This window comes from Pongo abelii, chromosome 21 (genome assembly GCF_028885655.2).
Source record: "Pongo abelii isolate AG06213 chromosome 21, NHGRI_mPonAbe1-v2.0_pri, whole genome shotgun sequence".
In the NCBI taxonomy this organism is placed as follows: Eukaryota; Metazoa; Chordata; class Mammalia; order Primates; family Hominidae; genus Pongo; species Pongo abelii.
In genome coordinates, this window is record NC_072006.2 from 13,197,388 (window position 1) to 13,263,309 (window position 65,922).

A 65,922-nucleotide genomic window follows, 5' to 3' on the forward strand; every position below is an offset into this window, starting at 1 on the left:
CAAATACATGTTCTCACTTGTAAGTGGGAGCTAAGCATTGGGCACACATGGACACAAAGGTGACATTAATAGACGCTGGGGACTACTAGAGTGGGGAGGGAGGCAGGGAGGGGCTGAAAAACTTGGGTACTATGCTCAGTATCTGGGTGACCAGATCATTCGAATTCGAAACCTCACAGCCAGGTAACAAATATGCAGTGTACCCCCTAAATCTAAAAGTTGGAATTATTTTTTAAAAGAAATTTGTGTTCCATGTATTTATAAGCTTACTTTCCTAAAATGCTTGAATATTACAATTCTCAATTATTTATCTTCATGTAGAAGGATGATAGGGACTGTGCGCTAGTGCCAGCCTCCGCTGAGAGCACCAAGACATTACAGCAAGCGAGGGGAGGAGAGCTTGTAACGTGAAGCACCACCACACCTCCGTACTTCAAACTTAACTGGCAACAGAGACCAACTCCCAAACCAGCAAGTGCGTAAGCGCCGCCGCGCTCACCACCCCCCCCCCGCCCCTCCGCCACGCCCCTTCCGCATGCTAATACCTTCTTCCGGCAGCCTTAGTTTCTTCCAACCAGTGCAGCTCCCTGTTCCGCGAGCATACGTCATCGTTCTCGCTTTCCGGTAGCTAAGGCGATCAGCGGGGCTTCCCACTGAGACGAGCGGATGTCATATTGTGTCAGGGCGAACCTCTGAGGAGCGCTGGCTGCGCTTAGGCAACGGTGCGGCAGGCGCCGGGGTTTTCTGAAACAAACGTTTAGGGGTGGGGAAACGTGTTCCGAGGAACTCTCGTTTTGAAGTGCCAGATACACCTGTGTTGCCCTGTTCCAAGATGGTGGCAGAGCTTCTCTGACTCTCTCGCTTCCTCCAGTCCGTCGGAGAAGCGCTCTTTGATTGGCCAGTGGACAGTGCCGTGGCATGACACACTGGGGAGCTGGCCAATCGGTTGAGAGCTGAGCTGGACTTGGCGGTGGGAGCCGGAACCTGCCTGTTGCATCTGTGGGTGAGGAAGGCTCTAGCTAGGTGAGCGGCTCCGGCCAGGTGAGCGGGGCGCATAGGTGACGGAGGGCCGAGGGCACGGGTATGAGTTTCTGCCGGGGGCGAGGTGGGCGGCTTCTGGGATGAGGCCTTTTCTTGATAGTTTGGGGTAGCGGGAGAATCGATGATCCAGGAGTCCCCTGGGGGTGTCGTCCCGCACCAGGCCGGGACTCATTTCTGGCTCCAGGTTCCCCAGAATTGCGGGGTGCGCACAGCTGGAAGGACCCAACCCCCGTTTTATAGTTGAGAAACTCAAGACTCAGACAAGTGAAACGACTTTTGCTTCATGACAGCTGGAACTGGAACCCAGGTCCTTGGACTCCCTTCAAGGATTAAACCTCACTTATTCTTATATACACATGATCACTGTGTCCTGAGAAGTTACGAGTTGGCGAGATAAGGGTGGTTCAGATTTTTTGGCGTATTCTCCTGTTATCTTTCCAGGCCTTTCATTCATTCACTAATTCATACTTTCAGTTATTTGCCTCTTCAGATACCTTCCCCGTTGATACTTTGGTAAAAGCTATGGACCCATCTCCCTAGAAAAAAGGCATATTCCCTCATGCGCATAACTTCAGATGATTAGTGGACCTTCTATAGTCCCCTTGGATTATGTGTCCACTGCTAAGAATCCAGACCCTAGAAGGGTGAGGGAAACAGGCAGTGGGAAAAGGAGGGAGCAGGTCTTAGGCTGTACATACTTGGAAACCATTAGATGGAGCCAGTAGCTTCTTTTTTTTTTTTAAGATGGAGTCTCGCTCTGTCGCCCAGGCTGGAGTGCAGTGGCGCGATCTCGGCTCACTGCAACCAGTGCCTCCCAAGGTCAAGCAGTCCTCCCTGCCGCAGCCTCCCGAGTAGCTGGGATTACAGGCGCCTGCCACCACGCCCAGCTAATTTTTGTATTTTTAGTAGAGATGGGGTTTTGCCACGTTGGCTAGGCTGGTCTTGAATTCCTGACCTCGGGTCATCCACCGGCCTCGGTCGCCCAAAGTGCTGGGATTACAGGCGTGAGCCACCGCGCCTGGCCGCCAGTACCTTTTAATAAAGAACGTTTTGAGAGAGAGACTGTTATTTAATGAAATCTGCTGACATACTTGCTGAGAGTTGTGATATTAGAACTTGCTTTCGTTCTGACTTTAGTTATCCCTTTGCTTCCCATGAAGCTCCAGAGTGCTTCCTGTGCACACAGTGCTTCAGGTTCTTGCCTTTGCCAGAAATAACAAATAGATTTCTTAGAGTTTCAGTTGGAGCAAACATTGGAATTCTTGTGTTCTGGGCTTTATGTAGTAGAGTAATTCATTTGCTTTTCTAGCCATGCAATATTATTGCCTTAATCAAAATTATTTACAGTATGGTACTTCCCAAAATAACAGAGACAGTTGTTATCCATATTTAGGAAGTGGGCGCGAGAGGCCACTTTAATTTGATAGACTCTTTAATTTGCCATTTTACTACTTTTCTTGAGGGGCTTGTACCCTTGAACCCCAGTAGCTGAGTTGTGTGTTACCCTAGATTTTAGGATATGAACAGGATGTATAAACACTCAATGAAGTTGGGATCATCTGGGTTTGAGAGTTTAGCCTGTAGGACAGTTTTATTGACCACAGTCTTCATTTTTTTTTTTTTGAAATAGAGTCTGCCTCTGTCACCCAGGCTGTGCAATGGCACCGTCTCGCCTCACTGCAATCTCGCCTCCCGAGTTCAGACGATTCTTCTGCCTCAACCTCCTGAGTAGCTGGGACTACGGGCACGTGCCACCACACCTGGCTAATTTTTGTATTTTTAGTAGAGACAAGAGTTTCACTATGTTGGCCAGGCTGGTCTTGAACTCCTGACCTCGTGATCTGCCCGTCTCAGCCTCCCAAAGTGCTGTGATTATAGGTGTGAGCCACTGCGCCTGGCCTTGACCACAGCCTATCAAGGCATGAACATAAGCAACCATGGCGAGGAAAGAGGTTCTGGTGAGACTCAGCATAATAGTAATTTTGGTAATACCAAGTAGAAAGAATTTAGCTCAAAACTGGTTCCCATTATGAACCAAACTTGAAGATCAGTATCCAGCTCTTTCTCCAAAGTTAACAAAGTGCGGAAGGGAATGAGCACCCCCCCCGCCGCTACTAAAAAAAAAAAATCACTTGGGATGTAAAATTTAATAGAGGAAGAAAGGAAGGAGATTAGAGAGGAAGATAGTTGGATGCTGAAACAGGATTCAAGACTTACCCTGAGCAAGGGGCTGAAATTGGCTTGACTGATAGGACGTGTGATCTGTGAAGAGGTTTGAAGAGGTAGTAGTATTTAACTACATGTAGTTTGGAGATGATCAGGTGATTGTAAACCTCCCACTCCTTTGATTTGTTTTTAAGTGCTTGAGAGGAGAGGTGAGAAAGGAGCAGTGGTCAATAATAACTGTGCGGTTAACTGACTTTTGGGTATCAGATGGAAAAGAAATACTGTCATTCTACAGCAACAGGTTCTTCCCAAGTATTTAAGAAACACTGTGTTAGATAGGCTGGGTGCAGTGGCTCACGCCTGTAATCTCAGCACTTTGGAAGACCGAGGCAGGTGGATCACCTGAGGTCAGGAGTTTGAGACCAGCCTGGCCAACATGGTGAAACCCTGCCTCTACTAAAAATACAAAAAATTAGCCGGGCGTGGTGGTACATGCCTGTAATCCCAGCTACTTGGGAGGCTGAGGCAGGAGAATCGCTTGAACCCGGGAGGTGGAGGCTGCAGTGAGCTGAGATGGGAAAAAAAAAGAAACACTGTGTTACATGATCCATCTTCTTTTTTTGACATTTAGTTCAGAATTTCACATACCATTAAGGTCATTAAAGTTTTATCTTCAGTTCCCTTTTAGACTATGGCGACATACCTGGAGTTCATCCAGCAGAATGAAGAACGGGATGGTGTGCGTTTTAGTTGGAACGTGTGGCCTTCCAGCCGGCTGGAGGCTACAAGAATGGTTGTACCCCTGGCTTGTCTCCTTACTCCTTTGAAAGAACGTCCAGACCTACCTCCTGTACAATATGAACCTGTGCTTTGCAGCAGGCCAACTTGTAAAGCTGTTCTCAACCCACTTTGGTATGGATTCTTTTGAAACTGGTAAAAATGATAAATACAATATATTATGAATTTTATGTGATGCTCATAAAAGTCATTAAATTTGGGCAGATCATCAAATTTGTGATGAGTAGTAGATGATGAGACTCTTACGATTCTTGTGGAGAGTAGTAAGTGGTGAATATTTGTAGAAATCTCCCTGGCCTGATAATTCCAGATAAAATTGGAATCTTACAGGAATGAGGTAGAGGTAGAGGGAGAGGATTTGTAATTCACTTTTTTTTTTGCTGATAATCAGTTTGCTTTTGGCTTAAATGTAGACTTTATTGATTCCTCTTAAAGTAATTTCCCAAAAGAATTCGAAAGCTTAGACTGTCTTCTCATGCTTCCCTGGTACAGTGATGCTGTATGGCAAGGAGAAGTAGCAGGCAGAAGAAATTTTAACTCTTAACAATTTGTTAAGTGTAATTTTTTTTTTTGTGCCTGAGATAGTGACCTATTTCTTTTAAATGTGGGCATTATTTGAAATGATTTTTAAACAGGTAGAGAGTGTCATAAAATTTTTATCTGAGGGAACATTTTTTACTTCATTCTCATTGCTTTTATTTAATGTGCCCATATGTGAGTGCATAGCCACTGGTTATTAATTTTCTAAATGTAGAAAATAAGGGAAAAGTAACTGAAGCATTATTTTGAACCAGTTTGAGGAAGTGAAATGTGCTTGCCCAACTTTTCTTAAAATGGACTAAGTCAGGTTAAAAATCTAGAAGCATTTTCCTGTGTGTGAAATATGCTTTTAATGTTGGAATTTAGTAGTTTCACATAGCTGGACAATAAAGATGTTAGAAAAAAATCATAAAGAGTATGTTAAGATAAAAGGCAAGAGAGAAATGACGTATAATTTATATAAATCATGACATTTAAAAAATTAGGAAATTGGAAAAGAGAAAAAAATTTAGTATTTCTTCACTGTGGCTGTTTGATGGAAATTTTGGTGTACTTAGCCAGAATTCTAACTGCAGTGAACGTTTTGCATACTCATACTTATGCATACACATAGAAACACTTATTTGTGTGATTTACTGAACTTGAAATTTACAAATAAACACTTTCTACCTTAAAAATAAAAGTGGTACCTACTTATAATATTTATCTTTCTCACAGTCAGGTTGATTATCGAGCAAAACTTTGGGCCTGTAATTTCTGTTTTCAAAGAAATCAGGTATGTGAATTATTTTAAAAAAATGTTATATGTTTTATTTTAGTTGTATTATGAAAAAAATTAAGTTAGATTGAATTTGTGTTTACATTGGCAGTGAGCAGTTTCTGCTGAACTCAGGGTGATAGCTATTGTTCAGCACAATATTGAATTTGAACATTTGTGGTTTATTCTGTTGAGTGGTTTTCTTGAGTCCTTGTCGTTTGCTTGGGGCTAGTGGGGGCTGTTCATTGAATTCCCTTTTCTTACACATTTTCTGTTGGCAGTGAATCTGTGACCCAAAGAAAGCACCTGTTGTTCATATTTCTCTTGACTTCAGTATATTCTAATTGAACAGTATACATTACTGAATTTTCATTTTCTGATCTTTCTAACATTTAGGGTCCAGGTATCAGTGTTGAGCTTCTTTTGATTTAAAAATTTTAAAAGTACCAAACTAGAAGGAGCTCACAAATCACAAGAGAGACTTCTCTATAAAAGTAACTGTGCGGCCAGGCGTAGTGGCTCATGCTTGTAATCCCAGCATTTTGGGAGGCCGAGGTGGATGGATCACGAGGTCAAGAAATCGAGACCATTCTGGCCAACATGGTGAAACCCCATCTCTACTAAAAATACAAAAATTAGGCCAGGCGCGGTGACTTACGCCTGTAATCCCAGCACTTTGGGAGGCTGAGGCGGGCAGATCATGAGGTCAAGAGATCGAGACCATCCTGGCCAACATGGTGAAATCCCCTCTCTACTAAAAATACAAAAATTAGCCAGGAGTGGTGGCAGGCACCTGTAGTCTCAGCTACTCAGGAGGCTGAGGCAGGTGAATCGCTTGAACCCGGGAGGTGGAGGTTGCAGTGAGCCGAGATTGTGCCATTGCACTCCAGCCTGGCAACAGAGCAAGACTCTGTCTCAAAAAAAAAAAAAAAAAAAAAAAATTAGCTGGACATGGTGGTGCGCACTTGTAGTCCCAGCTACTCAGGAGGCTGAAGCAGGAGAATTGCTTGAACCCGGGAGGTGGAGGTTGCAGTGAGCTGAGATTGCGCCACTGCACTCCAACCTGGCAACAGAGCAAGAGTGTCAAAAAAAAAAAAAAAAAGTAACTGTGCCTGTAGTGGAAATGTTCTAAAACTGGATTGTGGTAATTATTGCACAATTGTACGTTTTCTAAAAATCATTGACTTGTATACTTAAAATGAGTGAATTTTATGTTACGTAAACTATACCTCAATAAAGTTGTTAGAAAAAATTTGTGTCCAGCATAGTGTACACTGTTCTAACAGATCTTAAGCTCTTCGCATGCATTTGTTCATATATTTGATCATGATTACAATTACTCATTCTCAGATACAGCACATAAGTCTAGTGATGAAGAGGACAGTGTACAATTGATGACTGACCATAGGTTCAGAAACTATAAGCAGATGTCATTTAAAATATATCTTCGTGAGAGATTCAGAAGTATATAGAAATCTTAAAAGCATTTCTGCTCCCTATTACATTTAGGATTAATGTCTTTAATATAATTTATTATAGAAATTGTAAGGCAGGGTAGCATAGTGGCTAAAGAGCCGGAGATCTGTAGCCAGACTGCCTGGGTTTGGCTCTCAGATCTACCACTTATTTCCTGTGTAACTTTGGGTGGGTCACTTAACTGCCTGTGCCTCAACTTCCTTGTCTTTAAAATTAGGATGATAGGATAGTATACCTATAGTCACTTCATGAGATTATTGTGAGAATTAAACTGAGTTAATGAGTATAAAGGACTTAGAACAGTGCTTGACACATGGTAAGTGCCATATAAGTATTTGGTATTATTATTCTTACCTAAGATTGTCACCTGCCAGTTTACAAGTATGACCTGCAAGTCTATGTGTCCTAAGTGGAAATAATCTTTTGTAACCTTCCTAGCTGGACAGTGTGGGGGTTTTCTAGCTCTAAATGAATGTAGAGCTGGAAGACGGAGGGATCAGGGTGATCTCCATCTCCTTTGCTCCCTTCTGTGCAGCTGGCTGACTGGGTGGGTGAACAGGGCCTCTCCAGGTTGCTGGGAGGTGGCTGGTGTGTCTGTAGTCATAGATCGAGCTTTTCCCTGCTGGGAGCTGCAGTCAGTGGGCAGTCATGGCCAGGATGGGGCTAGAGTCTTCTGCTGGCTCTGACTGAGATTCCTGCTGGGGCTCACATGCTCAGTTGTACCCTTCTCTCCCAACCAGAGGCCCCTAAAGGTGCTTGTCAGCTGCTCAGCAGCACTTGCATTTGGTCACTCTGAGGTCACTGGCCTGGAGTGATAATCTACTCACTTTGGGGAGATGCACCTCAACTTGTATTTTTAATGTAAAGCTAAAGACTATTTGGATTATAAGCCAACCCACAAGCTGTGAATTTAAAACATTTGCAGAGAGTTTTAAAAACAAAAGAAAATGCCTGTGGCATTATGTTGACTGGAAAAAACAAGTTCCACATTATATATATGGGATGTTCTCAACTGTGCTTAAGTCTGGAAGGAAATCTGCCAGGAGGTTGACAGTAGCTGCCTCTAGGTGATAGGATTTTGGGGGGTTTTTCCTCCCTTGTTTGCTTCTATTTTCCTGGACTTGCCAATTTTTCTACATTCTATATGTATTACTTTATTGATAATAGCCAAAATAATAAACCTAAATAAAGTCTTTGGCTTTATTTAGACTATTGACTATTGATGAGATAGGTGAAATCTCAGCCTTTAATTTGCGGGACAAAAGTTAAGAAATGGTTTTCATTTGTGTGTTTTTGGCTAGGCATGGTGGCTTATGCCTGTAATCCCAGCACTTTGGGAGACTGAGGGGAGAAAATCACTTGAAGCCAGGAGTTCAAGACCAGCCTGGGCAACATAAAGTGTGCTTTTAAACATTTAGAAGTTACAATAGCTTAAAACTGCTCTAAAAAATATTTTTTAAGAAGATAGAAATGATATAAATATAAGGCAGAGTTACAAGTTTTAAATGCTGATTTTTATGTTTTTGTAACGTGTCCTGTATTTTGTGCTTTCAGAATAAATATGTGGTCATTACCATTTTTTTTCTTCTTTTTTGAGACAGAGTCTCGCTCTCTTTCCCAGGCTGAAGTGCAGTGGCGCAATCATGGCTCACTGCAGCCTTAACCTCCTGGGCTCAAGTGATCCTCCTACCTCAGCCTTCTGAGTAGCTGGGACTACAGGTGTGAGCCACCACGCCCAACTAATTTTTTTACTTCTTGTATACAGACAGGGTCTCACAGTGTTGCCCGAGCTAGTCTGGAGCTCCTGAGCTCAAGTGTTCCTCTCGTCTTGGCATCATTATCATTTTTACACATGGAAAATAAAAAGTGTAATACAGATATGTCAACCCTAATAAAACTGTGTCCTTCTTTTCAGTTTCCTCCAGCTTATGGAGGCATATCTGAGGTGAATCAGCCTGCCGAATTGATGCCCCAATTTTCTACAATTGAGTACGTGATACAGGTAATTTCTTTGTTGTGCATTTAATGAGCAATGTTAAATACTGAATTTCTCTTGAAATCCTTTGTCTTCCATGTCTCTTACCTGGGCAGGGGACTTAAAGCTGTGAGGGCAGCAGGATCCTGACCGTTAGGTTTGATGTGTGTGCATCTACTGACATTGTTTTCAAGTCCTGACATTATAGAAGGCTACTAAAAAGGTAAAACTGATTAAATTCCAAACCTGTTCTCTGTAGCCTTCTTCATTGCAGTTGATGGTACTCCATCATCTAGTTGTTTAGCTTCAGAACCTTAGACTTATCCTTGACCTCTCTCTTTCATGTTCCATATCTAATTCACTGGAAAATCCCATTGGCTCTATATTCGAAATTTATCCAGAATCCACCCACTTTCCCTTCCCTACTACCAACTGCCCTGGGCCAGCCACTGCTTCTTACTTGAATCTCCTAATTGTTCTCCCTAATGTTACCATTGCCTATTTATACATTATTCTTCACCCAGCAGCCAAAGTAATTTTTTTTTTTTTTTTTTTTTTACAAATTGTATTTATTCAGTGAGGAAAGTTTGTTTTGCTTTCAAATATTGGCCTTTGTGAATAATGCTTCAATGAATATAGCTGTTCAAATAACTTTACCCATATGTTGGAGGTTTGCATTTCTGCTACATTGTGTTTTATTGGAAAACTTGTCTGTCTTTATGCCAGAACCAAACTGTTTTTATTACTGTAGCTTTGTAATGTGCTTTGAAATTAGAAAAGGTGACATTGTTTCTTTTTTTAAACATTTTTAGGCTCTTTATTGTCCTTTGAGATTCCATATAATTTGTTGGTTACTTTTTCTATTTCTAAAAAAAAAAATTGTTAATTGAAAAGGGATTGCATTGAATCTCTGGTTCACTAGGTAGCGTGAACATCTTCACAATATTAAGTCTTACAACCCTTGAACATGAGCATGCTCAAAAGTGAGTTTAATTTCCATATATATGTTGATATTTTTGCTTTCTTCTGTTATTGATTTCCAGTTTTATTCCATTTTTATCAGAAATAATTATCTCATGGGTCCATGTGAAGAGACCACCAAACAGGCTTTGTGTGAGCAGCAAGGTTCTTTATTTCACCTGGGTGCAGGCAGGCTGAGTCCGAAAAAGGAGTCAGCAAAGGGTGGTGGATTATCATTAGTTCTTATAGGTTTTGGGATAGGCGGTGGAGTTACAAGCAATGTTTTGCAGGCAGGAGGTAGATCTCACAAAATACGTTCTCAAGGGTGGGGAGAATTACAAAGACCCTTCTTAAGAGTAGGGGAGATTACAAAGTACATTGATCAGTTAGGGTGGGGCAGAAACAAATCACAGGTGGAATGTCATGAGTTAAGGCTATTTTTACTTCTTTTGTGGATTTTCGGTTGCTTCAGGCCATCTGGATATATACGTGTAGGTCATAGGGGATATGATGGCTTGGCTTGGGCTCAGAGGCCTGACATTCCTGTGTTGTTATATTAATAAGAAAAGCAAAACAAAATAGTGAAGTGTTAGAGCGGTGAAAAAATTTTGGGGGTGGTATGGAGAGATTAATGGGCGATGTTTCTCAGGACTGCTTCTAGCGGGATTAGGGGCAGTGTGGGAACCTACAGTGGGAGAGATTCAACTGAAGAAAGATTTTGGGGTAAGGGATGATATTGTGGGGTTGTTAGAAGGAGCATTTGTTGTATGGAATTATTGGTGATGGCCTGGATGTGGCTTTCTATGAATTGAGAAACTAAATGAAAGACCCAAGGTCCAAATAAGAGAAGGAGAAAAACAGGTATTAAAGGACTAAGAATTGAGAGGACCCAGGACATCCAATTAGAGAGTGTCCAAGGGGGTTCAGTGTAATTACTTGTTTGGTTGGTGAGTTTTTGGGCTCTATTCTTGACAGAGTCCTTTTTGTTAAGTTGGAGACTGAGCTTGGTGAGATGTGTTTCTAAAAGACCATTAGTCTGTTCTACCTTTCCTGAAGATTGAGGATGGTAAGGGGTATGAAGGTTTCACTGAATACCAAGAGCCTGAAAAACTGTTTGGGTGATTTGGCTAATAAAGGCCGGTCCGTTATCGGACTGTATAGAGGTGGGAATGCCAAACCGAGGAATCATGTCTGACAAAAGGGAAAAAATGACCGCAGTGGCCTTCTCAGACCCTGTGGGAAAGGTCTCTACCCATCCAGTGAAAGTGTCTACCTAGACCAAGAGGTATTTTAGTTTCCTGACTCGGGGCATGTGAGTAAAGTCAATTTGCCAGTCCTGGGCAGGGGCAAATCCCTGAGCTTGATGTGTAGGGAAGGGAGGGGGCCTCAACAATCCCTGAGGAGTAGTGGATAGCAGATGGAACACTGAGAAGTGATTTCCTTGAGGATAGATTTCCACGATGGAAAGGAAATGAGAGGTTTTAAGAGGCAGGCTAATGGCTTGTAACCTACATGGAAGAGATTATGAAATGACAACAGAATAGAAAGGGCCTGTGAGGCTGGAAGGAGTTTTTTTTTTTTTTTTTTTTGGTCTAAGAACCATCTGCCTTGAGTGGAGAGGGATTGATAGGTAGAAACTTCAGTGGGAGAGTAAACAGGAGTGACCAATGAGAAGGAGAAAAACTGGCCATGAGGGACACAAGTTGGAATGCTAGCTGCTTCTTTAGCTGCCTTATCAGCAGAAGCGTTGCTCTGGGTGATGGGATCTGATGCCTTTTGGTGGCCCTTGCGGTGTATGACTCCAGCTTCCTTTGGAAGTAAAGTGGCCTTTAGAAGAGTTTTTATTAAAGAGGCATTAATGATGGAGGACCCTGGTGTAGTGATTGTCTTTCTGCCTATATAACAGCATGGTGGTGCAGGATATGGAAGGCATATTTAGAGTCAGTATAATTATTGACGCGTAATTCCTTTGCAAGAGTGAGGGCTCGAGTTAAGGCAATGAGTTCAGCTTGCTGAGAGGTAGTGGAGCGGGGCAGAGCGGTAGCCTCAATGATAGATGTGGAAGATACTATAGCATAGCCTGCCTTTGCTGGTGTGTGGCAATTAGGCATGGTGGAACTGCCATCAATAAACCAGGTGTGATCAGGGTGAGGAACAGGAAAGAAGGAAATATGGGGAAATGGAGTGAATGTCAGGTGGATCAGAGAGATACAGTCATGCAGGTCAGGTGTGGTGTCAGGAATAATGTGGGAGGCTGGATTGAAGTCCGGGCCAGGAACAATGGTAACTGTGGGAGACTCAACAAAGAGTGAGTACAGCTGAAGGAGCCGGGGAGCAGAAAGTATATGTGTCAGGTGTGAGGAAGAAAATAGATTTTGGAAGTTATGAGAACTGTAGAGAGTGAGTTGAGCATAGTTTGTGATTTTGAGGGCCTTTAAAAGTATTAGGGCGGCAGTGGCTGCCGCACGGAGACATGATGGCCAGCCTAAAACAGTAAGGTCAAGTTGTTTGGACAAAAAGGCTACAGGGCACGGTCCCGGTCCTTGTGTAAGAATTCCGACTATACAGCCCTGCACTTAGGCTGTGTGTAATGAAAAGGGTTGGGATGAGTTAGGGAGAGCTAGGGTGGGGGCAGTCTCTAAAGCTGTCTTCAAGGAACAGAAAGAGGAGTGGGGAAAGGATTTAGGATCTATGCGGTCAGCTAGGTTTGCTTTTGTGAATTTATATAATGGTTTAGTCAGGATGGTAAAACTAGGTTTCCAAAGGCAGAAGTACCTAACCATGACTAGGAAAGAAAGGAGTTGTTTTGTAGAAGAGATTGGGGTTTGGGAGATTAGTCAGACACGGTCAGCAGGGAGAGCATGTGTGTTTTCGTGAAGAATTATGCCAAGATAGGTAATAGATGAGGAAGAAATTTGAGCTTGACAGAAGTAATGGGGGCTGTTCGCGAAGCCTTGCGGCAGTAGAGCCCAGGTAATTTGCTGAGCCTGATGGGTGTCAGGGTCAGTCCAAGTGAAAGCGAAGAGAGGCTGGGATGAAGGGTGCAAAGGAATAGAAAAGAAAGCATGTTTGAGATCCAGAACAGAATAATGGGTTGTGGAGGGAGGTATTGAGGATAGGAGAGTATATGGGTTTGGCACCACGGGATGGATAGGCAAAACAATTTGGTTGATAAGGCGCAGATCCTGAACTAACCTATAAGGCTTGTCCGGTTTTTGGACAGGTAAAATGGGGGGATTGTAAGGAGAGTTTATAGGCTTTAAAAGGCCATGCTATAACAATCGAGTGATAACAGGCTTTAATCCGTTTAAAGCATGCCATGGGATGGGATATTGGCATTGAGTGGGGTAAGAGTGATTAGGTTTTAATGGGATAGTAGTGGGCGTGTGATTGGTTGCCAGAGAGAGAGTAGAGGTATCCCATACTTGTGGATTAAGGTTGGGGGATACAAGAGGAGGATGCGAAGGAGGCTTTGAACTGGGGAAAACGGTGGGAATGAGGTGTGGCTATAGCCTAGGAATAGTCAGGGAAGCAGATAATTTAGTTAAAATGTCTCGACCTAATAAGGGAGCTGGGCAGGTGGGGATAACTAAAAAGGAGTGCATTAAAGAATGTTGTCCAAGTTGGCACCAGAGTTGGGGAGTTTTAAGAGGTTTAGCAGCCTGGCCGTCAATACCCACAACGGTTATGGAGGCAAGGGAAACAGGCCCTTGAAAAGAAGGTAATGTGGCATGGGTGGCCTCCGTATTGATTAAGAAGGGGACGGACTTGCTCTCCACTGTAAGAGTTACCCAAAGCTCAGCGTCCGTGATGGTCTAGGTGGCTTCTGAGGTGATCAGGCAGTGTCCATCTTCAGCCGCTAAGCTGAGAAGATCTGGGAAGGAGTCAGAGATCCTTGGGCCAGAGTTCCAGGGGCTCTGGGAGTGGCTGCCAGGTGAGTTGAACAGTCCGATTTTCAGTGGGGTCCCGCACAGATGGGACACGACTTAGGAGGAATCCCGGGCTGCGGGCATTCCTTGTTCCAGTGGCCAGATTTCTGGCACTTAAAGCAAGCTCCTGGGGGAGGAGGTTCTGGAGAAACCCCTGGCAGCTGTGGTTTAGGCATTTGGAGTTCTTGTGTGCTGGAGATGTGGCTGGGGTTTGTCTCACAGTGGAGGCAAGGAATTGCAACTCAGAAATAACATTGCTACTTGGCTGCCTCTACTTTATTACTGTACACCTTGAAGGTGACGTTAACTAAGTCCTGTTGTGGGGTTTAAGGGCCAGAATCTAATTTTTGGAGCTTTTTCTAATGTCAGGAGTGGATTGGGTAATAAAATGCATGTTGAGAATAAGACGGCCTTCCTCTGGGGGCCTTCCTCTGGGGTCTAGGACAGTAAAGCGTCTAAGGGTTGTTGCCAAACGGGCCATGAACTGGGCTGGGTTTTTATATTTGATGAAAAAGAGCCTAAATGCTAACTGATTTGGGAGAGGTCAGATAAAGAAAAAAGGAGCATTAAACTTGACTATGCCTTTAGCTCCAGCCACCTCTTTAAGAGGAAATTGTTGGGCAGGTCGGGAGGGCTAGTCATGGAACGAAACTGTAAGCCAGACCAGGTGTGAGGAGGGGAGGTGATAGAAAGATTATAGGGTAGGGGAGCATAGGCTGAGGAAGAATTGGGACCTGGCTTGGCCTGGTAAGGAGCAGCCTGGGGAGAAGGGGAGAGGTCAGATGAGTCCGTAGAAAAGGATTCAAAGGACTCAGAGCTTGGGGTGGAGACTGAAGGAACAGACAGGAGAGAAAGAAGAGAGATTTGGGACGAGTCGCATTGGGAGCAGAGACTAGGGGACCAATGTGTAAAAGAATGCCTGGACGTCAGGCACCTCAGACCATTTGCCCATTTTACAGCAAGAATTATTTAGATCTTGTAGGATGGAGAAATCAAAAGTGCCGTTTTCTGGCCATTTAGAATCATTGTCAAGTTTGTACTGGGGCCAAGCGGTGTTGCAAAAGAAAATAAGATGCTTAGATTTTAGGTCAGGTGAGAGTTGAAGAGGTTTTAAGTTCTTGAGAACACAGGTTAAGGGAGAAGAAGGGGAATGGAGGGCGGAAGTTTGCCCATAGTGAAGGAGGTAAGTTTAAAGAGAAGGATAGAGACACGGAGTAGGGGGTGGGGAGCAGCCCTGGGCTGCAATGTGGGTGAGCAGCCAAAGCAGGAGTCCCTACAATTGACTTGTCACCAAGGGAATGTGGGTGAATGACCAAGGCAGGCGTCCCTGTGGAGATCAGACACCAATGGAATGTGGGTGAATAATCAGGCAGGCGTCCCCACAATGATTAAACGCCAAGGGAAGGCTGTCTTCCTGAGTCTGTGACTGGCGCCGGAGTTTTGGGTCCACGGATAAAATGTGTCTCCTTTGTCTCTACTAGAGAGGAAAAAGAACTGGAATTGGAAGGACAGGGAGATTGAAGGGTAGCAAGAGAGGCTGGAGAAGAGAGTGAAAAGACCGCTTACCCGATTTGAAATTGGTGAAATGTTCCCTGGGCTGGTTGGTCCGAGGACCTGAGGTCGTAGGCGGATCTCTTCACAGAGTGAGGGTGAGGACATGGGACTGGTCTCCTGAAGGAGTCCCTCTGACCCGGGTCTTTGGCACCAAATATCTCACATGTTCGTGTGAAGAGACCACCAAACAGGCTTTGTGTGAGCAACAAGGCTGTTTATTTTACCTGGGTGCAGGCGGGCTGAGTCCAAAAAAGGAGTCAGCCCACAGTAATTCCTTAAAAACAAATCGGCCGGGTGCGGTGGCTCACGCCCATAATCCCAGCACTTTGAGGGGCCGAGGCAGGTGGATCACGAGGTCAGGAGATCGAGACCATCCTGGCTAACACAGTGAAACCCTGTCTCTACTAAAAATACAAAAAAATTTAAAAATTAGCCGGGTATGCTGGTGGGTGCCTATAGTCCCAGCTACTCAGGAGGCTGAGGCAGGAGAATAGTGTGAACCCGGGAGGCGGAACTTGCAGTGAGCTGAGATCATGCCGCTGCACTCCAGCCTGGGTGACAGAGCAAGACTCCGTCTCAAAAAAAAAAAAAAAAAAAATCATGTTACTTCTCTGTTCAGAAAACCCCAGTGGTGAAAGTGGCTTTCCTTTACCCAGAGTAAAAGACAGTTTTCAAAGCCCCACGTGTTACCACTCCAACCCCAGTATCTGCTAGTGTCCTCGTTCAGCCCAGTGGGCCTCCTTGACTCTCCTTGAATGTGCTAACACTCCTGCTTGAGGACCTTTGCTCTAGCTTTTCCCTGAGGCTGGAGCTCTCCCCTGTATCTGTGGTGCTCCTTCCCTCTCTTCCCTCAGGCTTTTTCTTTCTGTTTCTTTCTTTCCTTTCTTTTTTTAGACATAGCCTCACTCTGCCACCCAGGCTGGAGTGCAGTGGCACGATCTCAGCTCACTGCAACCTCTGCCTCCTGGGTTCAAGCAATTCTCCTGCCTTAGCCTCCCAAGTAGCTGGGATTACAGGCGAACCCCACTATGCCTGGCTAATTTTTGTATTTGTAGTAGAGATGGGGTTTCACCATGTTGGCCAGGCTGGTCTTGAACTCCTGACCTCGTGTTCCACCCACCTTGGCCTCTCAAAATGCTGGGATTCAGGCATGAGCCACTGTGCCTGGCCCTCTTTTTCTTTTTTTTTTTTAAGATGGGTCTTGCTCTGTTTTCCAGGCTGGTATGTAGTGGCGCAACCATAGCTTACTGCAGCCTCAAATTCCTGGGCTTAAGGGATCCTCCTGCCTCCACCTCCTGAGTAGCTGGGACCATAGGCATGTGCCATCATGCCCAACGAATTTTTAAATTTTTATATTTTTTTTTGTTAGAGAAAGGGTCTCGCCATGTTGGCAGCCTGGTCTTGAACTCCTGTGCTTAAGCAATCCTGCCATCTTAGCCTCCCAAAGTGCTGGGATTACAGGCATGAACCTAGCTCATATGCTACTTTCTAAATGAGGCTGCCCTGACTTCTCTGTTTAACAGTTGACTCTGCCCTCTGCCTCTCCTCCTGGTGTTTGCAGTCCCCCTTAACCTCTCCATTCCAGAAAGTTTGCTCCTTGAGGCAGGTAGAAGTCTTTGTTTTTTCTGTTCACTGTGTGTCCCAGGACCTGGAACAATGTCTAGCATGTAGGAGGTATTAAAAAATGTTGGCTAAGTTGTTGGATACAAATAGTTTTTATGTTTAGTTTGATTTAATAGAATCTAAGTCATTTAATAAGTTAGAGCTTTGTATAGATGTCCTTATCTCCTAAAACTAAATACAGATGAAGACTTACGATTTTCATACCTAATTTGCCTTAAAAAGTGCTGGTTAAGTCTATTTGTATATTGATCATTATACTGCTTTTCTTTGCCCAAAGCGAGGTGCTCAGTCCCCTCTGATCTTTCTCTATGTGGTTGACACATGCCTGGAGGAAGATGACCTTCAAGCACTCAAAGAGTCCCTGCAGATGTCCCTGAGTCTTCTTCCTCCAGATGCTCTGGTGGGTCTGATCACATTTGGAAGGATGGTGCAGGTTCATGAGCTAAGCTGTGAAGGAATCTCCAAAAGTTATGTCTTCCGAGGGACCAAGGATTTAACTGCAAAGCAAATACAGGTTTGTACCTTACTTGTACAGGAGCAGAAACAAGGACTTTTTTCTTAAAGGAGACTGGGGTCTCTTTAAATGAGCCTGTAGCCCAGGCTGGAGTTCAGTGGTGTGATCATGGCTCCCTGTAGCCTTGAATTCCTGGGCTCAAGCCATTGGCCCACCTCAGCCTCATGAGTAGGTGGGACTAGAGGCACATGCCACCACACCCAGCTGAGGACATTTCTTAAAAATTAGTCATTCACTTTTAGTGTCATTGGAAATGAATCTTTTTGGCTTTTTTTTTTTAAGGATATGTTGGGCCTGACCAAGCCAGCCATGCCCATGCAGCAAGCACGACCTGCGCAACCACAGGAGCACCCTTTTGCTTCAAGCAGGTGAGATCCCAACGTGGAGTGTTACACGTACTGTGATGGACATGCAGATGATCGATGGGAGTAAGGGAAGAAAAATATTAGAACTTGTATTTTCTTATTATTAGAGAAAAGGATAAATGATTAAGCCTAATCAATATTCAGTGTTTTGTCAAAAAGGTTTTGAGACCACTGTGCTCAATTGCTGTTTTTAGACATTCCACATCTAATGTCCTTTTTGATGCTTAAGTAAAACTGGAAAAACTGAAAAGACTTCTGTCATGTGTGCTCAAACATACTTATGACCGGGTATTCACTTCACTCAGCCCACTGAGTGCCTGGGGCTGCCCTAGACTGAGCTAACAAGCTCGATAAAATGCATTGCCCAATATGCTGAAGACAACCTCTTACTCTCCAGGCTTAAGAGAAGCACAGATTAGAATGATGAAGAATGGGCTGGGTGCGGTGGCTCACGCCTGTAATCCCAGCACTTTGGGAGGCCAAGGCGGGCAGATCACGAGGTCAGGAGATCGAGACCATCCTGGCTAACATGGTGAAACCCTGTCTCTACTAAAAATACAAACAATTAGCCGGGTGCGGTGGCGGGTGCCTGTAGTCCCAGCTACTCGGGAGGCTGAGGCAGGAGAATGGCGCGAACCTGGGAGGTGGAGCTTGCAGTGAGCCGAGATCGGGCCACTGCACTCCAGCCTGGGTGACAGAGCGAGACTCCGTCTCAAAAAAAAAAAATTAAATTAAATTAAAAAAAAAAAAAAGAATGATGAAGATTGTCCATGTAAATGGACCTCACGTAGACTCAACTCGTGTTAGGCATGTCCTTAGGATTTTTTTGCTGCCTAAAAATTAGTTAAACTGAATTGCTCCTTTTCAAGACAATTTTTTTTCCATGCAACATATGTAAATTGCTAAGTACTGGGCTTTATATTCCTCAATAAAACTGCTTTAAATTGTTTTGTGTTAGTAGAGAGATAGCTTTGAAGAAAAAAATTACCAGTCATTTACTACTCTGAATAATTATCTTGAAGAGCAGTAATTATGTGGCATCTAGTGTTGAAGACCAGAGTACTTTATTCAATCTGGGTTGATGTGTCTGTTAAAATCTTGCAGATTTCTGCAGCCTGTTCACAAGATTGATATGAACCTCACTGATCTTCTTGGGGAGCTACAGAGGGACCCATGGCCAGTAACTCAGGGGAAGAGACCTTTGCGATCCACTGGTGTGGCTTTGTCCATTGCTGTTGGCTTGCTGGAGGTAATTTAAAATTTACCAGGACCTCTCAAATCATACAAATTTGCTCTCAGAAAATATATTTGTTGGCTTTGTTTGAAAATCACTTGTGATCTAAGTCAACCCTCTGTGTTAATGTATCAGAAAGCATTTGAGGCATCATTATCATTCATGTTGAGGGAGCCCCTCAACATTTTGAAAATGCCAAAAGTTTTCATTGAAAAACTAAGAATTAGAGCAATAGGGAGCACTCACAGCGAATTAATAAAAGTGTGCAAACCCATAAGGTTGGAAGAAGGCAAGTGCTGCTTTTCTGCATTATCATCTGTATTATTCTGCAGTATCACCACTTTTTAGAACAGCTGGAGAGAATGCATCTTTGGAGTATTTCTATTGGGAAACTGAAACCATACTCAAAGGTGGGGCTGTATACTTCTAACATGCTGCCATTCGCTATTTTAGGGCACTTTTCCAAACACGGGAGCCAGGATCATGCTGTTTACTGGAGGGCCCCCTACCCAAGGGCCTGGCATGGTGGTTGGAGATGAATTAAAGATTCCTATTCGTTCTTGGCATGATATTGAGAAAGATAATGCACGATTCATGAAAAAGGCAACCAAGGTAGGTGCTCTTGGTTACGGGCTGTAATTCTGAAAGCCCACTGTCAGGTTTGGGCTGCTTTGGAGTGACAGCTACTTTGCCAAGGTCATGTGTCATGGTCAGCAAGACGCTGTTTCAGAGACAATTTTCCAATCTTAGCTGCTGTTAAATTATCGCTCCTACTTTCAGACCTTAATTAGCGTGGGTGGCCTTAAAACTACTCAAAGGGTTCTGAGATTGAAAACTATATTTTTATTTTATTCAGATATTTTTGAAAAGTATTTCCAGGCCGGGCCCGGTGGCTCGCGGCTGTAATCCCAGCACTTGGGGAGGCCGAGGTGGGCAGATCACTTCAGGTCAGGAGGTCAAGGCCAGCCTAGCCAACATGGTGAAACCCTATCTCTACTAAAAATACAAAATTTAAGCCAGGCGTGGTGACTCGCCTGTAGTCCCAGCACTTTGGGATGGCAAGGCAGGCGGATCACTTGACATCAGGAGTTCAAGATGAGTCTTGCCAACATGGCGAAACCCCTGTCTGTACTAAAAATACAAAAATTAGCTGGGCATGGTGGCATGTGCCTGTAATTTCAGCTACTCGGGAGGCTGAGGCACAAGAATCCGTTGAACCTGGGAGGCAGAAGTTACGGTGAGCTGAGATCATGCCACTGCACTCCAGCCTGGGTGATGGAGTGAGACTGTCTCAAAAAATAAATAAAAATACAAAAATTTGCTGGGGATAATGGCGCACGCTTTTAATCCCAGCTACTTGGGAGGCTGAGGCAGGATGATCACTTGAACCTGGGAGGTGGAGATTGCACCACTGCACTCTAGCCTGGGCAACAGAGACTCTGTCACAAAAAGAGAAAAGAAAATGATTTACATATTTTTATATTTGATTACCTCCTTCGGTATATTCAGGCATACCATGGGAATAATGTCACTGTTTCCTAAAGATAGCTTTCCTCTCTTCACAGCACTATGAGATGCTTGCTAATCGAACAGCTGCAAATGGTCACTGCATTGATATTTATGCTTGTGCCCTTGATCAAACTGGACTTCTGGAGATGAAGTGTTGTGCAAATCTCACTGGGTATGTTGACAGCGAAAACCTGGGTAGAGTGACAGGTTATTTTAAGGAAAGAGAAATTAGTGATGGAGCCATAGGAATGGGCAAGGCCAACTTAGAGAAGTTTTCAGGTAGCTCTGGGCTATGGTTTCAGTGACTGGGGAGGGCCTGTGGGCTCCTTGGAGAGGGAAGTAGTGATTAGTAGGAGGGCTCAAGAGTTAACTACAAACAAGTCGTTTCAGAGTAACTTCATTTGTTCCTTAGAGTTGTTAACACTTTTACAGAGACCAGGCCAGGAAAGCAAGCAGCATGGCTTTCATCAGGGCACTTTTTGAGAATTGGGGAAAACAGGGTCTGAATGCTGAAACAACTAGGAGAAACCTGGCTAAGTGGCCATACTTTGTGGCTGACTCCAAGTGCCCTCAGCCTAGAGGTTGTACTGACTCAAAACCTAAGTCAGTATTGTATTCACAGACCAGAGTGTGGAGCAGTGGTTCTCAACATGTGGTGGTGTCCAAAAGATTTGCAGCCTTAGGGGCTCCTGGGAACTGATTGGAATTGTATATTTCTAGGCCTTACCCAGACCTCCTGAATTGGAAACCCCAGGAATGCAGCTCTCTAGGAGATTCTGGGGCACGTGAAAGTGTAGGAACCACTGATGAGCACTGGTCTGCAGCTGGCTACGTATTGTTATCACCAAGGGAACTTTAAAAACTACACTTTCTTTAGGTCTTGTCCTCAGAGATTCTGATTTAATTAGCATGAGGTACAGCCTGGGCATCAGCATTTTAAAAGTTTCTCCCATGAGTCTAACATAACATAGAGCTGAGTTTGAGAACCATGCAGCATCTTGAGCCTCACTTTAGACCTGAATCAGAACCTGCATTTGAACAATATCCCAGGTGATTTGCATGCACAGAAGTTGGAGAAGCATCATAGAGCTGTGGAATGGGCCTGAGAGTCTGCATTTCTAACAACCCCACAGGTGATGCTGCTGGTCCCCAGTGAGTAAAAGGAATAGAAGGTAGAACCGGAATCAGTTGGAGTTGTCCTAGAAAGCAGCAGATGAGTTAGGTGATAGAATTAGGGTCCCAAATGATACTGATGTAGCTATCTCAAGTAATCCACATTTAATAGTATGAATTCCTACCAGGGCCTTCCAGAAGTTCTGACTCAGAATGTCCATAGAAAAGCTTTAGTGTATTTGTGAACATCCCTTAAATTGTATGCTAGAGTTTGTGTGAATTTTTTCTGTGAAGAGTTACCATCTGTTGCACACATGTGTTAGTATAGCTCAAGGTGAGCCAACAGTGTGGGATGACTTCCAGCAAAGGCAAGGTGATCGTAGGCTGCGCTATAGAAGGAGATTATCTTCAGGGAAGACCATATGCTTGGTTTCTTTGGTGCTAGTCACACCTTATCCAAATACATTGTTTTCTGTTCTGAGCATTGCAATTTCAAGGGGCAATAGGAGATGAATTGGAGATGTTTGAAGAAGAGCAGTGGTGGAGAGTCCTGGAAACTGTCATGTGAGGAATGATTGAAGTAGCTGGAAAAGATTAAGCTGAAGACACATGGGGGTGTGAGAACTGTATTCAGCAGTTGAGGGACTTTCCTGTGAAGGAAGCTGATTTTTTCTGTATGTGACCCAAGAGTGGAACTAGAACCAAACGAGTGGGTGGAAGCTGCTGGCAAATGAAATTTCACTCAATATCAAGAAGGGCCTTTCTTAACAGAGCTGTTCAAACACAGAATGGACAGCTCAGGGAGGAAGCTCCCAATGCTGGAGGAGTTCAAGCCTAGTCTGGATGTAACTTGGCAGGTATTTTGCAGAGGGGTTGGTTGAGTGTTAGTATTAGAGTTGTGTGAATGTCACAGAAAACCCAAAATAAGTTTATTTCTCTGGCGGTAAGCAGCCCGGGGCTAGTATGTTGCTTTCATCGTCATTAGGGGCTGAGGCTCCTACTAAGCTGCTCTACCACCATTCATATGCCATCTGTGGCTCAAGACAGTTGCTGGAGCTCTAGCCATTTACAGCAGCAGGAAGGAGGAAAGGTCAGAGAAGGATTGCTCTTCCTGGAGGAACACACTCCACATATAAAGGACACAGCAATAGTCAGAACTCACATGTCAACAGAGGCACATGGCCATAGGCAAGGCAGGCTGGAAAATGTCATTGTTCCAGGAAACTAAGGAAGAGGTAGATATTTGGTGCCAAAGAGCTGACTCCTCACTAGACGGTTCAGACACTCTGAGATGGCCGGACCAGATGATCTTTCTTGTGTTCTTCAAGATTCTGAGATACTGTTTTATGAATGACGTTTGGAGGCATAACTTACGTCAAGCTGTGCTTCTTTGTCCAAATGCATGAAATGCTGACATTTTGCACAATGTTTTCCTCTAACTTCAGTAAGGGATTAATATTAATACCCATGAGTTGGAAAAAATAATTCTTGTAAAGTCAAGAATTCAGTGTTTTGAGGCAGTAAATTAACCTGAAAAGGATTTCCCACAGGCCTGGGTATTTTCCAATACCAAAGAACTGTGAGGAATTAGAGCTGTTCTTAAGGCTTCTGTTTAATGCTTTAGAAGTAGTTTCTTTGCTAAGTCTGAATTTAACATGCTGGTTTTTATTTTTTAAATTTATTTTATTATTTATTTACTTATTATTATTTTTTTGTTTTGAGAAGCAGTTTTGCTCTGTCGCCCAGGCTGGAGTGCAGTGGTCTGATCTCGGCTCACTGCAACCTCTGCCTCCTGGGTTCAAGTGATTCTCTTGCCTCAGCCTCCTGAGTAGCTGGGATTGTGGCTACTAATCTTTGTGTTTTTAGCAGAGATGGGGTTTCATGATGTTGGCTAGGCTGGTCTTGAACTCCTGACTGCAAGTGATCCGCCCTCCTCGGCCTCCCAAAGTGCTGGGATTACAGGCGTGAACCACTGTGCCCGGCCTGTTTTTTATATTTAAATTAATCAGTAGCACCTTTGGGGACCTGGTTTCTTTTTTTCTTTAAATTATTTTTGTAAACACTGAGGGAGCATCTGAATGGCTTTCAATCTTCCTAATATTCACTTGATTTTTTTCTTCTTACCTAGAGGCTACATGGTAATGGGAGATTCTTTCAACACTTCTCTCTTCAAGCAGACATTCCAAAGAATCTTTACTAAAGATTTTAATGGAGATTTCCGAATGGCATTTGGTGCTACTTTGGACGTAAAGGTACAGTAGACTTTTTTTGTTTTTTTGATGTGGACTCACTGTACTGCCCAGGCTGGTCTCAAACTCCTGGCCTCAGGCAATTTTCCCGCCTCAGTGTCCTAAAGTGCTGGGATTACGAGGCATGAGCCACTGTACCTGGCCATACTTTTAAAACTTCAGTGGAATTATAGTGTTCTTACTTTTTCAATCAATATCCAGACTTCTGGCAACCTCCACCTGCTGGACACGGGCATGTAAAAGCCAATTAAAAGGATCTCAACCAAATGGCTATTAAAAGCATGTTATTCACTTTATCCCTTTGCTTCTTGAGGATGACCTATATATTTATTTATGTTCTAAGTAACGAGCTGCCTGGTTCCCCCGCAGGCTTTGCTCTACCCTGCTTCAAGGCAGTAGGAGATAGAAGAGGAAGTAGGGTGGGTGTTATGAGCAGCACTGTGGCCTGAGGACAGGGGCAGCCACATGGTGGTCTGCGTCCACCCAGCCATCAGCATCGCTCACTGCATTGCACAGAGCTGTGGTTATGTTTAATGCCTTCTTAAAGAATAGCCAGAGTGCTCTAAAATAGACAGCATTGGGCCAGGCATGGTGGCTCATGCTTGTAATCCCAGCACTTTGGGAGGCCGAGGCGGGCGGATCACCTGAGGTTGGGAGTTCAAGACCAGCCTGACCAACAGGGAGAAACCCCGTCTCTCCTAAAAATACAAAACTAGCCGGGTGTGGTGGCACATGCCTGTAGCCCCAGCTACTTGGGAGGCTGAGGCAGGAGAATGGCTTGTACGTAGGAGGCGGAGGTTGCAGTGAGCCAAAATCCTGCCATTGCACTCTAGCCGTGGCAACAAGAGTGAAACTGTCTCAAAAAAAAAAAAAAAAAAAAAGACAGCATTGTGAGATTTTTTTTTTTTTTTTTTTTCTCCACGTAGGGACTCATGACCCTGATACAGCTGATTCTAAGTCATTGAGAAAGCATTAAAAGAGGGTGTTAGGCTAGGCATGATGGCTCACGTCTGTAATCCCAGCACTTTGGGAGGCCAAGGTGGGGTGATTGCATGAGCTTTGGAATTACAGACTAGCCTGGGCAACATAGCAAGACCCTGTGTCTACAAATGATTTTTTAAAAAAAAATTAACCTCATGTGGTGGCGCACACCTGTGGGTCCAGCTACTCAGGAGGCTGAGGTGGGAAAATCACATGTGCCCAGGAGTTTGAGGCTGCAGTGAGCTATGATCATGCCACTGCACTCAGCCTGGGCAACAGAGTTGCCAGTTGGCGTGGCAGGTAGGGGGCCGTCATTAGAAGATACGATTGGAATTATTACTTGGAGAATTAGAGATAATTATTAAATCATCTAGGTTAGACTTTAAACCATAATCTTAAATGTTTGAGGGTTTTCTTTTAAAGATGGACTTTTGAAATCACATTTTAAAAATCTAAGTATGTTGGCCTTGTCATTATATTGGAGTTCATGAATTAAGTATTTTTAAAGCAGCAGAAAACAGTATGTTCTCTGATTAGGAATATGCAAATAATTATGGATATACATGAATGTGAATATATTCATACAAGGGATTGGAAAAGAATGTAGTATTGTTAGACTTGTTATCTACATGTACAGTAATTTCAAAGTTTAAAAAGTAAGTTGTGAGAGTTGAAAATACTCATGTTTCAAGTGTTTCTAAGGGTGGATTTTATTAAAGTTCTAATCACAGTGGCTGAGGAAAAGTTTGTAGGACTAAGCAGTTATGATCCCTGTGGAGTTTTCTCTTGGCAGAATAGTAGTGTTATATTTTCCCTCTAAGCTTTCATTGTGGCCATGATGAGAGCAGGGTGGATTGAAGTGATCTTTAACTTTACACTGTCACATTTTGTTATAGACCTCTCGGGAACTGAAGATTGCAGGAGCCATTGGTCCATGCGTATCTCTGAATGTGAAAGGACCGTGTGTGTCAGAAAATGTAAGGAAAACAACTCCATCACCCTCATCTCCTGCCCTGGATTTAACCCGTCAGAAGTGTCAGAGCATGATGATCTCACATGTGTCACCTGTTGGATGTGTCTGCAGTGACAGGAGAAGGGCTAACCCTCATTGATGACTGTACTTGGAGAGGTGGTTTTATTCCATCTGTTCATCCAAAGGGTTAGAGAGAAGGAAACTGAGGCTCAGAAAGGTTCAGTGTTTTCCTCAGGGTCAGAACTGACATGAAGGAGTTAGAGCTCAAGTGCCCCTGACTCCACCGCCCATGGTCGTTGTGCCAAAGCCACGGCATGCTGTTCAGCACAAGGCAAACATTCAGCACAGTCCTTCCAGAGTAAGCCTATTGCTCATTGCCCTTAGAGGTGATATGTTTGTCTCACTCAGCTAATAACAAGCCTTTTACAACAGAGACCACCATGAGTTGCTGTGGAAGTGGGTGACACTGCTGTGTGTGCAGACATCTGTTTTCTCTAGTAATAGTTTTTGAGAACAGTTTAGTTATCATTTGGGATGAGCGGCTTTGCTTATTGTCCGCTTCCTCTGATTATACTTTACTTGCTAGGAGGCAAACCATTTGGTTTGGCAAGGCCTCTCTAAGGTGGTCCTGGGCTGGGGTTACACAGTCATGTTCTTCCCTCATTGTCATCGTCAATGGGAGGGTAGACCATAGAGCCGGATGTGGATCCAAGGTGCAGGTTTACACCCCGCACCTGGCCCAAGCAAAGGACTTATTTGCTCTGTGATTCAGTATCCTTATCTGGCAAATGGGGATAATAACAGTGCCCACTCTACAGCATTGTTAGGAAGTTTAAATGAGCTGGTTCAGGTGAAGCAGTTAGTGCCTGGCACACTGGAAGTGTGGGTCTTCTTTCATGTTGTCAGCAACAAACGTTCTTGGGTGACCACATAAATTAAACTTTTGTTGAGCTTGGGAGAGGCAAGGTGATTTGAGAGCATATTCCTGTAGCCTTCTGAGTGAGGCAAATTGCTGCCCTAAGCCCATCTGATGAGTCATTCATTACCCCCAGAGTACTAAGGGGCTTGTACCCCTATTTCCTGGCAAGGCTTTGGAAGGCTGCCTTGTTATAAAATATTTTTCATGGACTTAAAATCTGCCTGCTGAAGGCTTCTTGAAGTAGTTTAAGAAGGTATTTTTATGAATTAGTACAAACTAATTAATATTTCTAGTAGAATTCAGCCGTGAAAGTTGTGTTTGGGGAATGAGGATGCAAAGAATAGGAAAATACAATTTTCAGACATACTGAGAAGTTTAAAGAAGAGTATGATGAATTTCTATATACCTGCCATTTAGTCATTGATTGTTAACATTTTGCCATAATTGCTCTGTTGTCTTGTTTGACACATTTGCTTTATCTGATTTTCATTTATTTGCCACATTTGATTTATCAACTTTTTTTTTGCCGACCTTTGAAAATAATTTGCAGATATCATGACAGTCCTTAAGCACTTCAGTATGCATCTTCTAAAAATAAGGATGTTCTCCTACCACGATGTCATTATCAAACTTAAGAAAATAATAATTTCCTAATATCTAGTTCATATTTTTTGCCAAATTTCCCCCCAAATGCCCTTTGTAGCTGTTTTTACCCCAACTGGCATTGCATTTGATATTATAGCCTTTGTGAAGTGAGAGTTAGGGTTAAAGGTGTGTTTACATTCAGGCGAAGCCTTTTTGCCAAGCATTCTTCCTGGGCAGTGTGTACATTATGCTTGTGTCACATCCAGAGGCACTATGTCTGCTGTCCCATGTTAGATGTGCTGAGTTAGATCGCTTGGTGATGGTGGTGACTGCCCCACTGCCTTTCTGCCGTAAGGGAACACTTCCCCCTTTGCCATTAGCAGGCAGTCTTTTGAATGAGAGTGTGTAGCACAATATGAAAATCTTGTTTGCCAACAGCCTAATGGTTTTTAGCATCCATTGATCTTCATGCAAATCAGTTTATTTCTTTGGGGATTGTAAAATGGTCATTTCCTAATTGTCTTTATCGTTTCTCCAATAAAGGCATCTAAAGAGCAAATGTTTAAGTAAGGAATTTGTGTATCAGTGAGAAAATGATATTTTGGAGCTCTAGAGGAGCCATCATGGGTCTGGTGCTTAGAATGGGGTTAGCGAGGCAAGAATGGGAGGCATGAACGCTCCTTTGACTTCTTTGCCTTTTTCCTGAGCACAGCTCTTCACTTTCCAGCAGATAATAAACACCTGCATCCTTTAGAAAAGGCCACTACAAGGAAGGTGAACTCCTATGAATCCATCTATCTCATTATCTAGCTTAGGGAGTACTGACAGAACAGAGTGCATCCTCTCCACTCTTCACCTTAGAGCTGCTGTGTGATTTCACTTTAAGAGTCTTTTTAAGAGTCTGACTTGATTGATTATTTGTGGATTTCAGTGTTATATACCACGTAGAGACACCCCCCGACACACCCACCCCGCCACGCACACACATAATATATGTGTAAACCCAGAACGATGGGTCACACCTGTAATCCCAACACTTTGGGAGGCTGAGGCGGGAGGATTGCTTGAACCCAGGAAGTCAAGGCTGCAGTGAGCTGTGATTGTGTCACGGCACTCCAGCCTGGGCAACAGAGTGAGAGACCATCTCAAAATAAATAAACATAAATAACATATATGTATAGTATATATGATGTAATAAAAGTTGGTCAGAATGTCAATATAAAAAGCTTAATTTTAAGTTGTAAATGTAAATGTTAAGCCTTCATCTGGTCTGCAGTTGTTCTCTTTTCAGGGGAAGGTTTTATTTCAACTTAAATGTTCTCCTAAAAGAAGATACTCTAAGTAGCCTGCCCTACTCAGTCAGTACTTTTCATTAGCGATTAACCATAGGGATGGTTTTCTGGTTTTGCTTTTTAAATTCCTCTTCCCACCCCTAGGAGCTTGGTGTTGGTGGCACGAGTCAGTGGAAAATCTGTGGCCTAGATCCTACATCTACACTTGGCATCTATTTTGAAGTTGTCAATCAGGTGAGTTGGATTTCTTCACATGTCTTCACGTCTTAGTGTCCTGTTTTGTGATTTATCTCAAACCAGTGGTCTCTGGTTACTTTCTTCACAAACCGATATTCCTTGGGTATTGTATTAGGCCTGATGATAGTCAGGCATGACCTTTTCTTATTTATTCCTTCAAGGGTTTAGTCGGAGTCAGGCAGCAAATTACTTTTGTCCCTGTATTGTTGAACTGATAAGGTCATTAGAAGTGTAATGGATTTTACCGGTCATCATAATGTTGAATTTTTGAGTGCATGGGTTGTTTCCCTAATATTTTATTATGAAAAATTCCAAACATACAGAAAAAAGAATTGTACAGTGAACACGTACTACCTAGGTGAACCCATCAACTTGATTCTGTAATTAACATTTTACTCTACTGGCATACCTTGGAAATACTGTGGGTTCAGTTCCAGACTACCACAATAAAGTGAATATTGCAATAAAGCAAGTCACGTGAATATTTTGGTTTCCTATTGCATATAAAAGTTATGTTTGCACTATAGTATGTTAAGTGTTAAATAGCATTATGTCTTTGAAAACATTGTTCATTCTTGGATTAAAAAAATACTTTACAGTTGACCCTTGAGTAGTGTTGGGGTGCTGACACTGCATAGTTAAAAATCCACATATAACGGCTGGGTGCGATGGCTCACGCCTGTAATCCCAGCACTTTAGGAGGCCGAGGCGGGCAGATCACGAGGTCAGGAGATCGAGACCATCCTGGCTAATACGGTGAAACCCCGTCTCTACTAAAAATACAAAAAATTAGCCAGGCGTGTTGGTGGGCGCCTGTAGTCCCAGCTACTCGGGAGGCTGAGGCAGGAGAATGGCGTGAACCCAGGAGGCGGAGCTTGCAGTGAGCCGAGATGGCGCCAGTGCACTCCAGCCTAAGTGACAGAGTGAGACACCGTCTCAAAAAAAAAAAAAAAAATCCACATATAACTGTAACTCCCCCAAAACTTAACTACTAGTAGCCCACTGTTGACTGGGAATCTGACTGATAACAGTTGATTAACAAATATTTTGTAAGTAATATATATTATATCCTATATTCTTACAATAAAGTAAGCTAGAGAAAAGAGAATGTTATTAAGAAAATCATAAGGTAAGGAAAGTATATTTACTATTTGTTAAGTGGAAATGAACATCACAAAGTCTTCATACTCTCATCTTCATGTTCAGTAGGCTGAGGAGGAGGAGGAAGAGGAGGGCTTGGTCTTGCAGTCTTGGGTGGCAGAGGCAGAAGAAAATCCACATATAAGTGGACCGGTACAGTTCAAACCTGTGTTGCTCAAGGGTCAACTGTATTGCTAAAAAATGTTAATGCTCATCTGATCCTTCAGCGAGTCATAATCTTTTGCTGGTGAAAGGTCTTACATTGACATTGTTGGCTGCTGACTGATCAGGTGAGTAGTTGCTGAAGGCTGAGTGGCTGTGGCAGTTTCTTCTCTTTTTTTTTTTTTTTTTAAATTAAGACAAAGTCTTGTTCTATCACCCAGGCATGATCTATCACCCAGGCACGATCTTGGCTCACTGCAACCTCCACCTCACAGGTTCAAGCCATTCTCCCACCCCAGCCTCCCGAGTAGCTAGGATTACAGGCGCCAGCCACCATGTCTGGCTAGTTTTTGTATTTTTAGTAGAGACAGGGTTTTGCCGCAATGGCCAGGCTGGTCTTGAACTGACCTCAAGTGATCTGCCTGCCTCAGCCTCCCAAAGTGTTGGAATTACAGATGTGAGCCACTGCGCCCGGCCTGGGAATGTCTTTTTTTTTTGAGACGGGGTCTCGCTCTGTACCCCAGGCTGGAGTGCAGTGGGTCATCTTGGCTCACTGCAAGCTTCGCCTCCTGGGTTCACGCCATTCTCCTGCCTCAGCCTCCCGAGTAGCTGGGACTACAGGCGCCTGCCACCACGCCCGGCTAATTTTTTTTTTTTTTTGTATTTTTAGTAGAGATGGGGTTTCACCGTGTTAGCCAGGATGGTCTCGATCTCCTGACCTCGTGATCCGCCCGTCTCTGCCTCCCAAAGTGCTGAGATTACAGGCGTGAGCCACCGCGCCTGGCCAGAATTTCTTAAAATAAGGCAACAATGAAATTTGCTGCATCAGTCGACTCTTCCTTCCAGGAAAGATTTCTCTGTAGCATGCAGTGTTGTTTGATAGCTTTTTGCTCACAGTAGAACTTCTTTAAATAATGGGATCTATTCTCTTAAACCTTGCTGCTGCTTTATCAACTAAGTTTATGTAATATTGTAAATCTTTTCGTGTCATTTCAACAATGTCACAGCATCTTCATGAGGAATAGATTCCATCTCAACAAACGACTTTCTTTGCTTATGCATAAGAAGCAACTCCATATCCATGAAAGTTTTATCATGAAATTGTAGCAATTCAGTCCCATCTTCAGGATCCACTTCATCTTTTTAGTAAAAAAAATAGGCTGGGCGTGATGGCTCACGCCTGTAATGCCAGCATTTTGGGAGGTTGAGGCAGGTGGATCACGAAGTCAGGAGTTCGAGACCGGCCTGAACAACACGGTGACACCCCGTCTCTACTAAAAGTACAAAAAAAAAGATTAGCCAGGTATGGTGGCGCACACCTGTAATCCCAGCTACTCAGGAGGCTGAGGCAGGAGAATTGCTTAAACCGAGTGATGGAGGTTGCAGTGAGCCGAGATTGCGCCACTGCACTCCAGCCTGGGAGACAGAGCGAGACTCCGTCTAAAAAAAAAAAAAAAAAAGTCTGGGTGCGGTGGCTCACATCTGTAATCCCAGCACTTTGGGAGGCCAGGGCAGGTGGATCACGAGGTCAAGACATTGAGACCATCCTGGCTAACATGGTGAAACCCCATCTCTACTAAAAATACAAAAACAAAATTAGCTGGGTGTGGTGGCGGGTGCCTGTAGTACTAGCTACTCTGGAGACTGAGGCAGGAGAATGGCGTGAACCCAGGAGGCAGAGCTTGCAGTGAGCCGATATGGCGCCACTGCACTCCAGCCTGGGCGACAGAGTGAGACTCTGTCTCAAAAAAAAAAAAAAGAGATGGGGTCTCTCTTTGTTACCCAGACTGGTCTCAAACTCCTGGGCTCAAGCCACCTTGGCCTCCCAAAGTGCTGGGATTACAGGCGTGAGCCACCACACCCGGCCAGGATCCACTTTTTTTTTTTTTGAGATGGAGTCTTGTTCTGTTGCTCAGGCTGGAGTGCAGTGGCACCATCTCAGCTCACTGCAACCTCTGCCTCCTGGGGTCAAGCAATTCTGCTGCCTCAGCCTTCTGAGTAGCTGGGATTACAGGTGCCTGCCACCACACCCACCTAATTTTTGTATTTTTAGTAGAGACGGGGTTTCACCATGTTGTCCTGGCGGGTCTTGAACTCCTGACCTCAGGTGATCTGCCTGCCTCGGCCTCCCAAAGTGCTGGGATTACAGGCGTACGCCACCATGCCCAGCTGAGGATCCACTTCTAATTCTAGTTATCTTGCTGCTTCCACCACATGTTCAGTGACTTCCTCCACTGAAGTCTCAAACCTCTCAAAATTATCTGTAAGAATTGGAGTAAACTTCCAAACTCCTGTGAAAGTTGATATTTTGACCTCTTCCCATGAATGATGAGTGTTTCAATGACATGTAGAATGGCGAATCCTTTTCAGAAGATTCTTCATTTTCTTTGCCCAGATCCATCCCAGGAATCACTATGTATGGCAGCTATAGTCTTATGAAATGTGTTTCTTAAATAAGACTTGAAAGTCAAAATTTCTCCTCGATTCATGGGATGCAAATTGGATGTTGTGTTAGCAGGCATGAAAACATTTATCTCCTTTATATCTCTGTCAGAGCTCTTGAGTGACCAGGTGCATTGACAGTGAGCAGTAATATTTTGAAAGGAGTCTTTTTTTCCTGAGCAGCAGGTCTCAACAGTGGGCTTTAAATATTTAGTAAGCCATGCTGTACACAGATGTGCTGTCATCCAGGCTTTATTGTTCCTTTTGTAGAGCACAGGAAGCGTAGATTGAGCACAATTCTTAAGAGTCCTAGGATACTTGGAATGGTAAATGAGCATTGGCTTCAACTTAAAGTCACCAGCTGCCCGGGTGTGGTGGCTCACACCTGTAATCCTAGCACTTTGGGAGGCCAAGGTGGGTGGATCACTTGATCTCAGGAGCTCAAGACCAGCCTGGGCAATGTGGTGAGGCCTCATCTCTACCAAAAACACAAAAATTAGCCAGATGTGGTGGTGTACACCTGTAGTCCCAACTACTTGGGAGGCTGAGGTGGGAGAATCTCTCGAGCCTGGGAGGCCGAGGTTGCAGTGAGCTGAGATCATGCCATTCCACTCCAGCCTGGGTGACAGAGCAAGACCCTGTCTTAGAAAAACAAAATAAAGTCACCAGTTGCATTAGCTCCTAACAAGAGAGTCAACCTGCCCTTTGAAGCTTTAAAGCCAGGCATTGACTTCTCTCTAGCTATGAGAATCCTAGATAGCATCTTCTTCCAACAGAAGACTTATTTCCTTTACACTGAAAATCTGTGGTTTAGTATAGCTACCACCTTCATCAGTGATCTTAGCTAATCTGAATAACTTGCAGCAGTTTCTACAAGAGCACATGCTGCTTCACCTTGTGCCATTATGTTATGGAGATGGCTTCTTTCCCTAAACCTCAGGAACCAACCTCTGCCAGCTTCCAGCTTTCTCCTGCAGCTTCCTTACCTCTCTCCACCTTCATAAATTGAAGAGAGTTGGGACCTTGCTCTGGATTAGGCCCTGGCTTAAGGGAATGTTGTGTCTGGTTTGATTTTCTATTCAGACTACTAAAACATTCTCCAGATCAGCAATAAGGCTGTTTCACTTTCTTATCATTCACATGTTCACTTTTAATTTCGTTCAAGAACTTTTTCCTTGCATTCACAGCTTGGCAGTTTTGGGGCAAGAGGCCTAGCTTTCAGCTATCTTGGCTTTCAACATACCTTCCCTACTAAGATTAATGATTTTTAGCTTTTGATTTAAAGTGAGAGACGTGTGACTCTTCCTTTCACTTGAACACTTAGAGGGCATTGTAGGGTTATTAATTGGCCTCATTTCAATATTATTGTATCTCAGGAAATAGGGGAGGCCCAAGGAGGAGGAGAGAGATGAGGGAAAGATCAGTCAGTGGAGCAACCAGAATATACACAACATTTATCAGTTAAGTTTGCCATCTTATATTGGTGCAGTTTGTAGCACCCCAAAACAATTAAAATGGTAACATCAAAGATCACTGATCACAGATCACCATAGCAGATATATACTAATAATTAAAAAGTTGGAAATATTGTGAGGATTACTGAACTGTGACACAGAGACATGAAGTGAGCACATGATGTTGGAAAACTTGCGCCGATAGTCTTGCTTGATGCACAATTGCCACAAATCTTCAATTTGTTAAAAAATCTGCAAATAAATGAGGCATGTCTGTGTTTGTTTAGTGATTAACAGTCCATCAGAAACTGGATAATTCATCAGCAATAACTCATCCAGTTTGTGATTCATCAATCCATCTTCGTTTCGCTGCATTTCAAAACAAGCCACAGTCATCCATGTATTTCATGCCTAAACCCTTCAGCAGGTATATCATTAACTTAAGTTCAGTATTGAATGTAGTTCTTCAACTTTTTTGGAGATAAGATTATATGCAGTGAAATGTGCAAATCCTAAGTGTGCCCTTCAAAATGTGTCAAGAACCTTCTTGTTATTGCTGTGTCAGTCATTTTAGAAGAGTACAGTGGGCTCTGTGACCGTGTTTGAGTCATGCCTATAACAGACAAGGTTATGGCCTCTCATCCTACAGCATAACACCCCGATCCCCCAAGGAGGCAGAGGAGCCATCCAGTTTGTCACGCATTATCAGCACTCCAGCACCCAGAGACGCATCCGCGTGACCACCATCGCCCGAAAGTAAGCAGCCCCAGTTTCCTTTCTTTTGAGGAACTGACTGACATTTTTCCCTTGAAGAGATACTTTAACATTTGTTAGTTTGTCTTTTTGATTCCATTGAATGGTTCTCACCAGACTTCATTGGCTTATTTGATCAGAGGAGGAGGCATTTTTGGCTAACCCAGTTGGGCCTATGAACACTTGCCTAGAGGAATCATCTTTCTGTAGGAAATATAGTTCATTAAAAATTATTAATTATTATTATTATCATCTGGTGACAGTCTCGCTCTGTTGCCCAAGCTGGAGTACAGTGGCACAATCACAGCTCACTGCAGCCTCAACCTCCCATGCTCAAGTGATCCTCCCACTTCAGCCTCCCAGGTAGCTGGGACCACAGGCGCCTGCCACCAAAACTAGCTAATCTTTTTACTTTTATGCAGAGAGATGGGGATCTCACAATGTTGCCCAGGCTGGTCTTGAACTTCTAGGCTCAAGCAATCCTGCCACCTTGCCCTCTCAAAGTGTTGGGATTTCAGGAATGAGCCACTGTACCTAGCCGGTGTTTCTCTTTCTGAATGGATGTCTGGCTTTCTGATCTCTCCTAAACATAAGCATGGCACTAACTTCTGGAATTTTCAGTTGGGCAGATGTACAGAGTCAGCTCAGGCACATAGAAGCAGCATTTGACCAGGAGGCTGCGGCAGTCTTGATGGCACGGCTTGGGGTGTTCCGAGCAGAGTCGGAGGAGGGGCCTGATGTGCTCCGGTGGCTGGACCGACAACTCATCCGACTGGTAAATTGGGGACAGTGGCATTAGGTTCAGTCTTGGTTTCTGCTTTACTTTCGAGAGAAGAAAATTGTCACTTAATTATTATGTAGTGAATCAGCAAGAATTTACCAGTTGCATACCTTATGCTGCACACTGGACATTCTGTTAAAGACGTGTTAAATGTGCATTTTCCCCTCAGAGATTTACATTATAGTTGGGAAGAAACAACACGCACGGAGCATTTGGAGAGTGATACAAATCTGTGTGGGTTGAGTTGACTTAGATGAGTCATTTTGTGAATGCTCTGGTCTTGTATTTTTCTTCTAAATCTGGAAAGTGGTTTTGGAAATAGGGATCCAGCCTGGTGAGTTTAGGGAGATGCCTTTTATCAGTCTGGATTTAATCAGATGAGAGAAGTCACACTATAATTTAAACAGGGAAAGTCTTTTATAAAGAATACAACAAGGGAGTAGTGAGGGACTGGCTAGAAGGATGTATAGAGAAGTGGGCAGCCACTACTTGTGGGGCTGAGATAGAGCACCAAAGGAAGTGCCCTTCTCCCCAGGGCTGATCCAGACCTAGTTGGGAGGGCATGGCCGTGGCTTGGTGAGTCTTTTGCAGAGAAGTTACCATGGTGCTGTACCAGAGGAACCTACTAGAAGTTCACTCTCTAGGATTTGAAGAAAATCCACCCTCCAGGGTGCCAGGGAAAGCTGTGTACAGGAAAATGTCTCACTGGAGACATGGAGGGATGCTGCTTAGCTGCTGGCTGCCATGTTCTCCAGGAGCTCAGCACTGGGGAGCCATGGTGCAGCAGGACCTGGCACCCAGGAAGCTGCTGAATGAGCACTCAGGCGCCCGAAGCTGAGGCTCACCTCCAGCACTCTCTACTGACAAAGCTTGATATCGTGCCAGCTGGCAAAGGAGAGGTAGTGAAAGGGCCCATGTCCATTTCACAGCAGGCAAAGGGGGTGAGTTTGGAGCCAGCACAAGGCAATAAATCAATAATTGGCACACGATAATCTTACCTTCCTGGAGAGTCACAGCATGTGTTTGTGATCAAAGGCACCACGGAAAGGCCCAGCAAGGAAACCGGTTTCATTTTGTTCAGCCCTCTATTTGCTTGCCATCTCATGGAACCATTTTTCAGGAAGTGTCAACATTTCAAACATAATTTGAAAATTGCTTCTTTAGGATTTCAGAGGGAGGATAGATAAGCAGAGGGCCCAGGTGGCTAACAAAGACTTCCTGTGGAAATGAGCCTTGAGTCAGGTTTTTATTAAAGAATAGGTTAACTGGAGAAGAGAAGGCAAGGCTTGCTGAGTAGAGGGCTAGCAGGAACAAGCCTGCAGGAGCTAGCTGGGTCTTTTAGCTTATGCTGAGGACTTTGGAGAAACCAGTGTCACATGAGGCTAGGTTGTGCAGTGGGGAACAGAGTCAGGGAAGGTACACCTTGATTGGGGAGCTCCTTAACTTTAGGGAGCAAGGGAGACTTGGGTGTGATTGTTAAGCGGGGGTTTGATGTCAGCATGATGCTTCTGTTTACATTTAATATCACCACGTGAGGCACTTGCAGGGAGAAAAGGCTATTGTTGGGAATGGAGGATTTTTCAGGCTCAATGGCGCTGAAACCAGCATAGTGGCAGGAGAGATGGAGGAAGCAGAAGGTTTGAAATCAGGATGTAAACTGAAAGAACTGATAAAACTTGATGAAATGATTCTGTGTAAAGTCAAAAACCAAAAAGTCCGCACTGAGTGACATTTCACACATGGGTAACTGCATGAGTGGTGATGAGGTAGAAGATGGGAAAGGAGAGCAACTTTAGGGTGGGAGAAGGTTTTTTCTCTTTTTTTTAATGTAATAGTTTATTTTTGATAATTGAATGTGAACTTGCAAAAGTGTGTCTCACGAAAACTCCCGTATTTGGGTGGATGTCCTGACGGGCTCAGGCTAGAGGTCAGCACTGGACACTGGAGGGTGGATTTGGATGACACCTGTCTGGCTCTAGTGTTCATTTGTACCCAAAGCAGTGAGGATGGGAGGAGGGGGCCAAGAACTAATCCCCAAGGAGTCCACAGTTAGGGGGAGGAGGAAGACAAAACCATTGAAGAAGGCAGAAAAGTGTTGGTTGGAGAGATTATGAGAAATAGGAAAGTGATGTATTAGCAGCTGAAGGAGAAAGTTTCAAGACGTTTGGGCAGTCACCTGCCTCACGCTGCTAGGAAGTTCAAGAAGAGGAGAACTGTGGAAGGACACCAGATTTTGTGGGAAGAAAGTTATTGTTAGAAATGGGGTTTCTTTAAATGGTGAACAGCCCAATTATTTAGTGACCAGAAATGTGTGAGCAGAAATAAAGGCAGGAAGAGAAAACATTGTGGTTCAGAAATCTGCCATTGGGAGAAATAAATTTGAGTTTTAGTGTGAGAGAACATCAAAGCGTAACTATAATTGTTAGTTTTCATGGTGTTAGAGGGTTTTCATATGGAACAGGTGCCTGGAAGAGCTCACCTAGCTTCTCTGGCCAGGGCAGTCCTCAGGCCAGCATTGCCTGAGAGCTGATTAGAGATGCAGAATCTTCAGCTCCTCCCTAGAGCCTGCATTTTAACAAGACCCCCTGGTCATTTGCCTGTTCATTGATGCTTGAGAAGTGCTAGTCTAGGACTTACAGTAAGTGGCAGAGTTCAGACTGGATGTAGCTTAGTCCAAGAATATTTCCAGGTAACGCTAACTTAGATTCTTCTCTCTCTCTTTGTGTGTGTTTGTTTGTTTTTTGGTATTTTCTTTCCATAGTGTCAAAAGTTTGGACAGTATAACAAAGAAGACCCCACATCTTTTAGGTTATCAGATTCCTTTTCTCTATATCCTCAGGTAAGTAATGTATGTTTCTAAAATAACTACAGAGCAATAAATTTTGATAGAAATTAACTTTATTCTCAGGGTAAAGTGAAGGCTTTTTAATGTCTTGAGACTCAGTCTGTAGGTGACAGAGACTGTTCAACCCAAGTCGAATGTGTGTCTAGGCAAGACAGCACCCTAAGCCCTACAGAAGATAAAGATGACATGCAGAGGGGAGGAAACTCATGCATACATTTTCATGAACAGGCAAAATAGTATCATTGATATAAGGCCGTAAAAAATATCTCTGATGTGTAGAAGTTCTGGGGAAACAGCTACCTCAGCAACAAACCAAGAAAATGAGCACACATGGAGATGAAGATAACAAAACAAAACCACAGTTAGTACAACAAATATTTAATAATATGTCATGGTTATTATGTGCATCATAACCAGGAGTGAGCAATAAGCAGCTCCTGAAAGTAACTGCACTCTGCATGAACCAAGCCTTTGGAAGCCGTTGGACAGGAGAGAGGAGCGGGAGAAGTAGATGAATTTCCATCTCCATTGTAACTTAGGAAATAGAGCATAACTCATGGGTGTCTATAAGGATTACAGGAGCTGAGGCCAATTGAGTATTAAATATTTAGCACAATGCCAGTCACCTGTTCAGCACTAAATGTAACCTAGCTCCATAGCAGGTGCCTGGGACTCTGAGGTGCCCATGTGCCAGAGGTTAAAGCTGTGTAGTGTTGTGGGAAGAGCCCTGGACTGGCCAGAGTCAGGGTGAGGTTCCAGTGCTGGCTCTGCAGGGGCTGACCTTAGAGGAGGTTCCAAAGCCCTGTAGAGTTTGGTTTCCCACCTCTAGCAGTGGGGAGTTGGTCTGGTGAAGTGGTTTGCAGTTTTTTTTTTTTTTTTTTAAGCCATGGAATCCTTTCTTTGAGAGGAGCTGCCCTTAAAAGCCAGCACATAAAGCAGATAGAGTTGGTGCTTCTCTGGTTGTGCCTGTGTACCACCCCCACACTGGGTCCCACCAGAGCCCTCATCCCTGGGCCCTTGAGGACTTGATGAAGACTCTAAGAGCACAGCTTGAAAACCAGATGAAATGCTTTCTCAGATTCCTTCTGTCAAGGCATTCTAGGAAAGAGGCCAAGAGCCCAGTCTCTAGAGCCAGGTGGCCAGGTGTAGAGTCCAGCTGTGACACTTAGTAGTGGGGTGACCTTAGACAAGTTGCTCGCCCCTCTGTGCCTCAGTTTCCTCACCTGTAAACTAGGGATGGTAAGAGAACTTACCTCATGGGCTTATTGGAAGGATTAAGTAGTTCTTGTCGAGTGCTTTGTGACTTGCATGTAGGATGTGTTGAATGTCAGCCTTGATTATTATTTAGGAACCTATGATTCAATATTTGGAGTCTCAGGAAGCTTTATACTTCACAAAGCAGCTCATTTTCATGTTCTGGCAACTCTTTAATGTGAGCTGAAAGTCTGCCCCCACCCCTTCTTCTCATCCTCGAGGGTGAGAACCTATGGCTGCAGTGTCATCCCTTGTCCCTTTCTCCCCTGCACCAGCACTTCACCATCCCAGCTTGTGTCCTGAGCTGTCATCTGCTGTTCCTGTGCCTGGAATCCCCTTCCCCCTGGCCCTGTGGCCTCCTCAGCCATGTCTCTCAGGGTACACTGTCAGTCCCCAGAGCTCTAGGAAGTCTCCTCTTGGCCCTCCACCCCCACTCCCCAGTGCTATCCTGTACTCTGGCTCTTAACTCGTAGCCCCGAGTGTGCCTTTCTCACTGGGCCTGACTTCTGAGAGCAGATATTCTGTCTCCACTGCCTGGCACAGTGACTCTAGAAATAAACATTTCTTTGGCTTTCCTCTTAACTGTGGAAGCTTTGACATACCCAGAGGCCCTTTTTAAAAAAAAAATTTTGTATTTTTTTTTTTAATTTTTAATTTTTTATTTTTTTGAGACGGAGTTTCTCTCTTGTTGCCCAGGCTGGAGTGCAATGGCCTGATCTCGGCTCACCGCAACCTCCCCCTCCCGGGTTCAAGCAATTTTCCTGCCTCAGCCTCCTGCGTAGCTGGGATTACAGGCGGCCACCACCACGCCTGGGTAATTTTGGATTTTTAGTAGAGACGGGGTTTCTCCATGTTGGTCAGGCTGGTCTTGAACTCCTGACCTCAGGTGATCCACCCGCCTCAGCCTCCCAAAGTGCTGGAATTACAGGTGTGAGCCACCGCGCCTGGCCAAAGGCCCTTTTAAAAAAAAAAAAATTAATTTTTAATTGTGGTAAAACACACATAACAAAATTTACCATCTTAACCATTTTTAAGCATACGGTTGAGTAGTGTTACATGTATTCACATTATTGAGCAACTGATGTCTAGAATTTTTCACTTTGCAAAGCTGAAACTCTGTGCTCATTAAGCAACAACTCCCAGTTTTCCTCTTTCCCTAGCCCCTGGTGCCACCTTATATGCTTTCTGTTCTGTGAACCCAGAGAGCCCTTTTCTGGGTTCTCCTATTTCAGAGCCCTGAGGTAGATCTACTCTGTGGGTGTCTAAGAAGGTTACAATTATATGCATTTCTCTTTTCGTTCTTTGTGAATGCAGTTCATGTTCCATCTGAGAAGATCTCCATTTCTTCAAGTGTTTAACAACAGTCCTGACGAGTCGTCATATTACAGACATCATTTTGCCCGGCAGGACCTGACCCAGTCCCTCATCATGATCCAGCCCATTCTCTACTCTTACTCCTTTCATGGGCCACCAGAGGTAAGGCTCTACCCAAATGCTTTCCTGAGGATTGGAATCACCTAACATATATCCTTTTTTAAGCAAATTTACTTAGCAGAACTGTAAAAAAGAAGTAAAACTTGGAGTTTTTATAGTAACTTAACACTATTTCTATTAAAAAATACCTTTAGGAAAACGTCAAAGGACGTATAAAGCTATTATTTGTGGAAGGCAGGAATAAATGTAAAAAACTCCAAGAAATAACTTGGATGCTTTCTTTTTCCTTGTGCTTGTATACTTACATCGAGCAATTCCATGTCTTGTATCTGAAGGGAAGACTCCTAGATAGAGTAGACTTTGTGCAAAAAAAAAAAATAGTAAAGGAACTACTATAATACAGGATCAAATAACAATCCGAATGTTTAATATAGGAAAATAAATAAGTAACCTGAGAAATGCAGTTGACCCTCAGTATTCATGGAGGATTGGTTCCAGGACCTCCCTCAGATACCAGAATTCTTAGATACTCAAGTTACTAATATAAAATTACGTAATATTTGCATGTAACCTGGGCACATCCTCTATATACTTTAAATCATCTCTAGATTAGTTATAATACCTAATATAATGTAAGTGCCATGTAAATAATTGTCATACTGTATGGTTTAGGGAATAATGACAAGAAAACAAGTCTGTACATGTACAGTACAGATGCATATTTTTTCAAATATTTTCAGTCCAAGATTGGTTGAATTTATAGACGTGGAACCCACTGATATGGAGGGCCAACAGTATTCACAAAAAGTATGTAACATAATAAAATAGATAAGTCCTTATGTAAAAATGTTACATGAAAAAAAGTCAAAATAGAAACGTTTCTAAATATTCCCTGCAAAAATAAAGAACTATATGGAAAAAAACAAAATATCAATATTTGTTGTACTTGGGTACACATTTAAAAATTTACTTTGGCTGGGTGTGGTGGCTAACGCCTGTAATCCCAACACTTTGGGAGGCCGAGGCAGGCGGATCATGAGGTCAGGAGGTCAAGACCCTCCTGGCTAACACGGCGAAACCCCGTCTCTACTAAAAAATACAAAAAATTAGCCAGGCGTGGTGGCAGGTGCCTGTAGTCCCAGCTACTCCGGAGGCTGAGGCAGGAGAATGGCGTGAACCTGGGAGTCGGAGCTTGCAGTGAGTCGAGATTGCACCACTGCACTCCAGCCTGGGCGACAGAACGAGACTCCGTCTCAAAAAAAAAAAAAATTTTCTTTATTGAGTACCACTTGCTTTTATTATTGAAATAATTACTAAAATAGCAGGCGGATCACGTGACATCAGGAGTTTGAGACCAGCCTGGCCAACATGGCGAAGCCCCATCTCTACTAAACATACAAAAATTAGCTGGGCGTGGCGCCAGTAATCCCAGCTACTTGGGAGGCTGAGGCTTGGAGAATCGCTTGAACCCGGGAGGCAGAGGCTGCAGTGAGTCGAGATCGCGCCACTCCATTCCAGCCTGGGCAACAGAGCAAGACTCCCTCTCAAAAAATAAAAATAAAAAAGAAATAATTACATATATAAAAATTATATATGTATATGTAAATATATGTATATATATATAAAATTATATATGTATATGTAAATATATGTATATGTATATATAAAATTATATATGTATATATAAATATAAATTATATACTTATATAAAATATTACTTACAAATAAATAATAAACATATATATTTTTTGAGATGGGGTGTCTGTCACCCAGGTTGGAGTACAGTGGTGCGATCTTGGCTCACTGCAACCTCCACCTCCCAGGTTCAGGTAATCCTCCCACTTCAGCCTCCTGAATAGCTGGGACCACAGGCACGTGCCACTACAGCCCGGCTAATTTTTTGTGTTTTTGGTAGAGACGGGGTTTTGCCATGTTGCCCAGGCTGGTTTTGAGCTCCTGGGCTCAAGTGATCTGCCTGCCTTGGCCTCCCAAAGTTCTAGGTTTACAGGTGTGAGCCACCACACCCAGCCACAATTTATATTTTGTAGTAAACTTTAAAAACTTGTATTAAATGCTGTTTTTCATATAGGTATCCGTATTCTGTCTCATCTACAGAGAATGTCTGTAGAGATTGCTAAAATACATACAAACTGAGAATATTCAGAATTATTTTTCGTTCCAAGATCAAAAGATATCATTAAGCCTGGTCAACATAGTGTGAGACCCTGTCTTTACAAAAATAAAAAATTAGTTGGGCATGGTGGCATGCACCTGTAGCCTCAGCTACTCAGGAGGCTGAGATTGGAGGGTCACTTGAGCCCAGGAGGTCGAAGCTGCAGTGAGCCAGGGTCACATCACTTTACTCCAGCCTGGGCAACAGAACAACACCCTGACTCTTAAAAAAAAAAAAAGATATCATTAATCTCCCTTCTCAATTGATGAGGAATTATTTGGAGCCTATTTTTCCTACAAAGTTGAGAATGAGTTAGGAGCAGAAAGTGGAAGTGTGTCAGGAAGAAAAGGGGTGACTTACTGTGCTGGGCACCATTTGTAAATAGCCTTTGCTGTGGATACCAGGCATGGGATCAGAGTCGGGCGGAAGTGCTTGCTGTGTGGGGAGCAGGGAAGACCAATGCCATCTTTCTCTCTTTTTTCTTCAGCCAGTACTCTTGGATAGCAGCAGCATTCTAGCTGACAGAATTTTGCTGATGGATACTTTCTTTCAAATTGTCATTTATCTTGGTGAGGTAAGATGATATTATTAATTAATCTCTTTTTGTTTTTAAATTGGCATACACATTTAATGTGCACACAAGGAGAATTATTGTCCTTAACGATGGTTTTTTTTTCTTCTCTTATTTATTAATTTAGGTTTTTAATGACATTTGTAACCACAGTTTGGGCTTAGAAAGCGCAGTGGCTTTTATTCTAGTAAATCCCTAGAGTATTTGTATATTTATTAATTTTAATAATATTTGCTGTTAAGTATGGGCTGGGTGCAGTGGCTCATACCTATAATCCCAGCACTTTGGGATGCTGAGGTGGGCAGATCACCTGAGGTCAGGAGTTCGAAACCATCCTGACCAACATGGCAAAACCCCATCTCTACTAAAAATACAAAAGTTAGCCAGGCATGGTGGCACACACCTGTAGTCCCAGCTACTTCAGAGGCTGAGGTGGGAGAATCACTTAAACCCGGGAGGTTGAGGTTGTAGTGAGCTGAGATCACACCACTGCATTCCAGCCTGGTCAACAGAGTGAAACTCCATCTCAAAAAATAAATAATAATAATAATATATGCTGTAAAAAAACTCAGGTGGTTCTTTTAAATCACTGTAAATTATTACCTTCAAAGTTAGGCAAACTAGTTTTTTCTCCTCAGTAAATATTTTATACATACTGCTGTTCTTTCAGAGTTAGCGTTCAGAGCTAAAGTTGTACTTTGACGAAATAACATGGCCCAGGGAACTTTACGCTGTGTCTGTGGATCCCTAGGATGTCTGTGGATAGCTTTCAGTCCATTTCTTTCTCAGTGGGGTTCATGCCCTGAGAAAGGGAATGGCTCCTCTGAATTATTTGCATCTTTATAGCAAAAAATCCTTTAATGAGGATGATGGTGATATTTGTATTCAGTGATGCTTTTTCTTCAATTGTATGTTCTCTACCTTCATTAAACTGGTTATTGATTTGGTTTCCTAATGGCCAACCATTGGAAATGATTTCTGATGTCGTGAAAAGATATAAATTGTGTTTCAGGATTCCTTCAGTAACTTAGGAAGTATTCGTTTTCTAATACTCCTAAGTATTTTATAACTTTAAACTTTTTTCAGCATATTAACACCCAGTCTGCTAGCCACTTGTACACAAGTGCTAGGCTGTCAGTAATGGTCCTAGACTGAGAGCCGGATGACCAGCTGCTCTTCCCACTGGGACCTTTGGTATCAGTACAGTTGGCCCTCCGTATCCACGGGTTCCACCTCTGCAGATTCAATCAACTGCAGGTTAAAAATAATTTTGAAATAATAATAAAAAATAATACAAATAAAATACACAGTACAGGCCGGGTGTGGTAGTTCATGCGTGTAATCCCAGCACGTTGGGAGGCCGAGGCGGGCGGATCATCTGAGGTCAGGAGTTCAAGACCAGTCTGGCCAACATAGCAAAACCCTGTCTCTACTAAAAATACAAAAATTAGCTGGGCGTGGTGGCAGATGCCTGTAATCCCAGCTGCTTGGGAGGCTGAGGCAAGAGAATCGCTTGAACTCTGGAAGTGGAAGTTTCAGTGAGCTAAGATCGAGCCACTGCACTCCAGCCTGAACGACAGAGTGAGACTCTGTCTCAAAAAACAAAACAAAAAAAAAACAAAAAAAAGCACAAGAACGATTTATATAGTCTCTACATTGTATTAGATATTATAAGTAATCTAAAGATGATTTAAAGTGTATGGGAAGATGTACATCGGTTATATGCAAATACTATGCCATTTTGTATGAGGGACTTGAGGATCTATGGAATTTGGTATTGGGAGGAGTGGTCTTGGAACCAATCTCGTGGATACCGAGGGCCGACTGTACTAAAGATGAAGCTTTCCTTGCCTTAAGCTCATCTCCTTATCGACATTTCTTTTGTAACCCCTGATCCTGTTCATTCACTTGTTTATTGAGCTCCTTCCTGTGCAAGTGAGGGGTTCTAAGGATAAAGAGAGTGACATTGCTCTCACCTTCCCAAAGTCCTGAGCGTGCTGAACGCGAGTGTTCTTATGAACTCCTGGACCCTGGTGAGCTCGTGGGCATTTCCCATAGGCCAACAGTCAATCACAGCATTTAGACCTGGAAAACGGTAACTGTCACTCTGAGAAGGAGCGAGCAGGCTACAGAAGGAGGAATCTGATGATAATCCTCTGCTTGGAGCCGTGTTAATGGCTCTGTTAAGACACATTGCACACTTGCTGTAGCCTCTTTCTCCATTTTTCCTCTCCATTGTCTTCTTGTTCTCCTAAATAACGTGCGAAAGCACTTCACTTTATTTATAAAGGTATATGAATCAGTTAATGAATGTTTCTTGATTTCCTGTGTATACAAGATATTTTCTAGACCAGTTGCTGATGAGTATAAAAGAAGGAAGGGTGATAAAATGTGTAGCGTAGTCAGGGAGACAGATCATCTGCTTTCCACAGTTTAGCATATGGCTTCTCCTCACTGCCTGATCAACACTCATACTTTGATTCTTACAGCTTTTGTCTCCTTTGCCAAGGGTACCCCAATTCAGGGCCCAGCGGGAGCAGGGGATGGGGGTGAGACAATTGCACCCAAGTCTGTATGACTACTACTCACTGGAGGAGTGTAATATGTGTGCTGTTAGGAAAGGAGATGGGGGAGTGGAGTCTGTGTGGGCAGCCAACAAATCCCTTTCCTTACCAGATGTGCAGAGATGAGAGGCTAGACTGAGTGATAACAGTGGAAGTGGAAAAGGAGGGAGGCCGCTGCTCCTTGGGATGAGTAATCCACGGGCTTTGTTAACTAGTTGATATAGAAGAGAGGAGGCATGAGTGATGCCTGACATTCCTGGGGTAATGCGCAGGCGGGGGCGTCTTCCTCCTGCTTCTCCTCCGCCGGTAGCTCTGCTTTGCTCTCCCTCTGAAGCTTGTCATTTTTGACATTAGACTTCTCTAGAAACAAGCTCTGGGTGGTGATGGTAGAATGTCAGTGTCAGTGAAGGCTGTTATTACAGTTTCCACAATAGTTTTGGTTGGTTTGTTTCTGTGTAGACCATAGCCCAGTGGCGTAAAGCTGGCTACCAGGACATGCCCGAGTATGAAAACTTCAAGCACCTTCTGCAAGCACCACTGGATGATGCTCAAGAAATTCTGCAAGCGCGCTTCCCGATGCCACGTTACATTAACACGGAACATGGAGGCAGTCAGGTGAGTGAGCTGAGTTCTAACTCCAGTGGTTTGTTCGTTTTATGATAGTTATTGCTATACATCTAAACAGGATGGTTAATATTTGTGATGACATAAATTGACACACAGGTAATCTTCCAAATATGACTTCTTTTTAAATGAGTGGTCAGGCCGGGTGCGGTGGCTCATGCCTGTAATCCCAGCACTTTGGGAGGCCAAGGCAGGCGGATCATGAGGTCAGGAGATCGAGACCATCCTGGCTAACACGGTGAAACCCCGTCTCTACTAAAAATACAAACAATTAGCTGGGCGTGGTGGCGGGCACCTGTAGTCCCAGCTATTCGGGAGGCTGAGGCAGAAGAATGGCGTGAACCTGGGAGGCAGAGCTTGCAGTGAGCTGAGGTCGCACCACTGCATTCCAGCTGGGGCTACAGAGCGAGACTCTGTCTCAAAAAAAAAAAAAAAAAAAAAAAATGAGTGGTCAAAATATGCTTATGTAAAGGGATTGCCAAGATAAAATACATATTTTATGTTTTAGGATCCTTAAATGGAGAGCCAGTGGGCTTAAGCTAAAGAAATAGATTACTGTGCAGTAAAACAATTCTAATTTAACCAAAGAAATGTTGTAAAAACTTATCTTTTTTCTGTTACATTATTAATGTCACTTTTTAATCTTTAAATCTTTTTTTTTGTTGTTGTTGTTAAAGGCTCGATTCCTTTTGTCCAAAGTGAACCCATCTCAGACACACAATAACCTCTATGCTTGGGGACAGGTAAGAAATTTTCAGGTATTTGGGGAGGATGCTAAGCTAGTTTTTTTTTAAACTTGTTTTAAAATTCTACAAATTGGATCTCTTTTGGCCTGGTGACAGAATAACTGCGTAACTTGGGTATTTTGCTGGGGAGTAGCGGGGAGGGAAACAGGTTGAATAACATTGCTGGGCCGGAAGTTGAGGGAGCTCCCTGGGTGTGTCCCCTTCCACAATATACAGCAGAGCATGCCAGGTTCAGGCCAGGGGACAGAGCACTGTACTGTGGCCTCCATGGAGGTCTCCTCCGTCACACAGCCTCATGGCCCCTAGTCCTCTCCCCACCAGGCATACAGGGCAACTTGTCACCATCGGTTTTGTGGCCTCCTCACTTTCCAGCCTAATTCCTTCCCTTTTCTTCCCCCCACCCTGCCCGATTACTACTTTATCTAACTGCTCCCAGCATTTATGTCTCTCTCAGATGAGTCTTTCCTTTCATTCTGTTTTCTTATAACACTTTTTAAATTAAATTTTTTTGAGATAATTGTAAATTTACATATAGTTGTAAGAAATAATACAGAGAGATCACCTGTATCTTTTACCCATTTTCCCTTAGTGTTAACATCTTGCAAAAACTATAATACAGTATCACAACTGGGATATTGAGATTTCTAAGGTCAAGATGTGCAGCATTTCCATCACTACACTTATTATGCACTTTATTTCTATCATTGTTACATTGTAATACATAATGAAATAATTGTACAACTCACCATAATGTAGAATCAGTGGGAGCCCTGAGCTTGTTTTCTTGCAACTAGATGGTCCCAGTGGGGGGTGATGGAAGACAGTGACAGATCATCAGGCATTAGATTCTCATGAGGAGCATGCAACCTAGATCCCTCACATGTGTTGTTCACAATAGGGTTTGCACTCCTATTAGAATCTAATACTGCTACTGATCTGATGGGAGGTGGAGCTCAGGCGGTAATGCAAGTGATGGGGAGCAGCTGTAAATACAAATGAAGCTTCACTCACTTACCTGCCACTCACCTGGTGTGTGGCCTGGTTCCTAACAGGCCATGGACCGGTACTGTCCATGGCCTGCGGTTGGGGACCCCTGATTTAAAGTGTATGGGAGGGTATGCATAGGTTATATGCAAATGCTACACCATTTTGTATTAGGGACTTGAGCATTTGTGGATTTGGGGATCCACAGGAGGTCCTAAAACCGTTCCCCCACAGATACTGAGGGATGACTGTATACAGAAATACAATTGACTTCGGTATGTTTATCTTGTATTCTGTGATCTTCCTGAGTCGCTTACTACTCTTAGGAGTTTTTTTGTAAATTTCTCAGAAATTTCTACTTAGACAATCATGTCATCTGCAAGCCGGGGACAGTTTTATTTCTTCCTTTTCAATCTGAATGACTTTTACTGTATTTTCTGAAAGAATCAGCTCTTCATTTCATTGACTTTATTATCTTTTTATTTTCAATTTCATTGATTGCTGCTCTAGTCATTATTATTTCCTCTCTCCTGTTTGCAGTAGGTTTTTAAAAACTCCTTTCGGCTGGGTGCGGTGGCTCACGCCTGTAATCCCAGCACTTTGGGAGGCCAAGGTAGGCAGATCACGAGGTCAGGAGTTCGAGACCAGCCTAGCCAACATGGTGAAACCCCCGTCTCTACCAAAAATACAAAAATTAGCTGGTGTGGTGGCACGCGCCTGTAGTCCCAGCTACTCGGGTGGCTGAGGCAGGAGAATTGCCTGAACCCAGGAGGCGGAGGCTGCAGTGAGCTGAGATCACGCCACTGCACTCCAGCCTGGGCAATAGAGCAAGATGCTATCTTGAAAAACAAAAAGAAGTGAATTTATTATAGACAGTGTATAGTTGGTCATGGTTTTTAATGCACTCTGCTGAGCTCTCTTACTTGGTATATTTAGACCATTTATATATAATGTAATTAATGATATGTTAGGGCTTAAGTGTGCCATTTTATTTTTTGTTTTCTGCTTTTCTTTTTTCATTTCATTTTGTGTACTTTTTTTCCTGCCTTCGTTGTGTGTACTTTTTTCCTGCCTTCCCATGAGTTATTTGAACATGTTTTAGGATTCCCTTCTGACTTGTTTGTAATGTTTTTGAGTGTATCTCCTTATTTAGCTTTTTAAGTGGTTGCTCCTAAGTGCCCTAGGTTTTTTTATTTTAATTGAGATGAGGTCTTGCTATGTTGCCTAGGCTGGTCCTAAACTCCTGAGGTCAAGCGATCCTCCCACCTCAGCCTCCCAAAGTGCTGGGATTATAGGCATGAGCCACCACACCTGGCCAGGCCCTAGGTATTACATCATATATGCATAACTTATCACAGTCTACTGGTGTTCAAGCGAAGTCTAGAGACCTTACCTCCCTTTTCATCACTTTACTCTCCCCCATCAGTAATATAATTACCGATTATTATTATTAATAATAATATTATATATTATATATTATATTGTATATAATATATATTACATTATATAATATATTATATATAATATATTACATTATATAATATATTATATATAATATATTACATTATATATAATACATTATATTATATTATATTATATATTACATTATATAATATATTATATTATATTATATTATATATTATATTACATTATACAATATATTATATTATATATAATATATTATATATATTTTATATTATATTATATATATTATATATTATATTACATTATATATTACATATATTATATATAATATATTATATAATATATATTATATATAATATATTATATAATATATAATATATAATATATTATATAATATATAATATATAATATATTATATAATATATATTATATATTAATATTATCTATTAATATTATTAAATATTTCCTCTGCATACATTTAGTATCACATCAGTGTTATAATTTTTGTTTCAAGCATCAAACATAATTGATAAGTCTTAAAAGAAAAACCTATTATATTTCTCTACATGGTTGCTTTTATTGTTTTCTTTCTTTTTAGAGATCTTTTAGCCATTCTTTTTTTCTTTTTTCTTTTCTTTTTTTTTGTTTTTTTGTTTTTTTGAGACGGAGTTTTGCACTTGTTGCCCAGGCTGGAGTGCAATGATGGGATCTCAGCTCACCGCAACCTCTGCCTCCGGGTTCAAGCAATTCTCCTGCCTCAGCCTCCCAAGTAGCTGGGACTACAGGCATGCACCACCACGCCTGGCTAATTTTGTATTTTTAGTAGAGACAGGGTTTCTCCATGTTGGTCAGGCTGGTCTCGAACTCCTGACCTCAGGTGATCGCCTGCCTCAGCCTCCCAAAGTGCTGGGATTACAGGCATGAGCCACTGCGCCTGGCCTACTTTTAACCATTCTTTTAGCATAGGTCTGCTGGTGATAGATTTTTAGTTTTCTTTTATTTGAGAATGTCTTGATGTCCCTTTCATTTCTGAAGAATATTTTCTCTGCATATAGGATTCTGACTAACAGCCCTTTTCTTTAAGCAGTTGAAAAATATTGTGCTGCTTCCTCTGGCCTTTATGGTTTCTTATGAAAAGTTCACTGTCAGTCTCATTGTTTTCCCCTGTAGAGAAGGTGTCATTTTTCCCTGGCTGCTTCCAGTAGTCTTTTTCTGTTGTTAGTTTTCAGGGTGGATGGGCAGGGACAGAGAAGAAAGTGTAATTATGACATGTCTTGGCATGGATTTCTGTGGGTTTATCCTGTTTTGGCTTACTCAGCTTTCTGCTTCTGTAGGTTTATATCTCTTGCCAGATAGGAACGTTTTCAGTCATTATTTCTTTGAATGCCTTTTCACCTGCTCTCTTTTCTTTCTTTCTTGACATCCAATGACATGAATGTTAGATCTTTTGCAGTACCCCAGGTACTACATTTCCATGTATTTTCTTTCTTTTGTTCATTTGGGTAACTTCTGTTATTTTGTCTTCCAATGTATTGATTCTTTTTTCTGTTCTCTTTCTGCATTGAACCTATGCACTGCTCTTTTTGTTTGTCACTGTATTTTTCAGTTACAAAATTTCCTTTTGGTTCTCCATGACTTCCACTTCTTTCCTGGGACCTTGTTGTTTCTTTGCTGAGGCTTCCTATTTTTTCATTTGTTTCAAGTGTGTTTGTAATTGCTCATGAAGCATTTTTATCATGGCTGTTTTAAAATCTTTGTCAGGTGATTCTAACATTGTTGTCAACTTAGTGTTAACACCTGTGAATTGTCTTTTTAAATTCAGGTGGAGGTCTTGGTAATCACTTTGTGTAAGTGATTTTTTGATTGAAACTTGGACACTTGAGTGTTTGTATGAGACCCTGGATCTTATTTAAACCTGCTACTTTTCGCTGATTTTTTCTTACACTACTCTGACAGGGAAGGTGGTGGTGAGGGTGTCGGGGGTACTGGTGGGCTCCATTACTGCTAGGTGGAGAAATGCAGGTTTTCCACTGGCCTCTGTTGACACCTGGGGGCGCCTAGTGATTTCTTGTTACTGCTTAGTGGGAATGGGAGTTCCAGCTCCCCTTTAACCTCCAGTGACACTGCTGTGGAGATTGCCTTGTTACATCTGGGTGATGGTGAAAGTCCTGACCCTCCTCCAGGCCTCTGATGCCACCCCAGTAGGCAGGAGGAGGGACATATATTTTTGCCAGGTTGCGGTGGAAGTCCAGGCTCCCCAGATGGCCTCTACTGACACCACAGGGGTAGGAAAAGTTCTTACTTGGCCATTGGGGATGAACTTCCTGGTTCCATACTTAGCCTTCTCTCCCACCATCTTGCTGGGAGTATTGGGGTGCCTTGTTACTGCCTTGTGAGGGTAGAAATTGTAGCTGCTCACCCAGCCTTTGCTGGTTCAGGTGGGTCAGGGCCACAGTTTTTCCTCTTATTTTTGCCTGGAGTACAGTGGTTATTATTTAAGATTGTTCTGTCTTGCTAGGCTGCTTTAGTCCTTTGGCTAGAGAAAGTGGGTGTTTTTTGTTGTTTTGTTTTGTTTAAGTCTGTGCTCAGTGACAATTTGCCAGTTTCCTCAGCTCCAAATTCGGAGTATATGAGGCATAAGAAAGCCCAAGGAACTCACTGCTGTGGTTCCTTGGGTCCCAAGGTCTTTAGTTTGTCTTCTGTCTTCTCTCCACCTTTAAATGTCTTCTTATGTTTGGTTTATATAAGATGCCCGAAGTTTTCAGTTGTACTTAGTGGGAGGAACAGAGAAAAGTATATCTTCTACTCCTTCTTCCTCGAAATCCTCTGAAAACATTTTGTTCATGCTTACACTTTTCTAATTATAACAGTATGGTTTAATTTTAGAAAATTTGAATATGTTTTAAAAAATAAGAAAATTTAAATTACCTAGAATCATTATTTAAAGAGTTAACTATTTCCAGCTTTTTTCTACGTAATGTAAAGTGTATTATTCTTTGTGTGTGTTTGTGTGTATATACGTATTTTTTAAATTTCTTTACAAAATTGGAATCTTACTACAAATTGAGGTTTCTATTCAATTTTTTTCCCATAACTTTAATAAAATTATAACCTTTTTCTGATATTTGAAATATCCATCTGTTCAGTGGAGATACCGGTTCACTCGTTTGTGGGTACACTATTATCCAGCTTCTGTGGTAAGGAGAGCACTTAAGAGGAAAGGCAGGCATGTGGGCCTCCATGAGCTCACATTGGTGGGGAGCTAGACCCTGGGTACTTCATCAGGACTGTGGAGAAGAGGGTAAAGTAGAAGGCCTGATGCTCAAAACTAGCAGGCAGTGGTGGCCTGATCTCGGCATACCAGGAAAGGATTTTGTGAGGAAATTGTGCTTTAGTCAAAAGAAGTCATTAGTGAGGCAGAGGATGGGGTGATGGGAGTACTCATAGCGGAGGGGACAACACCTGTGAATGTTCTGAGGGAAGGTGCTTGACAGCTCATGAATTCTAACCACCTTCTAAGATATCTGCCAACTAATCTTTATCATTACATTTCAGGAAACGGGAGCACCCATCCTAACTGATGATGTTAGCCTGCAGGTGTTCATGGACCATTTGAAGAAGCTGGCTGTCTCCAGTGCCTGTTAAGCTGAGGATGCAACCAGGAAATGCAGCGGTGTCTGATTGTGTTCAAAATGTCTAGAAAGGCTTAGTAACATTCCTATTACTTTTCTAGCAGATTTTAACAAATAATCAAGGACATTTTTGTATGTAACTCTTTAGATTATAATTTATTTGTATTCCTGTCTTTGTCCTTTTTCTTGCACTATAAAATTATAAGGTCATAAATGTTTTGGTACTTGTAGATGTTTATGTGCTTTTTGTATCCTAACTTTTAGAATCTAAATAAAATCAGAGTTAATGTATTTTGGCAGCTTGTTTAGGTGAGAATCTTAATGATCATAAAGGAAATAAATCTAGATGCAGAAAGTACTGGCTAAAATATTGCTAATACAAATGTGATTTCCTGAGGTCTCTGTGTGAGTGTGTATGTGTTTTAAGTGACTTCCTTAAGAGGTGTTTCCTGAACCTAATCCTCATAATTAAAGTAATATATATGCAGGATCAAAATGAAACAAATACCTTATCCTAAAGAGCTTATAACAAATAAGTTACCTCCACTCTATAAACTCAGACTTACTTTTTGAAGATAACTGCTTTTAACCTCTCCTTACAAGATTTTTGTTGTTGATGTATTTAATTTTAGCCCATGTCTCAATTCTAATTTTCAAAGAATCAATATATTAATATACCTTTGGTCATTTTTGTATTTTTATTTTTGTATTATCAAGATTGGTAAAATGTATATTCTGGGTCAGGTACAGTGGCTCACACCTGTAATCCCAGTGCTTTAGGAGGCCAACGCAGGAGACTCACTTGAGGCCAGGAGTTTGAGACCAGCCTGGGCAACATAGCGAGACTGTCTCTACAAAAAATTTTGAAAGTTACTGGGCCATGGTGGTATGTGACTGTAGTCCTAGCTACTTGGGAGGCTAAGGCAGGAGGATCACTTGAGCCCAGAAGTTCAAGGTTGCAGTGGGCTCTGATCATGCCACTGCACTCCAGCCTGGGTGGGAGAGCAAGACCCTGTTTCAGGAAGAAAAAGAAATTATATTCTGGCCTATTATCATATTTTTTGTCACTAAGTTGATTGTGAAAGCTGAAAGCTCCTAAGAAGCATTTACACAGTCGTGATGATGTAAATATTGTTCAAGTCCAAGCCAGGCAGGATGACATTTTTCTCTAGGGTGCTAGTGTCCCAGTCAGTCCCTATGTTACTTGTAGGAAAACATTCCCAAGGACAGAATCAGAGTTACTTTCCTACATTCCATCATGCCGCATGTTGGCTTGATCCCTATTTGGATTATGATTTCTTAGATTTGCTGTGGTTTTCCCCAGAATTTCTAAATTTTGTTTGCTTTTTGAGAGCAGAAATATTTTGCTCTCTATTTACTAAGAAATTCTAGCTTATTCTACTGAATGAAGTCCATTTTTTTCTTCTTTGGAGGCCACTGATGTTAGTTCCACTCTTCTCTTTATTCCATAAGGCATTTTGCAATCTCAAATGACTTTTACTAAAAGGAGTACTTGGGGAGAACTCACTGGATCTCAGCATATCTGCGAATCTATTCTGTCTTCACACTTTACAGCTTTGCCAGGTAATATGGTTTGGATATTTGTCCCCTCCAAGTCTGTCATTGAAATGTAATCCCCAGGACTGGAGGTGGGGCCTGGTGGGAGGAATTTGGGTCATACCGCTGGATCCTTCATGAATGGCTTGGTGCCATCCTCACAGAAATGAGTGAGTTCTTGTCCTGGGTTCAAATGAGGTATGATTGTTTAAAAGTGTGTTGGCTGGGCACGGTGGCTCATGCCTGTAATCCCAGCACTTAGGGAGGCCGAGGTGGGCAGGTACCTGAAGTCAGGAGTTTGAGACCAGCCTGGCCAACGTGGTGAAACCCTGTCTCTACTAAAAATACAAAAATTAGCCGAGCGTGGTGGCTTGCGCCTGTAATCCCAGCTACTCAGGAGGACGAGGCATGAGAATGCCTTGAACCCAGGAGGCAGAGGTTGCAGTGAGCCGAGATCACACCACTGCACTCCCTGGGGGACAGACCAAGACTGTCTCAAAAAAATTTTTTTTAAAGTGTTACCTCCCCCACCTCTTCCTCTCGTTCTTGCCATGTGGTACATCGGGCTACCTCTTTGCCTTTTGCCCTGATTGTAAGCTTCCTGAGGCCTTCACCAGAAGCAGATGCTGGCACCATGCGTCCTGTACAGCCTACAGAACCATGAGCCATAAACATAAACCATAAACCTCTTTTTAAAATAAATTACCCAGTCTCGGATGTTCCATTACAGAGATCCAAAGACAGACTAACCCACTGGGTCTAAAAGTATAGGCCCAAGATAATCTCAGAACTTTGGAGCCATTCTTTCATTCATTCAACAAATAACTATCCAGTACTTGTTGTCTATGGAGTAGTCTTCTAGGCATTGGGAATACTGCCAATAAAACGAAAATTCCTGTTTTCATAGAGCTTATGTGTTAGTTAGGGAACACAGATAATAATGTTAGAAGTAAATGATATGGCCGGGCGCGGTGGCTCATGCCTGTAATCCCAGCACTTTGGGAGGCCGAAGTGGGCAGATCACCTGAGGTCAGGAGTTTGAGACCAGCCTGGCCAACATGGCAAAACCCTTTCTCTATGAAAAATACAAAAATTAGCCAGGCATGGTGGTGCACACCTGTAATCCCAGCTACTTGGGAGGTTGAGGCAGGGACAAATTGTTTGAACCCAGGAGATGGAGGTTGCAGTGAGATTGTGCCACTGCACTCCAGCCTGGGCAACAGAATGAGACTCCATCTCAAAAAAACAAAACAAAACAAAAAAAAACAAGTAAATGATACATTAGAAGGTAATGAGTGCTATGTAGGAAAATTAAGCTGGAAGCTCCTATTAATTGGATGTTGGAACAGCTGGATTGATTCCGATACTCTATGTTCTGAATTTGTATTCGAATACAAGTTATTGTATTTCTTTTTGTCTCTGCCCTACATTCTAGCAGAATTCTAGCAGAGTTTCCTATCTTAAAATGTTGAACATTGGCCAGGCGCGGTGGCTCACGCCTGTAATCCTAGCACTTTGGGAGGCTGAGGCGGGTGGATCACTTGAGGTCAGGAGTTCAAAACCAGCCTGGCCAACATGGTGAAACCCCATCTCTACTAAAAATATTTAAAAATTAGCCAGGAGTGGTGGTGGGCGCCTGTAATCCCAGCTGCTTGGGAAGCTGAGGCAGGAGAATCACTTGAACCTGGGAGGTGGAGGTTGCAGTGAGCCGATGTCACGCCACTATACTCCAGCCTGGGTGACAGAGGGAGACTCCATCTCAATTAAAAAAAAAAAAAAGTTGAACATTTACATTTTTCTGTGCGTTTTCCAAGAATATTTTTAGTTTTGGATATAATTTTTAATACATCATATAGAAGAATACATAAAGTTGTCTGTACAGATTAAGGCCAAAACATTCTCTTCGGCTTTTCTGTTTCAAATTAACAGAAAAAAGACTGTGTGATAGACCCAGCTAACTCTGGGGTTCTCTCAAGTGTCAGTGAGTTAAGGAGCTGAGGGAACTGCATGGTATGACATGGCCATGCAGGTCCCACCTTGGGGTACCAGTGTCGTTTTTCCACAGAATGTAGGGGGTGGCAGGGTGATAGTGCTGTGTGGAAAATAGCTATCATGAGAAGGGGCCACTGAGCCCAGTATGCCCAGTGAGGACTCTGAAGTCCATCTTTTTACTAATTGTTAATTTTTGTGGGTATTGAACTCCATCTTGAAGGTAAGGCAAGACTCTGACTTATCTTAGGCAGAGGGTGAAATGATAATTTAAGCTTTGAAACATACTCCAGAGAGGGAAGGATAAGAGGAGACTGTAATCCAGGTGAGAAATGAGGCCTAAACAGAGATGGTATTTAGACAGAGGTGACAGATAGGATGTCAGGTGAGATGATTCCAAGTTTCTGGCTTGGGCAATTTCTCAATCACTCTCTGAATTAGGGAAGAGAAAGGGAAGGTTTGTTTCCTATTGGGAGTGGCATTGATAAATTCAATTCTGAACATTTTTTTAGTTTCAGGAGCTTGTGGAATATGCAGCCAAGGATGCATAGCAGGTTGGCAGTAACATGAATTTGCTTTCAGAGAATCTGGAGTAGATTTAAGAGTTAACATAAAATAGGTATCATGAGTAAGGCTGATGAGAAGTAAGGATGAGAAGAGACGCAAGCTTGAAACAATACCAATTTTTCTGTTTTGTCTATAACTATTGAGCTATAGTTCACATATAATAAACTGCACCCATTTAAAGCATACAATTGGATAAATCTTGACAAACCACCACAATCATCAACATACAGAACATTGCCATCACCTCTCAAATTCTCCTCAGACCCTTTTAGCCCTTCCCTTTCTCCACACCCTTATTGCAGACAACTACTGATCAGCTTTCTCCCACTATAGTTTGCTTCTAGAATTTTGTGACTGGTTTCTTTTGTGTCTGGCTTGATTTTTCACTTGGCATAATCCATTTTGAGATTTATTGTGTGGTTGTATTTATCAGTAGTTCTTTTTTTTGAGATGGAGTCTCACTCCGTTGCCCAGGCTGGGGTGCAGCGGTACGATCTCAGCTTACCACAACCTCTGCCTCCCGGGTTCAAGTAATTCTCCTGCCTCAGCCTCCGGAATACCTGGGATTACAGGCGCCCGCCACCATGCCCGGCTAATTTTTGTATTTTTAGTGGAGACGAGGTTTCACCATGTTGGCCAGGCTGGTCTCAAACTCCTGACTTCAGGTGACCCACCCATCTTGGCCTCCCAAAGTGCTGGGATTACAGGTGTGAGCCACCGTACTCAGCCAGTAGTTCCTTTTTATTGCCAAGTGGTATCCCACATTTTGTTTAGCCATTTACTTGATGGATATTGGGGTGGTTTCCATTTTTTCCTATTAAGAATAAAACTATGAACATTCATGTACATGACTGTGTGTAGACACAAGTTTTCATTTCTCATGATAACTAGAAATGGAATGCCTGGGTTATATGGTAAGCATATGTTCAACTTTTTAAAAACTAAGTTTTGCAAACAGATTGTAACATTTTATGTTCCCATCAATAACAGTTCCAATTGTTCCAAATCCTTACAGCTCTTGGCATTCTCGATCTGATTTTAGCCATTCTAGTAGGTGTGTAGTGGTCTCTTATTGTATTGTTTTTTTTATTATTTTCATTTTTTTGAGACAGAGTCTCGCTCTGTCACCCAGGCTGGAGTGCAGTGGCGCGATCTCGGCTCACTGCAACCTCCGCCCCTCCAGGTTTAAGCAATTCTCTGCCTCAGCCTCTGGAGTAGGTGGGATTACGGGCATGTGCCACCACGCCCAGCTAATTTTTTTGTATTTTTAGTAGAGACAGGGTTTCACCATCTTGGCCAGGCTGGTCTTGAACTCCTGACCTTGTGATCCACCCACCTCGGCCTCCCAAAGTGCTGGGATTACAGGAGTGAGCCACCGCGCCCGGCCTATTGTATTTTTTTAATGTCCATTTCTGTGATGACTAATGATGCTACTGTGCTTATTGGTCACTTGTATCTCCTTTTGTTCTACTCAAATTTATTGCCTGGTTTTTAGTTGGGTTGTATTTTTATAACTGAGTTATAAAGGGTCCTCATATATTCTGGATCCAAGTCCTTTGTTAGATATATGTTATTGTGAATATTGTATTCTGTGGCTTGGCTTTTCATTTTCTCAACTGTGACCTTCAAAGAGCAAAAATTTTAATTTTTTTTAAAAAGCCCTATTCATTTTTGCTTTATGCATCTATATATAAATTGAGATGGGGTCTCACTATGTTGGCCTTGCTGGTCTGGAACTCTTGGGTTCAAGCAATCCTCCCTGCTCTACCTCCCAAAGTCCTGGGGTTACAGGCATGAGCCACCCCGCTTGGGATGCCTTTTTTATTCTAAGAAATCTGTGCTTATTCCAAGATGGCAAACATATTCTCCTGTTTTTTTTTTTCTAGGCTTATATTAAATAGTTTTAGCTTTTACATTTAAGTCAGCGATCCATTCAGAGTTAAGTTTTGTGGATATCTATTTCTGTAGGGCAGAACATCAGTTTTTAAAGGGTGGGCAAGGTGAAAAGAACCTTGAAGGATACCAGGGAAAATGATGTTTTTGAAGCCATGAAAGGTGCAGGTGGGGTCGGTGGTGGCAAATGCTTCCGAAACCAAGTTTGAGTGTGGCTGAAAAGTACTTAACGTCAATTTACCGAGACTACCCTGTGCCAAGCACATCACACTTGCTCTTAAGTTGTTCAGTCTATTGAGGGCATCTTGCTTTAAAAAATGTATGAATAAGACAAAAGCTGGAGGTGGACGGAGTCGAAGGAGATTTTTTGTTTTTGAGACGGGCACGTTTGTATGAAGGATAAACGTCAATAATGAAGATGGGGGAGGGCTTAGGGAGTCAATGAGGGGAAAGGCTCCCGAGGCAGGAAAAAATAGGACCCAGAGCCTAGTGGAGGGATTAGCTTTGGCCTGGAAGTATTTAAAGTTCACCCAGAGTTCCGGAAAGGAAAATGGGGGAAAAGAAAAGTTGCGGGGAGAGACAAGCAGTATCCCTGCAAATCTCAAAACTGGAAGAGGAATTGGAAGTAACCTTTTCAGATACCGTCTGGAGCCCATGAAGGCATTACAATTTTGCAAGTGAGAAGCTTCTCCTCTAAGAAGTTGTCATTTAGTCCTCGTCACGTGGTAAAAAGTATCGCACGCCCACAGTTCTGCACCCGAAAGTCCGGACACCCGAGCGACTTTCCGGACCAGAGGCCCTGAAATGCATCAAGGCAGAGCCGGAAGCGGCCGCGGAAAACTGGCGGCTCCTTAATGGTTCCGGGGGCAGGGACGGCAGCGACGCCCTCACCGGAAGTCCCGCCTCCGCCGGGGGCCTGCGAGAATCGAGGCACTGGCCGGCGTACCCATGTATCGAAGTGAGTTCACGGCCTGGTACCGGCGGATGTCCGTGGTCTACGGGATCGGCATCTGGTCTGTGTTGGGCTCACTGCTTTACTACGGCCGGACAATGGCGACGTCGTCAGGTAGGGCTCTTCGGCGGGGCCTGCCTCGGGACACACGGCCTTCAGTGGAGAGTTCCCCGGGGGTCATGGAAACAACCTCCTGCCCTTTAAACCCCAGGTTTATTCTGCAAAACAAATTGAAACGGGTGCTAACAGCCGTTTGTTATAATGGAATCTGCAAAGAACTAGACGCCAGGAATTATTAATACCTTGTAAATATTGTGACCTAAATCTTAATCATTTACTGGATAGGGCCGTCCCCATACTCAGAATTGGAGGAATCTGTGTAAAGTTCAAGGTGGAATTTCAGAGACTCTGGCCGGTGATTTTTAAAGAGTGATGCTTCAGTACTACTCTCCTTCATCGTATGTGGCGAGCAATTTCAGGACTTTTAGCAGCCAAGGCGTATTAAAATCTTCCAGTTACTAGGCGCAAAGGGAGAAAAGGCTCAGCTTTGAAAAATATGCTGGAAATCTGTAGAGACATTAAGTTGATTAGTGTGGTTGCTAGGGGCTGAGGGGTTGGGGAGATGGGGAATAACTGCCAAAGGTATGGATTCCTTTTGTGGATGAAAATATTTTTAAATTGATTGTGGTGCTGGTTGCACAAATCTGAATATACTAAAAAACATTAAATTGTATATTTTAAGTGGATTAATCGTATGATATGTTAATTATATCTCAGTAAAGTTGTTGTGTAAAAACTATGCTGAAGATTACATTTGGTGTTGAAGCTGTCAGTGACCTGAAAGTACGTGTCCAGCATTAAGCATTTAAAAACACTTTGGCCGGGTGCAGTGGCTCGCGCCTGTAATCCCATAACTTTGGGAGGCCGAGTTGGGAGATTGCTTGAGCCCAGGGGTTCGGGACCAGTCTGGGCAATATAGGGAGACCCCCATCTCTACCAAAAAAAAAAGAAATTTATATATATAATATTTTATATTTACTTTATATATAATATATGGTAAAAATGTTTTATATTTATATATAAAGTAAAAATATTTTAATGTCCATGTTTATGTTTTCTTTCTTTAGTTCTTTTTTTTTCTTTTTGACAGGGTCTCACCCTGTCACCCGGGCTGGAGTGTAGTGGCATGATCTCGGCTCACCACAACTTGCGTCTCTGGGCTCAAGTGATTCTCCTGCCTCAGCCTCCCGAGTAGCTGGGATTACAGGCTCAGGCCACTACTGCCCGGCAAATTGTTTTTTTTTTTTTTTTTTTGAGATGGAATCTAGCTCTGTCGCCCAGGCTGGAGTGCACTGGCGCTATCTCGGCTCACTGTAACCTCCACCTCCCAACTCAAGCAGTCCTGCCTCATCCTACCCAGTAGCTGGGATTATAGGCCTATGCCACCACGCCCAGCTAATTTTTGTATTTTTGGTAGAGATGGGGTTTCACCATGTTGGCGAGGCTGGTCTCAAACCCCTGACCTCAGGTGGTCCACCCGCCTCGGCCCCCACAAAGTGTTGGGATTACAGGTGTGAGCCACCGCACCCGGCCTTTCTTTCTTTCTTTCTTTCTTTATTTCCCTTCCTTTTCATTCCTTCCTTCATTATTTGGGTTGGAGGGAGTGGACGTAATATGTACCTTAGTTAATTTCTAAGACTTTAATGACTGCTTTCTAAGTTAATAATTCAGGTGTTCTTTTTTTTTTTTTTTCTCTTAATGGTGATAAAGTAAACCAAAAGGATGGCTCAACAAGTGAAGCACCCAGTGAACTATCTGAACGCCCAAAAGGATTTTATGTGGAAACAATTGTCACATGTAAAGAAGATTTTGTTCCAAATACAGAAAAGATCCTCAACTATTGGAAATCATGGACTGGTGGCCCTGGCACAGAACCATGACTGGCTGCTGAATTCTGAAAACCAGGACTTGGTTCAACATTTAAATTTGATAGTTGCCTCGATTCCCATTTTGTGTTTGCAAAAAGTGTATGTATTTAAATTTGCTGTAAAACATAATCACTAGTAATATGCAATAAATATTTTCTTGAAGGAAACTACCTGCATTTCCTTTTTTTTTTTTTTTGAGACGGAGTCTCGCTGTGTCACCCAGGCTAGAGTGTAATGGCATGATCTCTGCTCACTGCAAGCTCCACCTCCTGGGTTCACGCCAGTCTCCTGCCTCAGCCTCCTGAGTAGCTGGGACTACAGACGCCCGCCACCACACCCAGCTAATTTTTTGTATTTTTAGTAGAGACAGGGTTTCACCGTGTTAGCCAGGATGGTCTCCATCTCCTGACCTTGTGACCCGCCCGCCTCAGCCTCCCAAAGTGCTGGGATTACAGGCGTAAGCCACCGTGCCCGGCCTACTATCTGCATTTTCAAGAGGTGTTCCTCTATATTTGCATGAGTGAAAGATTGCTGTGAAATTTCACATAGAGCTTCCATAAGCTTGATTTCCTGAAACTAGTTAATGTACATTTATATTTCTTTCATGTTGCTATTAGGCACAGCTTTAGTGGTCGCTTTAAGGTTAGTTTCAGCAAATCTCCATATTCAGTTTGGGATTCACAGTAGCCCTTTGGGTACTACTGCGTACTGGGTAAGTATGATATAAATTTGATTGTAACTTCTGAATTAAATAGACTGGACCTATTCTTTAGGACTAGTGCACATACCCCTCATTCCTTCAGCAGGTGTGGATTACCCACCAACTGTGGCCAGTGCTATTCTAATGCTGGGAATGCAGTCAGGACGACATGATTGATGCTGAACCGGTTTCCTCAGTGGTCTCTTGGTTGCAGGCAACAAACACAAGTGAGCTTAAATCAAAAGGGGGTGTTTATAAAAAATGTGTATTGGTAGCTAAGAATTAAAGCAGAGAGTATGGGCCAGGAGCGGTGGCTCACGTCTGTAATCCCCGCACTTTGGGAGGCTGAGGCGGGCTGATCACAAGGTCAAGAGATCGAGACCATCTGGGCCAGCATGGTGAAACCCCATCTCTGCTAAAAATACAAAAATTAGCTGGGCATGGCACCGCGTGCCTGTAGTCCCAGCTACTTGGGAGGCTGAGGCAGGAGAACCACTTGAACCTGGGAGGCGGAGGTTGCAGTGAGCCGAGATAGCACCACTGCACTCCAGCCTGGTGACAGCGAGATTCCATCTCAAAAAAAAAAAAAAAAAGCAGTATGTTGAGGTCTTCAGAAGGCCTGACAGTGGGACCAGAATGCAGGTAGCCACTCACTGAGCCTGCCTGGGCTCTCGACCTTGCTTTTCTTATTGCATACCAGCTGCTTTTCTCACCTTTCCGGAGTAATACAAATATCCCAAGAAGATACTACCTCCCGTGTGTAGTGCCAAAGTCTGACCAGCCTCTCCTCAACCCGGTCTTTGGCTTCCACCCTTGTGAGAGACTCAGTTCAGTTTTTGTCAGATCCCTGCCTATGAATTATAGAGTACTGCCTCAGTTATGAATAAAGTGGCATTTGTTTCTCATTTAGGTAGTGTTTTCCTGTTCATAGCTGTCGGAACTCTGTGAGTAGAGATGTGTGGTAGGACAGGAATTGGGCATTTCAGGGTTCCTCTACAGTACTATGACCTTCAGACCCTCATCTTGATTTCTCATTGGTGTCAGTTCCACCATATGGGTGGCCTGAGCAGTGCTGTGGTGCAGTCAGCCTTAGTGACAAGGATTCCAAAATCACAAGTAACAGCTCCAGATGCTGGTAGCAGAGACTCAACTTCCCGAGGGATATCAGGTCAAGCATGGATTCATGCCAATTAGCTGTGTATTCCAGTGGACCATCTTGGTTGGCATCAAACTGATGAATGAGAAGCAGTGTGCAACAGTGTAGGGAAAAGCAAGAGAGATCAGATTGTTAATATGTCTGTATAGAAAGAAGTAGACATAAGAGACTCCATTTTGTTCTGTATTAAGAAAAATTCTTCTGCCTTGAGATGCTGTTAATCTGTGACCTTACCCCCAACCCCGTGCTCTCTGAAACATGTGCTGTGTCAAACTCAGGGTTAAATGGATTAAGGGTTATGCAAGATGTGCTTTGTTAAACAAATGCTTGAAGGCAGCATGCTCCTTAAGAGTCATCACCACTCCCTAATCTCAAGTACCCAGGGACACAAAAACTGCGGAAGGCCTCAGGGACCTCTGCCTAGGAAAGCCAGATATTGTCCAAGGTTTCTCCCCATGTGATAGTCTGAAATATGGCCTCGTGGGAAGGGAAAGACCTGACCGTCCCCCAGCTCGACACCCGTAAAGGGTCTGTGCTGAGGAGGATTAGTATAAGAGGAAGGCATGCCTCTTGCAGTTGAGACAAGAGGAAGGCATCTGTCTCCTGCCCGTCCCTGGGCAATGGAATGTCTCCGTATAAAACCCGATTGTACGTTCCATCTACTGAGATAGGGAAAAACCGCCTTAGGGCTGGAGGTGAGACATGGGGCAGCAATACTGCTTAACAAAGCATTGAGATGTTTATGTCCATGCATATCTAAAGCATAGCACTTGATTCTTTACCTTGTCTATGATGCAAAGACCTTTGTTCACGTGTTTGTCTGCTGACCCTCTCCCCACTATTGTCTTGTGACCATGACACATCCCCCTCTCTGAAAAACACCGACCAATAATCAATAAATACTAAGGGAACTCAGAAGCCAGTGGGATCCTCCATAGGCTGAACGCTGGTCCCCTGGGTCCCCTTATTTCTTTCTCTATACTTTGTCTCTGTGTCTTTTTCTTTTCCAAGTCTCTCGTTCCACCCAACGAGAAACACCCACAGGTGTGAAGGGGCGACCCACCCCCTTCACAACAGTAGACGGGGAAGGTGAGAAGCAAACGAATCAGAAGTATGGGAGAAATGGGAACAGTAGCATGAACCTTTTGGAAGACATTTCCTAACATGAGGGACTTCCAGAGAAACAAAGGGCAAGGGCTGAGGGGCTGTGGCACTTGTTGTGAGAGTTGTTAATAGAGCACACCTAGGATAAACAGCTGAGCTTCTACTCTCACCTGGCAGTCTGTACCCAGGATTCGTACACTTGTGGGGCTTAAGGGGACATTTGGGTTAGCTTTCCTTGGGACTTGGCTGGGTTTCTTTGCTAGATCTAATTTATTCTCTTATTTCAGCCCAGCATTCTCCTG

The 65,922-nt window shown here is 43.1% G+C and overlaps 2 protein-coding genes across 2 annotated transcripts; both read left to right on the top strand.

Annotated features, from left to right (window-relative positions):
- Positions 1 to 1,001: 1,001 nt before the first annotated feature.
- On the top strand, positions 1,002 to 54,172 carry SEC23B (SEC23 homolog B, COPII coat complex component; the record flags this gene model as incomplete). Its single annotated transcript, NM_001133301.1, is given in 20 exon segments — positions 1,002 to 1,041; positions 3,885 to 4,119; positions 5,263 to 5,320; positions 8,694 to 8,780; positions 17,097 to 17,333; positions 17,616 to 17,701; positions 18,803 to 18,947; positions 19,386 to 19,544; positions 20,498 to 20,613; positions 23,683 to 23,806; positions 25,681 to 25,761; positions 28,698 to 28,787; positions 34,638 to 34,744; positions 35,363 to 35,516; positions 38,284 to 38,361; positions 40,936 to 41,097; positions 43,716 to 43,802; positions 46,823 to 46,978; positions 47,665 to 47,730; positions 53,698 to 54,172. Coding segments are annotated over 19 exon segments (2,304 nt in total). The 3' UTR covers positions 53,788 to 54,172.
- Positions 54,173 to 59,306: 5,134 nt separating this feature from the next.
- SMIM26 (small integral membrane protein 26) lies at positions 59,307 to 64,265 on the top strand. The gene is made up of 2 exons (XM_024238930.3): positions 59,307 to 60,846; positions 62,503 to 64,265. Exons 1-2 carry the CDS (start codon positions 60,729 to 60,731, stop codon positions 62,670 to 62,672), a joined length of 288 nt encoding a protein of 95 aa, XP_024094698.2. The 5' UTR covers positions 59,307 to 60,728; the 3' UTR covers positions 62,673 to 64,265.
- The last annotated feature ends 1,657 nt before the right edge of the window (positions 64,266 to 65,922 follow it).

Coding starts and splice junctions, on each gene's coding strand:
- SMIM26 (XM_024238930.3), top strand. CDS start 60,729: ATGTATCGAAGTGAGTTCACGGCCTGGTACCGGCGGATGTCCGTGGTC. Junction 60,847..62,502: donor GACAATGGCGACGTCGTCAG/GTAGGGCTCTTC, acceptor ATGGTGATAAAG/TAAACCAAAAGGATGGCTCA.